The sequence below is a fragment of the Dermacentor silvarum genome, chromosome 5 (genome assembly GCF_013339745.2).
Source record: "Dermacentor silvarum isolate Dsil-2018 chromosome 5, BIME_Dsil_1.4, whole genome shotgun sequence".
In the NCBI taxonomy this organism is placed as follows: Eukaryota; Metazoa; Arthropoda; class Arachnida; order Ixodida; family Ixodidae; genus Dermacentor; species Dermacentor silvarum.
Genome location: NC_051158.1, coordinates 6,306,546 through 6,367,493, shown reverse-complemented (window position 1 = coordinate 6,367,493; position 60,948 = coordinate 6,306,546). Strand labels below are relative to the sequence as shown.

General features: G+C 46.0%; 2 protein-coding genes across 3 annotated transcripts; one reads left to right on the top strand and one right to left on the bottom strand.

Moving 5' to 3' along the window:
* The first annotated feature begins 4,226 nt into the window (after positions 1–4,226).
* Positions 4,227–22,545, top strand: LOC119452847 (uncharacterized). Of its 2 annotated transcripts, none has more exons than XM_037714801.2 (2): positions 4,227–4,668; positions 19,513–22,545. In XM_037714801.2, the coding sequence occupies exon 2, from the start codon at positions 19,525–19,527 to the stop codon at positions 19,972–19,974; it is 450 nt and encodes a 149-aa protein (XP_037570729.1). In that variant the 5' UTR covers positions 4,227–4,668; positions 19,513–19,524; the 3' UTR covers positions 19,975–22,545. The 2 variants fall into 2 exon arrangements, with proteins under 2 accessions (XP_037570729.1, XP_037570728.1); XM_037714800.2 differs by having other exon boundaries at positions 4,229–4,668; positions 19,510–22,545.
* Positions 22,546–57,606: 35,061 nt separating this feature from the next.
* Positions 57,607–58,425, bottom strand: LOC119452726 (uncharacterized). The gene has a single exon (XM_037714681.2). The coding sequence runs from the start codon at positions 58,378–58,380 to the stop codon at positions 57,880–57,882; it is 501 nt and encodes a 166-aa protein (XP_037570609.1). The 5' UTR covers positions 58,381–58,425; the 3' UTR covers positions 57,607–57,879.
* Positions 58,426–60,948: the final 2,523 nt, after the last annotated feature.

Sequence of the window (60,948 nt, the reverse complement as noted above, 5' to 3'; positions counted from 1 at the left end):
AAGGGAGACTAGAAACGGCATGCTTTGCGGCAACGGTGGCATATTGCAAATCTTCTTAAAATCGGTCTACTCGACCAAGTGAATGGCGGAGTCCGAAAAAAGAATACAAAATGAAAAGACCCGTTACAAGATGCAGCGCAACTAGTTAGCTTGATTCCGTAATGGCCACTGCCATTATACGAGCGTACGCCAGCAGACAATAAAAGGTGTCGTCGACGGTGTCGGCAATTGCGATGACCTTCTGACGTTGTACGTACGCGACCTTCCAGGCCAAAACAAAGGGAGCACACGTCATGCAAATGGAGGCTATGCGACCGGCCTTGCTGCCTATGTATGGCGCCACGCCTTCAACGCGAGGAGCGTGGATGCGTGGGGAGCGGTTGCTCTTTATGAGCACACGTGAAACTGTACCGACCAACTCTGGCTTATTATTATTTTTTTTTTGCCACTCACTGCGATCACTCTAAGACAGCGTTGATAATGCTAACGGTGAAAACTTTATTTGTCTTCTGGTTCAAGAGAGTTTTCTTGGCACAGCTCAATCACTCTACCATTCTTTGGGATTATTGTTTATTTCCCCGGCTTTCGATGTTATAACAACGATTATTCGAGACCTGCATCCTGTTTAGAGTGCTGATCGGAGGCTGAGGACGAGTCAATATGCGATGATGCAGCAAGTTTTTCCGGCCACCTTTACTTCAATGTGAATTGTCCGTCGAAAAAAAAAGTGCTTTCATTGACACAAGGTACACCCCAGGTGTTTGTTCTGCTTGAAGTGTTCTATGGAATTTGAACGCTGCCTCCCTGGCCCAGCTCCAAAATCCAGAAATCAGCACGGAAAATCAGTCAAACGATCAATCAATCAATGAAAGCACTTTATTTTCGACGGACAATTCACATTGAAGTAAAGGTGGCCGGAAAAACTTGCTGCATCATCGCATATTGACTCGTCCCCAGCCACCGATCCGCACTGTAAACAGGATGCAGTTCTCGAATAATCGTTGTTATAACATCGAAAGCCGGGGAAATAAACAATAATCCCAAAGAATGGTAGAGTGGTTGAGCTGTGCAAAGAAAACTCTCTTGAACCAGAAGACAAATAAAGTTTTCACCGTTAGCATTACCAACGCTGTCTTAGAGTGATCGCAGTGAGTGGCAAAAAAAAATAATAAGCCAGAGTTGGTCGGTACAGTTTCACGTGTGCTCATAAAGAGCAACCGCTCCCCACGCATCCACGCTCCTCGCGTTGAAGGCGTGGCGCCATACATAGGCAGCAAGGCCGGTCGCATAGCCTCCATTTGCATGACGTGCGCTCCCTTTGTTTTGGCCTGGAAGGTCGCGTACGTACAACGTCAGAAGGTCATCGCAATTGCCGACACCGTCGACGACACCTTTTATTGTCTGCTGGCGTACGCTCGTATAATGGCAGTGGCCATTACGGAATCAAGCTAACTAGTTGCGCTGCATCTTGTAACGGTTCTTTTCATTTGGTATTCTTTTTTTCGGACACCGGCCATTCACTTGGTCGAGTACACCGATTTTAAGAAGATTTGCACTATGCCACCGTTGCCGCAAAGCATGTCGTTTCTAGTCTCCCTTAGCGAGCTGGCGGTCAACTATGGTAAGATGCACGTAGTGTTTGTATGTACCAGGACGAACCCACTTAGCATTGGTGATAAAGAGGAAAGGAGGTGAGAATAACAGGATTCGTTAAAGAGAAGAGGGCTTTACGAGGCGATCCTCCCCCCCCCCCGCCAACCTTTCCGCCATATATCATCGCAAACATACTCACAATGGTATTCACATCTTGGTCACATGACTGCCATGATCAAGAAAAAATTGAAGCGGTTTCGTCGAAGGCAGGAAATGACTTGACCACGATGTGCAAAAGCTTGGAACTGCAAAAACTGTGGGGTGTGCTTGAGAAAGGTGTGGAATGTTCGTTAGATACGCTTTTTGCTCCAAAGACGCATAAAGTGAACGTGTTGTTACGAGTGATTTCCAAAATAGCATTGTTCTCGGCATTGCCTTGAATGTTAACCTAAACTTAAGTACAGCGGGGAAGCATCGATGACTAGTGTCACCATGGCGCCGGCAGGGAGTCACTGCGCTTTCGCTCTCACCTTGGTGAACTCGGTCTATGTTCGCAACCCCCACTATCACCACGACCGGCTGCTGGGCACAACAGATGATACGACGTGAACAGAATCGTAAGGAAAACTTCATTAAAGCCCTAAAGGTACACTAAAGGCAAAAATTATTTCAGCTGTGTTAGTATACAGGAGGCACACGTGAATATCTTGGGAAATATCTATAAAGACGCCACGGCTACCTTGCTTCTCCACAAGAAGAGTAGAAAATTACTTATCAAGAAAGGGGTCATGCAAAAAGAGACAGCCTCTCCAGTGCTGTTCACTGCATGCTTAGAATGATTAATCAAGCTATTACACTGGAAAGGCTTAGAAGGAGTGAGTGTCAACGTCGAATATCTCGACAACCTTCGGTTTGCAGATACATTGTCCTGTTCAGTAACACTGGGGATGAATGGCAACAAATGGTTGAGGGCCTTAACCGAGAAAGTGTAAGAGTAGGGTTGAATATAATATGGAGAACACAAAGGTTCAATATAACCTGGCAAGAGAACAAGAATTCATGATGGCCACTCAGGCTCTAGAAACTGTGCAGGATTACGTACGTTTGTCTAGGTCAATTACTCATAGAGGACATTGATTATGAGAAGGAAATTTACAGAACGATAAAATTGGGTTGGACTGCCTGCGGCAGGCATTATCAGATCCTGACTCGGAGCTTACTGCTTCAGTTGGAAAGAAAAGAGTACGATGATTGCACTCAACCGGTGCTAGTAACCTATGGGGCAGAAACTTGGATGTTAACAAAGAAGCTTGAGAACGAGTTCGGGACCTAGCTGAGAACGTTGAAATTAAAATTGTCAGGCATAACGTTAAGAGACCGGAAGAGAGCGGTGTGACTCAGAGAGCAAAAGGGGATAGTCGATATTGTAGTTATCATTAAAAAAAATGGTTCTGGGCAGGCCGGTAGACCATTAGAGTTACAGCTAGAATGGGTGCCAAGTGAAGGGAAGCGCAGTCGAGGACGTAATGAATTTCGTAATGAAATTACGAAATTCGCAGGGGCAAGTTGGAATCAGCTAGCGCAAGACAGGGGTAATGGTAGATTGCTGGGAGAGGCCTTCGTCCTGCAGTGGACATAAAAATAGGCTGCTGCTGCTCCTGCTGCTGCTGATGATTATGATGATGATGATGATGAGGTAGATTATAACTCTCTCTCTCTTACCGTTTACGTAGTACAGGAATAGCGGAGACGCAGAAGCGAGCGGCAGGGCTCATGGCGCCCCCTCGTGACGCTGAGTTCAACTTGAGCACGCGGAACTATAACTGCAACGACTTTGTTCGACTTAGCCTCGGGAGTAGCAGTCATTAACATTATGTGGTTGAAGAAAACGTCATGCCGAAAAGGCGCCGTTGACGTCGTCTGCATACCCGGTAGTGCAGTACCGGTGGCAAAAGCTTGCCTCCAATGCAAAAAGGGTCGTGAGCACGTAAGCAACTGCGTGCCTAAACCGTAAGCAAAAAGGACGTGTCATGTTATCTATCCCTTTAGTGCCGCGTGCGAGATTAACGTATTCGGGGCATCCGAATGCATACACTACTGTCTCTAAGAAGGGCACTCAGCCCGGTTGATCACCCAAACTGCAGCGGCAAGGATATATATGTCCTCAGTGAACGCTTCCCTCCATAACGACGACGGACGATTGCCACAGCAAACTCTCTGGCCGGAGAGAGCAATGACCGTCGATGTCAGTTGCATGTCGCCTGTTACCTCCCTTCCCCTCCTCCTCTTCGGACCTCTCACCCTATATAGCTATCAGGCACTACGGACGCAGCTGCGCTTACCTAGGTACGTCCGCTCCGTACACCTACAGCGCTCCTCCATATCTACCGCGTACTTTTACCTTCGCACGAGCAACGCAGGGCGCGCGCTGCAAGCCAGGCGGTCCGCGACCGCTCTCTGGGCAGGTATTTCCGTTACACGCTGAGCGCCCTGTGGCGGAGGGTTTGGTCGGTGAGAGGAGGTGAGCGTGAAGGATGAGTGCGTTTCCAGCAGCGCGGCGAGTTCGCGGCGCGTTTATATCGCCTCTCCTCCCCCTGACGCCCCTCCCCCCTGCTCTCCGGCAGAGGCGCGCTGCTGCGCTCTCCGTTTTATACATTTATGTCTTTATGACGCACGTAGGACAACGACAGCTGCGTCCTGCCGCCGAAGCCTACCGCCGTCGCCGCCGATGACGACGACGACGACCGAGCAGCACCTGCGCCGTTAGGGCAGCTCGAACCCACGCTGTGCCGCCAAATCTGTCGCGCCTCGAGGGACGATCCAAGCAGCGCCCAGCAACGACAACGAGTCCGACGCGGGATTCACTTTCGGCGGGGAATTCCCCGCGCACGCTACACCACCAAGCAACCGACCGTCCCCCAACTCTCTCTCTCTCTTTCATTGAAACCTCGCGTTACCGTCCGGTCACTCGAAACCACGTCTGGGATTGCTGACTGACGTGCTAGATCGGCTACGGCAAACCGCGTTGGCCACTGCTGTTGCTACAACGCCATCGTCACCACCAGCAGCGAAGCCGTGAGTATACACGGTCCTTGCCTGTGTAATCTCTCTCGCAGGCTTATCAATCTCGCTTGCTGGTTGCTGCCCGTGTGCGCGCAGCTTGTCCACTGCTCGCGAAACGCTGGGAGAGTTGTTTTTATCGCAATTTTTGTCTGGTCGTTGCGTGTGTTCGCGCAAGATCGCGATTTGGCTGTATACACGGTATTCGGCGATGACAAACGTATGCCCAGCGTGCAATGCATTGGTGTAGGGGCTGACATGGTCCGTCCGGGGACATGGAGTTCACTTATGCCATCTGCATATCTTTGTCGTCGAGTGGCCGAGATAAGCTGAATGCCTAACAGCACAGATATGGCATCTTTTGCGCATTACGCGCAATGCTGGGACGGGGTAGCTCGTTTATGTGATGGTTCGAATCTCGAGCATTCTACACGGTACTTGCTGTAAAACCAACTCATTGTTTCTGGGTGTTAGGGGAGGCTGCTCGTTTCTTTCGATGTTTAGTTGCTGGGAATGCGGCAAACTTTTCGCTTTTGCATAGATTAACGACGCTTTGTGCCTTGCTTTTCTTTGGAGAATGTGTTTGTTTTCGAACACACGTTAAGTGGCGCCCTGATAAGTCGGGTGGTTGAGACAAAGGAATGGGCAAAGAGTGCAAGCTGCAAGTGTACCTTGGCGACAAGCCGGCAATATGCCATGGGCTGTTCCGTGCTTGCGTTTTAATCATGTGATTCTGGCTCTTCCCTTTCATATCGCTGCGTGTATGTGTGCTTGCATGTGTGTTTTCATGTATTTCCCTTCAAATACATTATCACAAACTCGGTTTTCTTCCTTCATTTTGCGCACGGTAGCGTCCGAACTACGACGTACAACTCGCTTTGACACGAGTACTACGACATTATCTGCCAACTCTCCCGAATTTTTCGTGAAGTTTGCAAATTTGTGCGTGTCCTACTGTAAATTCTGCGAATGCTGCTAAATACCGTCTGCTAATACGAAAACTAACTAAATACCGTCTGCAAAAAAATTTTAAAAGATCGGTTGAAAAATATGGGGCGAGACAAAATTCAAAATAAAATGTACGCAAAAAAAAAGAAAAGTAATCGTTATTGTGCCTGCATCCGCCCTCTCGTAGCAGCGCGTGATGCCGCATATATCCAGATGGGTGCCGTCTCTGAGCGAGTTTGTTCAGACGTGGTCCTGAAGCAGGTGATACTGACAGCAGCAGAGACGCTGATAAAAGTCACTGATCGGAAAGAAATGTCACTGTCTGCTGTTCCAATGCTGCTGCTTGCACGCTGCATCTAAAGGTGAATTAATTGTTTATAAAATGCGGATGTATCCCAAGGTGTGTGCTGATAGCAAAATGAAATGCACACGTGCGATCAGTCAACCTTACAAAGTCCAAAATTTTCTCGATTCAATAAAATGGGAGTAGCACCTTCTTTTCTCTTTATCATTTCTTTTGTCTGTGCTGCTGGACGAGCATATCTCTCCGAGTATTGTTATGCAGTGCTTTCTGGCAACGCATTACAGGCACCTTCAAACGTTACGGTCAGTGCCTCCCAGCGGCAAGTTATTTCAGCGACTGAACAGTACACAACAAAGATGTTCTCCGCAGTTCTTGCATGCCTGCGTTATCTTCGCCTTTATCTCGGCGAGCGCACCCTGGACGGTGTTGTTGCCTGAAGGTTGCTCCTTCCGTCGTACTGTGGAGATAAACGGAGCGGAACAGAGGCCGACGAAGGCCGAAAGAAATCCCTGCATTCCCTCACGTTGGCTCTTGCCGCGATGATTCATACGAGTGGTATGCCCGGTAGATGGCGCTCTTTTGTTTCCTCGTTTCTGCATCAATCGATCGGCATGACGTATATTGTTGGCTAATCACAGCAGCGGTATAACACCCAAGATGTGAGTGCGTCGTGTCCTTTAAGCGCCAGGTTGTTTACGCTATGAAGGTATACATAAGCGTAAACATGTGATCAAGCTTTAGCTCGCAACCTGCTCCGCTTCCCCCTTTCAATACACGTAAAATGAAAACAAACAAAGAAAACGTGAAAAATGCTTTAATCAAACTACCGCCTAGCCTATTTGAAATATATGCGCTGCGTTTCAGACATAGTGGTAAAATATCCCGGGTGCTGAAAGCAGAATTTTGGTTTAGTGGCTGATAACTTCTTCGAAAATTGCCGAGAAACAACGTTCTAAAAAACATTAAAAATTTAGCGAGGGGTTTACAAGCCCCTAACTGTGCGCCAAACAACAAATATTGTGCAATACTGCAAATCTGGAAAAGTGTGATTATGAGTATGCAGAGTAAGTAAAATTTTTACAATTTTTCCGATGATTTTGCGGAAATCCTATATACTCACAAATATGTAGTATACGAGGGAGTAATGAAACGTCAAAGTTTTGACGTTTATTTTATTTATTAGTTCTAGTTGCAGAGATCTAATCTTGCGTATGTAGTTTCTGATTGCTTAATCTGTTGTTTTTCGACAATGTTTGTTAAAAAACAACTGATTGACTAAACAGAAGAGCTGCTCCCTAAAGTCAGTAGATTTCAACTTATCAGGAAAAGGAAGTATCAGGAAAAGAAGAATCAGGAAAAGCTCACCAAATTTGGTACAGTGGGTGCCAGGCTACATGAGATCTTCGTTATCATGTAATAAGATGTAGGGGTACTTGAAGTAGCAGATCCTCTCAAACATGCATCACGAAGCATTAGATTTTTACGTTGAAGGAACACGGAACGCTGGTTCTGACATCTTGTGAAGTTTTATTTCATCATAGCTTCAGAAGTGTAATTTTCAAGATCGGATGATGCGAAGAACATCGCGCGTCGTCTAATCCTCGAAGGCTTTGTTAAACGCCATGGCGCGCTGAAAAAGAAGGAAAAACAGTAAAAATGCCCAATCACATGCACAAAGGCGCCAACTTACAATTAGGATCTATTTCTGAAGACCTGCTTAACAAATGCATGCGCCTCAAACCCATGGCATCATTCACATGTCGTTGATCAAAAACAAATAAAAGCTTAAAGAGGCCATGACATCGCCGTCGAAATTGGCCATCATTGTAACTGAGAGTAATGGGGCCAATATTGTTAAACACACACACTCATAAAAAAAAAAAAAGCTAGGCTCTATGCGTATAAGCGGGCATTCGAACTTGTGTAGCTTGTCTTGCGTGACATCGAGAAGTTCACGACCCCCGCTGTGTTATCTGCTTCAAAACATTCGATAACCAGCTGCGTGCCTTGCCTGCTTTATCCTTTCTCTGGCGCCCAGTGGCGCAGCAATCTGCGCCATTTCCACTGGATGCATTTTCGCTAGTTGGCGCAAGTATGTTTGCATGCTGCCTCCTTGCCGCTTTCGCGCAATCCCCCCCCCCCCCCCCCTTCCTCCGCCAATCATTCTTTTTTTTCATTTCACCACTACGTCTGATGTCGAATTGGCCCACGATAAGATGGTTCTGCATGGTGTTTGACCTAAGCGCATAATGTACAGCTTTCAATAATCCAAATGCATACCACGTGTCCACTGGCGCGCAACCGTGTTTATACAATGCGTAACCACCGCGAAAATCTTTTTCTTCATTTTTTTTTTTGTCGAAGTCGCGACAGCATACTGACAAAATAACGCTGCAGTGTTTTCCAAGCGCCACCCTTTGAGTCGTCTCTCTTTATCGGCTCTTTTGCGGCTTAAGCAATTCCACGAACTTTGCGAAACGGGGCCACAGCCGATATGACTGGGCTATATATATATAAGGGTACGTGTTCGCTATCTCTCTGCACTTAAGCGCTTCGGCGATCCACAAGGCCCGGAGGGCTGGAGGCGTGCACCATTCTGAGAGCTGCCCCGTCCGAGGTCGCTATAACGTGAAGCTATTAACAGCGAAGCTGTTCTTGGTCGAGCGTGCCCCGTCGATGACGGAGGAGCAGAGCCGGAGAGGTCACGTGACCAGCTCGCAGGGAGGAGAGGAACCGACCAATCGGAGCGCGCGCCGGGGAGGAGGAGGAGAGGAGCCGGGGTATAATAGCAGATGTTTGCGCCGTGCGCTCTTCGCACGATGGACACCGCTCTGCGTCCGCTTGGCGCCCGGTATAGCGGTAAAGACCTCAAAATAGTTCATAGTTGATTCGTTAACGTGGTTTGAATCGGAGTGCTATAGAAGCACTTCATCCATCCTCGTTGGGGACTTCAACGTGGATATAGTTAAGGAATCTTGGCTAATCGCAAAAAAAAAGAAACATACGCGACAATCGCACAAACAGAACGACCACAGCTCCGCTGTTTCGACAGATTTCAGCATTTCTTTCCCAATCCGTTTCTGTTGCATTTCCGTGAGTAACGTACGACTCTCAACAACACCTAGATATCACAAGGCCTGTTCACTCCGATCCGTGACGTACACATCGTTTTGTCAATTCTTCTTCTCTGAAGATATGTTTTGGCGGCATTTTAATGCTCCGTTGCACGCCACTGCAATGTTCGACTAGCCGCCACACGCTACGCAAGGAAACGCGAACCAATAGGAGACGCCGGCACTACTCTTTCACTACTCTTTACACCCACTTATCTACTTTCACTGCGCTAGCTCATCCCCACCGACTTCTGCGCCCCTTTCCACTTCTGCGCACTCCTCTCCTCTCGTCAGCTAATTACATAAGGAATACCTGTCACGGCAGGAAAATGCCATTCGCTTTCAAACCAAAGTCATCTGCTATATCAGCGAAGAGTGCGTTTAATTGGGAGGTTTAAACGACGCTGTGGGTCACCGCCCGTGCTTGCTTCGGTGATTACCTAAATTTGACGTCACAGAATTGGAATAAGATCCGAATGGAATAGCTTTAGGTTATGGCGCCCCAGTTCGGCACAATTCAGCACTCATTCAGCCCAGTTCAGCACTCGTTACACTGTAATGGCAGTGTAAAAATCGCGGCATGTCCCCGCCAAATTTTTCTTCCACGTACTTTGGCCAAAACATCAGCAGCGAATTTTAAAAAAAGTGGTTCTCGTCATTTGGCTTCCTTCTGCTTGTGCAGACGATTTGATATCTTCTTTTCTCCTCGCCTTTTCTACCCTTTCTCCTACCCGCATTGCGGACTATAGTCATTCTGACAGTTACTATGGTTAACCTGTCTTTCATGTCTTATTTTTTCTTCTGTCTCCCGCCAACTCCAGTAGTCGTGAGCAATGTGAGACCGGACATCCGGTTCGTTTTTAAGCAACGATGACACTTGATCTGTGAATCTGCATCTGATATTTTAATTGATTGATTGATTGGTTGATTCATTTATTGATTGATTGATTTGCGAGTTTTAACGCCCCGAAGCTCCACTGGGGCTACGAGTGACGTGATAGTGGAGAGCTCCAGAGTCCAGACTCATTTTCGCCACCTGTAATTCTGTTCAATGTGCACCTAAATCTAGGCCCACGAAACTTGCCCCGAAAATATTCAAAATTCGATTGTGTATTCGAAGCTCGTACTTTATTTTAAATATTCATTTCCGATTGAAATATTCTTATTTGATTTAAAAGCTCTCATTCGTCTTTGCTTTCGAACGTGACCTAAAATTTTAAGGAGCACTCGTGACACGTAGACCCGAATGTGACACGTAAGCAGTTACGACGTACAATCCCCATTGAACTTTTTCGCTTGTGGGAAACGTTTTTGTTCGTCATGAGGGTTTAGGCTTCTTGGCCTCTTTAATGCAAGTTTTAGTCGACTTTTCCATACAGCTGGCAGGGTTGCCAACGTGCAGCGTGATTTTCAAGTTTCTTCCTCGTGTTTTTCTTTTTTTTTTTCTTCCCGGTAGCCATGGCCGATGCTACTCGTAAATTAGAAACAGGCATAAAATTTGATACCAAAAATATTGAAAGGGAATTCATCACCCGCTGCAGTAGCTTAGATGGACATAGCGTTGCACTGCGGAGCTCGAGGTGGCAGGTTCGAACCCTGTCACGGCGGCCGCATTTCGATGAAATGCAAAATGCGAAATCCAATAACGCGTGTGTACTTACATTTACGTGCATGACAAAGAACCCCAGGTGCTCAAAATTAATCCGGAGTCGCCCCACTATACGGCATGCCTCATGTTCAGCTTGCGAACGACTTTGTGAATTCTTCTATTCACCTTGTTGAAGCGACTTTTTTTTTTTTCGTAGCAAATATCGTCAGTGACAGTTATTAGTGCAACTTAGCCTCCAATTTCTGCAACGTTTTCCTTTTTTTTTTTCTCTCGAGGCATTACGAACAAAGCTGTCTGCCTAGAGTCGAGAACGTAGTAATTTCGCATGCTGGGTTACACTGACCAAACGTCATCTATGCAAATAGCGATGCGCATTCTTGGAGGCATCGTGGTTTAATTACGCTCCGTAAATTACGCCAAGCCGTAAACTATAGCTTTCAATGTGAATCAGCCAAATGCTTTGTTAAGAGTGTCAGGCAAAGTACCGCTGAATTACGAATAACAATAAAATAAAATATGCAGCGCACTTCCTCGTTTAATCAATGCCACAACGTACTACTATACTCACGGTTCTCTGTGTATTGGCTGGGGGAGTTCACTCAGGTAGACTCCATTAAAGCTGCCATTGTGCTTCGGCTACGAGATGACAGGTACCTGTAGCTGTCTTTCCCACATACCTTCCGGCTAGCCCACGCTTCGTTGAAAATATTGTTCTTTTTGCCGCATTCCTCGAAATGGGATGATAAAGAGAGACACCTGGGTACAACGTCACACGGAGCCGGATTAATCCGGACTGCGCCGGATCCTGAGAATTGTAGTCGCGCACAATCGCACAGGCTGAAGCGTTTAACAGGCTCGATCATTCGCGCAGGCAAGGACGTGACTTCAATGAAAAGATTGCCTCGGCGGTTTCGGTTTTTCATCAATTCCATGCTGCCCACTTGTGTACCTTGTATTTAATCTTTTTTTTTTCGATGTTATAACTCGGAAGTGATTACGTAAAACATTCATCCTGCATATAAGGTCAAATCGATGCATGCGGAACTACATGGAAGTAGTTTAAATTACTGCCGTCAGCTTTCTGTAAAAAAAATTTACGCTGTTTTCGTCTAGACTGCTGTGTCGTTGCAGACGAAGAAAAGCATGCGCGAAGCGCTGTAGAGTTTTCGTAATACAGCGACATGACTTAAAATTTCAGAATACCGCACCAACATGAATCTTACCGTGCTAGGTCATACATTTATCTTTGTGTCTGGGCCAATAAAAACAGGCTTTACATCAAGGAACATGAGGAGACGTGTACTTTCTCTACTTACTTGGAGATGATGTCGTCACTGTAACCTGGGTATTCTAAAAGTAAAACAAAACAAAAAAAAAGGGGGGGGGGGGGTTAAGGGTGCCAGAAATTTTTGGCGCCCCCGCGTATGTCGCATCTGCGTTAGTCGGACCCACGTGTAGTTAGAACGCCGCCCGAAGAGTTCATGTGCAACGCGAAACCCTTGCGATCGCAGACAGTGCTTCAACGTTCAGTCGAAACTGTCAGTTTTTGGAGCACGTCATTCCGTATAGCCATTCTGTTATTGCGTATCGGTAGCTTTTACATGCCGCAGCAACGTCTACATAACTGTCGTAAGAACTTGCACTGTTGTGTAATAGGCTGCAATTCTAATCTAATCGCGTAGAAGTGCAGACCTGTTCGCTCAATAATGCTTCCATCATTAACTTAATGCTGCATGTAGCAAATCCATCTGCCTTGTACTCCTTGTGCGAGTGGCTCAGCATAAGGCAGTCAGCTTGTCAGCTTAGCATTCTATGTGTGCAGAGATCGGCCTTTCATCTATATATGTGGCTCGGTAATAGCAAAAATCAATGCTTCGTTCCTAGCCTACAAGTAAATAAGGCAAGCTGTTCAACCAGAGAGATCGTTATTGAAGGTTATGAATTCATTTGAGTGTAAACTCATGCGTGGCTGTTATTTCAACTACGCGGCAAAGATAGCTAGTAAAGTTGCCGAGCAAATGCACGCGACAGAAATCGCGAACAGTTCGTGCAATTAAGCAAATGTCACAGAGGGCTTGACATATGCTCCATAGTCTGTGATATGTCTCTTTTTTAGTTCACGCGGCGCCGTCGCGCACTAATAAACAATGATACACTCCATGGGTCAGGCACAGGACAGGCCTGTGCAGTTCGTAGTCATCCGTATGTAGCAGAAGAATTGAGCAAGGCAGTTTAGCTAGCCAATTGTTTCCATAGAACCAATCGGCTCGCCAAACTGCCTTGCTCAATGGCCCTCATCCATCGCGATGGCGACAACTGCTGGCAGAGTCGTCTCCCGCTTTGTTGCAGTTTTGCCAAGTCATCAATGTATGGCTGTTCCGGTTTCCAGTTAAGAGGAAGCTCTAGCTCGGGAGCTCCTGTAGAAATTATTGGGAATGAAGAAATCGTTTTTTCTGGCAACCACTGCACCGAATTTGATGAGGTCTGATGCATTTGATAGAATGAGTTAAAATCCAGTGGCTTTTATTAAGCATATTTTTTCTTTTAATTTACGTCTTGCCTTACCGTGCCCGAGTCGCTCACCCGCCAAAAAACTACATCGCTCTCATCTGGACTCCAGCACATCAAGGACTACCAGGCAACGAAATGGCTCATGCCGCTGCTCGAGGATTCACGGACCGAGTGGACGGAAATGTGGGCCTTACCCCAGAAGCCAATGACTCCCAACAACAGACCAATAAAGACGCACTCATCACATTCCATGACATTTGCACACATTACAAACACCAACGCCTAACGTATCCACCTCTCTCTGTGTCGAGCACGCGCCAGAGAGAAATATTGTGGCGCCAACTACAAACTCGCACTTTTCTTACCCCACGCACTTTGAACTTATTCTTTCCCGACACATACCCGACACCCAAGTGTCGCTTCTGCCCTGTCCAAACAGCAGATCTCTCCCATATAATGTGGAAATGCCCCATCAAATATCCCCCCCGCAACCTCAAACCATTAATTAGTAGCGAGGAGCTGTGGGAGACTGCCCTGCGCAGCTCCGATCCCACCCTGCAGGACCGAGTCCTGAGGTGGGCTGAGGAGGTAGCGGAGGCCTACCACGACTGGTAGGCGGACGTCTGGCAGCACAAGGTGCTAAGACTGGAGCACACAGGCCTCCCTCTCTCCCCCCGGCCCCTCCCCTTTCTTAAAAAGGGAAATAAAAGTTCATTCATTCAACTTGGGTCATACATGTTCCATACGCGACGCGCAATAATTTAGAACTACCGGAGCTCCTGGGGACTTGCTGAGCCATCTAGTTAGTTGTCTAAGAACAAAGTTTCGTTCCCCGAGTAGTTCTCTTTTTCCGAGCGGCGGTGAGTCTTAACGACCGTACAAAGAGCTACGTTCATGTCATTTGATCGCGAAGATGGCAGACGCGGTCGGCGGACTTTCGCGCAAACGACGTCTTTCTCGCGATATATGTTGCGTTCTCCAGCGATTGTTCGGATGCATCTAGCAGCAGTGACTCTGACGATGAATGGAGTTCATCAGGAAGTCCATCAGCAACTGCTTCTGGACCACTAGGCAGTTTCCACTAGGCAAAAAAAAAATTGCATTGTAACCCGTATTTCTTATCACCTAGAATGTTTAAACTTTCACGTTTTATAGGAAACTAATGTGAAAACATTTTGTAAATTTGAGATGTTTACCTTTGTTTCTTATTGTGTTATCAACGCAACAACTGAAATGTTATATCCAGTTGTCTATAAATTTTGTCTTTCACAAATAATATTGCCTATTACGCCCTAACATTTGTTTTCCAAAGTAAAATTTGTATAAAGTGCAATTATTTAGCATTCTATTACCCATCGAATGCTAAATAATTGCACTTTCTAGCCTAGTATGACGTTGTAACCATCATAACTATAATAAAATCATCACTAAAATCTTTTAAAAAGTGGCCAATCTTCCTATGGTAAGGAAAGAGTTAAGCCGTCATTCTTATTTAGGAAAATTGTTGACAATTGCAAAATCGAAAATGACTTAAGTACCGGGCTTTCAATTCTGTACCTCATTAATAGATAATTATATCGTGATTCTGTAAACAGTACCTATTAACGTGCAGTATTGAGTGACTGGACAAAATTGATGCAAGATATACACCGCTCTGAAATAAACCACTAACTTGTGAGTGAGCATTTTGCAAACGCCCTCGCAAACATTGTCAAAATTTCACGTAAGCTATAACCTTGTATACATATATATAAGCCTTTAGTCTTTAGTGCATATAAGCCTTTAGAGTTCTGGACTTTACAGGTGACGTTCTTGATGTACGCATAGTAGGAACTTGCACTGACTACATTTTTTTATTTGAATTATGGCCAAATCATCATCAGCAACTTATTTGAAGTCTGCTTCAGGACGAACCGGGCTTCCCAGCATTCTCAAACTACTGATCTCTTCCTTCAGACGACTCTAACCCTTTCCTGCAAGTTTCCTAATATCATCACACACCTAATCTTCAGTCATCCTGGACTGCGTATCGCTTCCCTTGACACCATTCGGGCTAATCTTACAGGCCACCGGTTATCTGCTGTCCACCATTACGTGACCTGTTAAACGTCAGCTACCCGTGTTGGCTGTCTTCTATAGCTGTCTCTTAAAGTTAGGCCTACACCCTTTCACGTTCCATCGTTCGTCGCATGGTCCATGGCTTCTTCTCGTACTATCTCTAAGCGTTATCTTTTCACGCCTAGTTGCGGTTTCTCGAGGCAACACACACTGAAGGATGCTCGGCGCCACACGTGTCGTCAAGTTCGTGAAAACAAGTTTATACGTGCGCTGGCAATGCTGCCTACGCTGTAATATACTCGTCACTGCATACCCGTCAGTCAAAGCAAAGCAAAAAAACACGACAGTGTTGAAGACAGAGGGAGCAGAAGTGAACTGTTTGCGAAATGAAACGACGAGTATGCCAATTCGCAGAACAACACGCAGATAGAGGGGAAAGCAGTTCTTATCTCAGCCTCGAGTGCCACGACTGCAACGACTGTGCAACTGCAGGTTGGATGTGACAGGCGCTGCACACTGAAGCCAAGGTGTGCATTAAATTTGTCACTAAAGTGTTAATCGCTGAACTTCAGTTTCAGTTTTAATTGAAAGTTAAAATGACAGTAAAGGGAGAAAATTGCGCCAGCTTACGTACGATAGTGGGGACTCATTTTTCTGCAGTTGTGAGGGGAAGGAATATAAGGTATAAAAAAAACATGGCAACTTCATGAAACGAACCACGAAGAGAGAACTGAATGCGAGTGCGTGAAGAGAGAAACAAAAGTGCGAAAATGCTTGCGTAATGCGCTTTTGATTCCCAACACTAGGACGTATTAGTGTTTTTTCTGAGCACTAACGTGTTTTTCGCCGGCGTACTTACGAAATAAAATTGCATCAGCTAAGCTATCTTGAGGATCTCTTGAAACTCCAGCTTAATCATCTGCTTCATGTCTTTTATACAAGAGCATTCAAACTCACTGGCCTTCGCTCTCAGAGTCAATGCAAAATAAAGCGGTCCGATCCCGGAAACAGTGCGGTCCAAATCTCGGCTGGCTGGCCCCGGTACTAACGCGCATTCGGTCGAGCTATTCGCTTACAATGACAATCATCGTCGATGGTTCCTGCACAACTTTTTGTCAGTTTTTTTTTTTTTTGCCTTACCAGCTTCCTCATATGCTAAGAGTGGCTTTCTTTTTAAAGCGATAGCTTTAGGGGCCCTGTTACGCGGGTCGCCGGCGTTGACCGTGCGTTGACCGTGAGAGAAAATTGTCTTCCCGTCACACCGCGGCGCACGCCGCTCGGTTCGTTGCAGCACCCACAGACGGCGCTCGCCCCCGCGCATCTGCAGCAGCGGTGACGCCAGCCAGGCGGGGGAAAGAAAAAAAAAAGAACCAGAAAGCTCGCCTTCGTGCATATCGTTCGCGGCAAGTGTTTCCCGGTAAAGATTACGGTTGCATAAGCTCCTGTTGCCAGGAAGCGTTAGAAGCGTTCTACTCTTAAAGGTGAAGCTTAAGCGTCTCCCATTCTTTCCTTCTTTTTTTTGGTATTGCAGAAGGGTAGTTGGCTAGTGCAGTTCGAACAATTTTTCGAGCTGGCGTTTCTTTAAAAGCCAACGTGATACGCCCTTACCTGCACAACCACGGCGGTCGACATCAAAGGGGAGGACGATGCGGGGGGTAAACTCCGGCTCATTCGGAACGTGTCTATGGCCTCTCAAAGAGTCAGGTGCAGCTGTTTGGCGTCACAAAAACGCGCCGGAAGCGGCTGTATTTTACGCAGGCTCAAATATGTTATGAGCACATAGGCGGCATTTCTTTTGCGGCAGAGCGCCACGGGTTCTTCTTTCGCAGCTATACAAAATGGGCTCTCTGCGAAAGCATATAAGCTCTCTCGTGACCGCGAAGGGTCGGGTATCTGGATATTTTACGCGTGAAGGTAGACAAGATTTGGTTTCGCAATCGAGACAGAAGGGCGACACCGCTCAAACATATAGTTATCAGCACTGAGGTATACCTCAGGAGCCCCTAGCAAAATACACGGGGAGGGAGAAATATATAGTTTTGCTGGGCATCTATAGCGCCGAATTAGATAGTGTTTGAAGCATTTAAAAGGAACGCAGTTAAACATCTACCGACTGTAAGGAACATTTTTAGGCGGTTAATTTAATAACGAATTGTTGAAAACCGGAATACTACAAAACTGAGGAACCAACCTTACTTAATCTTAATTAACTAAGCAATAAAAAACGTTATAACGATTCTGTAACGTTGCTTATTGAAATATCTAAATTTAAAAGAAATGTATTAGAATTGCTCTGGACTATATAACTAATTTGCAAATAGGACTTCCGCAAATCTTTCGTAAGCATTCCAACAATTTCGCGTGATTTGTGAACATATATAGAATAACATTTGTCCACTTCCGATGCTCTGAAAGATGTCTATTGAACTCCGATTTTAACTTCTTTCTTCCAAGTGCAGCAAGCTTTGTCATATGCGGCAGAGTGTAATAAAAGTTACAGGATGGGTGCCATGAAATGGGAAGTGAAGTCGAGGACGGCAGCAAATTAGGCGGTGTCATGAAATTACGAAATTTGAACGCAGGGGATGGGGCCAGCTGGCGCAAGGCAGGCATAATTTGAGATCACTGGTAGAGGCCTTCGTCCTGCAGTGGATAGAAAAATACGCTGACGATGATGATAATTCGGAGCAACACGATTTTTACCCATTGCCCTGCATTTAGATAAGAGCTCCTGCAATAAGGGTTCCTCTTGAGCGAGTTATTTACCGCAGGAAGAAAGCCAGCTCTGTGGCCTCACCGCAGAAGCCGTGCAAGAGGGAAAGGGAGGCGTTTAATTGCTCTCAGTTCAGCGTATCAGGACTTCAGTCGCATTGTGTGTGCAAGCATGCGCGCCGTATCACAAGAAGCTTAAATACCCAGTGACGACAATGATGCCTTTTCCCTGCCACCCCACTAGCCAATAGCCAATAACGTAGCCAATAGCCAGATAGCCAGTAACGACTATCTGTTATTAGCTTTTACTTTGCGATAATTAGACGTCAGGGAAAGAAGGAAAGCAAGAAAGAAAGAAAAAAAGAAAGAAGAAGGAAGAAAGAAAGGAAGAAAGACTCTCCTCGGAAAGCCGTGACAATCTCAGAGGCGATACTTTGTCCTATTCATGAGTAAGAAGTTTGCATCGAGAGGGCACCACTGACCCGCAAGTGCCGTTCATCTGTTTGGGCTAGAAGGTAAATACAACTTGCGTATGGCTGTTATCGCATGGTGGGTTGCTGTTGGCGCCTACATGGAAGGCGGAAGTCTGTCTGTCTGATAGACTTTTTATCGTGGACGCCGCCGTATTGCGTAGGCAGTGGCGCCATCTATGGACAATCGGCAGTTTGATCGACAGGTTTGGCGACACCTGTGTGTGAAAACCGCCTATCGCCCAATCTAGAACGGAGTTATCTTTTTTGCGTAAAGATAACAGTTTTCTGCGGGCGGCGCACGTGATGTGTCCCAGATTATGCCATATATGTGGTTGCTTGCTTTGAAATAAAACACTGCTGTGAGTCCCCGCTCGTGTGCCTTAGCCTCTTCTCTGTCCTCGTCTTGTGCGCTTAAAGTTTCTTTCACGCCCTTTCCTCCTCGCCCGAAGAAAGGTCTATAAAAGCTGTCCGGTTTCATTCTCTTGGTTTTTTTTTTTTTTTTTCGATAGATCCGCCGCGGTAGCTCGGTGCTAAGGCGTCGCGTTGCTGAGCGCGAGGTCGAGCGTTTGTTCCCAGCCGTGGTGGCCGCATTCCGATATAGGGGCGGAATGCAACGAAATAAAGAACCCCCAGGTTGTCAAAATTAATCCAGTCTAGTCAGTAACGCGTTTTAGCAAGTTAAAACCAAAGCACAGTTTGAAAATTCTTATGAAGGAGAAAGCCTTAGATGGCTCATGGGTCGAAAAATTCATTGTACGGCGTTAAGGCACCAGATATCACGGTGCCACCATGTCTTGGTGCCACCAACAAAGGTCTTGGGGTCGAGTGATTTAATTAACTCTACCTTAACTAAGATAGACTTAATTACGGCATTCGAACCGACGACCCTTGGTGGGAGTCGAACCCTCGACCTTTGGTGGGAGAAAACAAGTAATAGGAACTATCAACGCATTCGAACGCGAATTTCGACTAATTTAAGGAATGTCTCGTAAGCGCGCAAGGGCTCTCGCTTTCATCCTCTTTAGCGTATATATATGCTGCAGCGACGGTCAACCTTTATCATTCTGAACTGATGAAGTGTTCCTCCTTAGTGTCTCTCTAGTAATGCGTTACCTTAATCTCGTGCAGCAGCGTCCCGCAGCCATGACACCCATCGACAAGCAGCAGCTCCTGCGGGCCCGCGTCCGCTACCCGTCCTACCTGAACGTGCTGCTGTTCGCCGGCACCATGGCCGCCTGCCTGGGCGTGGTCCTCTGCTCGTACCACCTGGTGTACGCCGCCGACCCCGTGGTCTGGATCACGGGCCTCGCCTCGTTCGGCGTGGGCGTGGCCCTGGCACTGCTGGCGCTCGCGCTGCTCGCCACGTCGCTGCTGTGCAAGCGCCAGACGCTCGAGGCCTCGTGGATGCCGCACAGCGTGTCGCCGTACGAGGAAGACTTCGGCACCGACTACTACTTCGGCGACGCCGACGACGCCGGTCGCGTGTACAGGCCCACGACGTACGTGGCGCCCAAGATCCTCGTCTCCAACCCGCTGGCAGCGCCTGTGGCGGCCAGCATGTACCGGCTCGTCTACGGCGGGGACGCCAAGTGAAAGACGTCGCCGTAGAGCGTAAACTTAGGCTTTTAAGTCGGGTACAACTTAAGCAGGGCAGGAGAGGCGTCCCCCGCCCGGATGACCGAAGCGCGGCAGCCGATTGCTTCCGCGACTAAAGAAATAGTCCCGCTGACGCCACGTGGCCCAGCGCGGGCTGCCACGTTCTCCGTCGGTGCGGTCACCGTCCGTCCGGGGCATGACGTTAGTCTAGAGTGCCCGCCCTTTGGTGGAGGGTCGTTATCGTCCGCCTTTGAGGGGGCAAATGCCGCTGCCTTCTAAAGTTGTATCCGACTGTATAGTTGGTTATTCACGATCGTCTAGAGACAGCGCGTATAAAATGAGGAACGCACATGGTAGACCCATACATAGCGTTGACTTCCAAGTGGTTTTACCGAAGCAGGCTAAATTCTTTAGTACTAAAAACTTGACTTGTTGGAGTTGGTACATTCTGAAAGTATACTCAAGCGGCGAGATGGAACCAGCACTGAAGGCATAAACAACAGGACTAGTTATAGTCCTGTTATATGTGGTTTCTGTCCTGGTCTGATCGCCCTACTTCAATATACATTCAAAAATTTCATTATATCGGAGTGATCGAAGTAGATCGGCAGACTTGGTGAGCACTGTGTAAGCGGCCCTTCTATCGTTCTTCTTGACAAAGAAAAAAAGCATTCATGAGCATAGTGTGAACCTTGCTCTTTGCACTATCTCGACTGTAAATGTGCTCCCTCTGACCAGTAAGAACCAGTTGGAAATCAGCGTTCTGTATATATAGATCTTCATGCTGCGCCCTTGTTTTATAGGCAGTTATTACATGATTGTGAAAAACGCCGCTGCCTGCAATTTTTGAACAAAGGGTGTGATTTTGACTCCTTAATATAGAAGTAGCTGTTTCATTTAAGGAGTTTAAATTTTACTTCATCATTATTTTACTCCATTGTAAAAGAGTTCTTATAACCCCATGGAGCCTGCCCAAGCGGTGTAGGTGTATACTCCCATAGGGGAGTTGAAAAACTCACGAAAGGGAGTCAAATGAGGGACAAGCAGTAACTTCCACATAAAGACGTTGCCAGTACTCCATTGTCCATTTTAGTGTGGTATCTGCGGTCGTTGATGGAACGCTTTGAATAGGGTGGGGGCAAATAATTTGACTCCCTCTTAGAGAGTCCCGCTAAAGGCATTGTCAGTATTCCCTTCGTTCTACCAAACTGCGCCTGATGTGACGGTGCGGTTGGCGCAACATAGAAATTTGTGGCGCGAACGTTATATACAGCTTTCTTTCTTGATCCTACGATATGTAACAATAATATTACAGAAGCATGCACCAAGAGAGGTACACTTATCACACCTTTCAGAGGACAGTGCAGGGTCACTCAGTATACAGTTCGAAATGTGTTCTTTCTCTTGACATGATGCGCTACGCTCCTTCATATTCAAACGATTTTAGATACGGGCGGCGGAAAACTTGACCAAGATTTCCAGTACCATTGAAATCAAGTAATCCTTCAACTTATCGAGAGTCCCAGCGCCGGTCTCGGTGGCACCAACACAGGCCGGGCACGAGTACCTCTTGAAGGGTGCTTTCCTAGCCCTTCTCGAGCGTCCTGCTCTCCACTAGAAAGCGTCATTGCATGTTTCACACGTCCGTAGGTGTGTATATCCACTACACTCCACGCTCCTAATATAGTGCTACACCATCTGTAGTACATACATTGCTACTCACAGCGTTATGGCTTATATAGTCGTCATCCTCTCGGGCATTTTATTTCCTGTAGTCAAGAGCCGATGTTCATTGTAATTTGTGCTATGTTGCTTTCAACCGATTATAAAGCGCTGTGAATTCCATTATTACGTATCTCAATGTCATCTACCATCACCATGCAGTATCGCCTGCAACGGCGATGTCGGCAATCTGTAAAGTGACTCCTCATTTATATATATATATATATATATATATATATATATATATATATAATGCTGTGTGTCAACTGCTGTTCAGTCAGCAACACTGTGTATCAATGCCTTCCCTATACTGTTCCTGGCGGGAATGCACTAGGCAAACAACGTCCGTGACAGTACCAACGTGTATTACCAAGCTCCAGAAGTACTGAAATTCTTGTGAGTGTGCACACAGTTCGTAGAATACAGCTACGCCTATTTTGATAACCAAAACAATAATCGTCATCGCTTCAGAGCCTAATTCTGTTTATCTTGCTTTCTTGGACTTTACGTCGTTCTTATAATCGTCAGCCCAGAAAGAAAATCAGGCACACAACAATAAAAAAAGAAAAGAAAACCTTACAGTTAGAAGAAGTATTGCTGCATGAACGCGCTAAAGCTGGTATGAAAACAGCACTAGTTTAGCACAGCAGTTACGTAGGTTATCTACCGCGGGATCTGAGCAGATAGTGATTCTAGCCAGTGAAAAACCTTGCAACATTATGTTCCCATATACAAGAGCAGGTTTGGTAATCGGAATAGCATATGCTGTGAGATATTCAGCATTTTGTCACTTCCCGCAGTCCATGAACTTCTAAGGTCGACTGTATGCATTAGCAGAGCTGACAGCTAGTTGGTGCAAAAAAGACGAAAAGCGCTGGCTTACTCTGTGCTCTTTTTTTTTCAACCCTACGTTTATTTACGTTACAAGTATTGTGTGGTTGAGAAGCTGTCGGGAACCTGTTGGATCCCAATGGTCATCTGGTGGTCTCGCCGTCGCAACGAACCAAAAGAAAATTTTGTCAGTGTTTTTTTTTTTCAATTTTGCCTAGTCGCGCTGTCTATACTATAGCGATACATGTACATATCAGCTGCTTAACGTTACATGACCTCGCAAGTGCCTTATTAACCTAATTGTGACAACCAGTGCTGCGCGCTATGCCCGTTTATTTCGTGCAACATTCGGTCAAGGGCTTGAAAAGTTATTTATTTGCCATATTTACTAGGCATCGTTCAGTTGGAGCATTCTATTTTCCTGGAAGAAACTGCTGCATAAAAACGCTTCACTTGTAAGCAGCAGCGTCACTGGGCAGCTGCTGTGGTGCCGACATGCTTATAGTGTACATTTGCTTGCGCTCGGTGTCTTGCCAAATAAAGTGTTCCTTCTCTTTTTTTCAAAACTTTCTTGCGGCGAATGTAATTATCTCGTCGATTACGGGCCCTGGCTTCCGAGCCATACGGTCAGCTGAGGCACCCAGAGACGGACAGCAGGCAAACATGCGGTCAGCAGCACATTTACTCTCTCGCATTCAGGACCCAACTGACTACGGCCGGACAGTGCTGCTGCCAGGTAAGGTCCTGCCACCAGCGATGGGCACCTGTCACCGGAGGTGCACGACGACAGTGCGCGCCTCCACAGCGTTTAAAAATGCGCTCCGCAAAGTCCTCTCACGCCGGTAGCGTACGATTGCGTTCATGCTTAACTAAGGAAGCGTCCAGAGAATTTTATCGTGTCCAGTACTCGGGTAAAACGCAGGCGGACTGGGCGTTTTACCGGAGGGGCGGAGGCGTAAACGTGAGCGGCCTCACATGGTGCAACCACTTGGTGGCGCGGAGCTCATTCAAACAGAGCTAATATTGCGGCAACCAAGTGCGTTTCACTTTGCTCCCGGCGTAAATTTTCGGCAGAAACACGAGTATGCCGTCGCCGAAAATTTGCACCAGCAGCGAAGTATAATAGACTTGGTTATTGCAATATTAACTCTGTGCTTGCCTGAATGAACTCTGCGCCGCCAGGTGGCTGCACTATGCAGGCCGCTCGCGTTTACGCCTCCGTCCCTCCGGTAAAACGCCCAGTCCGCCGGCGTTTACCGGAATACCGGACAAGTTAAAGCTCTTGTGTTTTAACGTGTCCGGTATTCCGGTAAACGCGTCTTACCGGATGGGCGGGAGGCGTAAACGTGAGCGGCCTTAATGGTGATGTCACCTCATGGCGCAGAGCTGAACTAGTCAAACGCAGACCTAATATGGGATCAACCAAGTTTATTCTAGTTCGCTGCTGGGGTAAATTTTCGAAGTGGCGTATAGTGACAAAATTTAGACCAGCGGTGAAAATGAATAGACTTGGTTACTGCCATATTAGCTCTTTGTCTGATTGAGGTATGTGCTACCATGCAAGTGGATTCATCGCTCCGGCCGCTCACGTTTGCGCCTCCGCTCATCCGGTAAAACACCCAGTCAACCTGCGCTTAACGGAATACTGAGCAAGCTTAAACTCTCTATTGTCTTAAGCAGGTTGTCCGCAAACTTCTAAAATGCAAGGGAAAAAAAGTGTCATAACGGTTTGCTGATACGTGAGTTTGTCAACCTGCGTAAGAAGGCCAAAGCTTTGGAATGCAATAAATACCTGCTTGCGCGAGCGCTTGAGATCGCAGCCGAAATTTCCTCGAAAGGAGACAAAGAGGCCACGCCCAATCTGGCGCTCTTCGAAAGTCTTTCGTGCATAGTGACATTTTGAGTTCCCATGGTACTTCTCGGCGCCGCTCGCACACCTGCCTCACCGCCTATTCTCGCCGCGCCAAGCCACATCTGTAGCGCTTGCGGTGGTGAACGCATGACCTTTTACAATTAACGCTCTGAATTATTATCAAATATTTAGCTTATTTATACTGGGATATCCCGGAGATGCAGACGGAAGCAACAACGCTGGCAAAGAAACCTTGCGACACTTTGTTCCATCACAACGTGTGTTTTCTTTTTGTTAGATGGGTGTTCTTGCCGAAGGAATACAAAAAAAATACTGCATGCTAACGATCACATCATTGCCCACGGTTTACACTAGCAGCTAAGTAGAATGTGGTGGGTCACTGCAATAAGTTGGTTTCTGCGTATGGTTAAGCTTTTCGCCACCAGTTGTCGCCACCAAGCCGGCCGCTCTAGGGTGCCTCGATGCCAGCGCCGCCGTTCAGGGTGGAGACAACCCCGCTGGCGCCGCCATATTGAATCACACGAGCTCAGACTCAGCTACGCTTGCGTTCATAAATAGTGTTACTCGCGGCGCACTTCCAAGTGCTTTGCCTTGATGAGGATTTTTTTATCGGTATCGCATCTGCACATCTTTATAACAAATAGCCGTTAACTCGTCGAAGGTCGAAGACGTAAATGTATGGCGCCGGGAACATGCCCCAAGTTGCCTAATTCAATCACATTTAATATGCCGTGTGTATGTTTGAAATACGCACTATTTTTTTTTGCGCTTCGATACACATAAATACCCCAGAAGGTGGATGGGAAAACGGTTCCGCGGTAGCTGAATGGTGAGAGCATAGCACGCGTAATGCGAAGACGTGGGTTCGTTCCCCACCTGCGGACAGTTGTTTTCTCATCCATTTTCATTTTCATTAATTTATAATTTCTTTAATTCAATTATTAAGTACAAGTAATTTCCCCCTGTGTCGTCCTTGGTGTTATTGTTTGTTGGCTCATTATGATATGCTTATATATATATATATATATATATATATATATATATATATATATAGGGTGAGCAGGCGTGAGTGCACTGTTTTGTTAACAGTGGGGCCGATAAAGACACGCTGAGTTCTGCATTGCACCTCGCCCTTTCTTTTATTATTTTTACACATTCTTTAGACACTTCGCATTAAATAAGAAATCGTCGAGCGCGCAGCCTTCCGCGTCTGATTTAGCAAAGCAGTGCACTTGCTTACATCGACATCTACAGCCACAAATCGTTGTTAGCGTCAAATATTGGGGAAAAGGTCATCGCTGATATGAACTAATATCAAAGCGTAGAATAAAACACACATATCTGAGCATATTAGCCGCGTTGTTCTACTGTGAGACGAGTCAGTTCGAGCGGCTGAGCCACTTAAATAACGGCGACTGTGATCCAGTTACATATTTCGGGCTGTTAATTTATTACTGATTCTCGCTTTTCTTTAACTTCGTCATACTTACAGTTTCCGTGTGTCATAAAGCATTATTAGAGAAAACTGTGCTCGCATAAGCGCTCATTTAAAGGCCGTGTTCTACCGCGAAAACGCGAATGCCATGGCTGACACTGTTGGCATATAACTGAGCGAGGCGATTGTTTATGCTGCTGTACCGAATGTACCGTCTCTTGTTTCGCGTTTGACAGTACGTTTGATAGGTGAACAGCACATTTCAGCAATTAAGAAATGTATCAGCATGACAACACGTACACACACCCATCTACGTCGCGAATGTGACCGGTAGCCTACGTTACAGGAACGGTGACGTATATGCAGATGTTGGCACAGCCGCTGGGCAGAGCGCTCTGTTCCCGCTTACAGCTTATTATGTACGCGCCGTGCGAAGCGAAGAGTAGTTTATTTCAAATTGCTAAATCCAGAACTGTACTATAAAAGCAGTTTCCTTTGTTCTAGCTGCTTACTTTTCAGTTCAGGTCCGCCGGCAGCGGGTGCATGAACTCGAGGGCGCCAGGCCTAACCTTCGCTGAACAGGATCAACGTTGGGTCAAGCTTCATGCGCACAGCTTGCGAGGGTTGAAGCTTGTGAATTTCAACTCATGTTATGACTCACTTTGAGCGCGATTAATTATATGTACAAACGAAGGCGTTGTGGCTATCACATCGGTTCGACGGCCGATCGAGCGGGGTTAGGTCGAACGATGATCGGGACGATGATTTTATCGGTGCTTACGCTACGTACGTTTTCAGAACCGCACCGACGTCGAGCTACCAGTGGAATGAATGAATAAATGAATGAATGAATGAATGAATGAATGAAACTTTATTTGAAACTGTGCAGTTTGAACGAGGTACACTGCCCGAGTGTTTGAAGTAGTACGCGTCCGAGCGTTTTTTATTTTATTTTATTTTTTTTTATTGCCAAATATATGGACTCTCCAAAGCAGATTTCTGCCGTCGGCCTCGTCGTCGCCGTGAGGTTCCGTATGACGTCAATGGAGATGAAATCGTGGCCGCGCGCAGCCGAACGCTGTATGTGCGAGTGAAAGGGCGCGAGGAACGCGCGCTATTGCGGGGAGTGAACCCGCGGCGGAGAACAAACGCGCGTTCTGCGCCGTGCTCCCTTAAGGGCTGCAAAAGTAGGCGTCTCTTTCCTCCTAGAGCAGACGCGCCTTCTTCCGACGCGCGAAAGGCCCAGGGGAGTGGGGGGGGGGGGGGGGGGGAGGGAAGGGAGGCGACGTTTAGCGGCGGCACCAAGTGCCTATTTATATCAGAGGCTCCGGCAACAGTCACCAACGCCACACGCTTTTTGTGCGAACGCGGGCAAAACGCCGGCGGCGTCGACAACAGTTCTGCGTGTTGCCGGTGCTGCTGCATGTCCAAGTTTATACAGCTGATAAAGCTAGTATCATTACTCCGTATAGCTCTCTACAAATTTGCTATCGCAATTGATGCTTCACCTTTCAGGTGAAACTGCGACAACTTTTTTCCTTTCTTGTTTATCTATTTATATAAATAAACTAATCACATACGCGTGAAAAGTCGCCTCAAGTCATCCCATTCCAATGATATGTTTTGAATTCAAACTTTGTAGTATATAGTGTAATAAGGACAATAAAGGCACGTGGGTTGGAAAGGAGCAAGTTGGAATCAGCTAGCGCAAGACAGGGGCAATTGGAGACCATAAGGAGAGGCCTTCGTCTTGCAGTGGACATAACAATAGGATGATGATACTATTTCGGAGACATCATTAAATAATTTAGAACAACGTTTAAACAAACAAACAAACACGCCGACTGTCGCGATTTCTCGACGTATCGATTCACATCACTTGTAGTCTCGCGTTTAGAAAGCGCAACTTTACGGAAGGGGCTTCTGATACACGTAAATGTTTCCGTACTATTTTAGTGCCGAAATTTATTTACTATTTGAGTGCAGAAAATGTCAGGTACATACCTCCATTACAAGGACGTTTCCATACGACGTGACAAGTTGCGTATTACGTATCAAAAGATGCATTGTCAAATAAGGTGTAGATAAAATTATACTACATATATTTCTTTCCTGTCGCCATATGTGCCGTCGGTTTTCCGTAAGAAGTTCACAAATTTCTTAATTGCATTGCGAATTCTCTAAAAATACCTCTTAACGTTCTCGTAACGCGAACGAGCATCCGTAACTGCCAAATTTACGTATCCTATTTCGTGCGGGAAAGAAAAAAAATCACAAAAAACAAAGTTCTGATTATAAGAAGATAAACATTGGGAAAGTTACACTGACTCACCAAACAGTATATCGTACCTCTTTAAGAGGTGTACGCGCTTTCTTTAAGCAGTGCCAAGACAACTTCGAAATCGACCCGTGGGTCTGTTTCCAAAGAAGATCGACACTTATGCTGTGCTCACAGGCATAAAACGCGCCGTCCTGTTTCCTCACTGAGATGAGAATGTTTGCGATGGATTGCACGCGTCCCAGTGCACGAGCACCCTGCCCGAGAACCGCGCTATCTCCGGAAGGGGTTCTTGAGTGGCGTAAGCACGTGAATCTCTTGGCACGATCATGTGCATTATGTACGTACATACACATTAAGCGGAAGTATTGCCCTCCTCAGTGTAAGTTTATGCCGAGTGACGATAAGCAGCAACTTCTTTGGTTTCTCAGAATCTCTAGTTTCCGCTTGCACCCAGGCTTTTTTTTTTTGTTGCTGGAACGTTTTAATCAAAGGTAGCTCATTGTGTATTGCAGTCCTTTCGAGCCATATCGCTGCGTCGGCTATGTTGAATGTAGCGAGAAAAGAAAAAAAAAAAAAAAAAAGAAACGACGCGCAGGCGGCGTACAATACCGCATGCAGCTGAAACAAAATGAAAGAGGTAGATCCGTGCGCACTAAATTTAATGCAAGGTCAGCAAAACAGGAGACAGACACCGATCCCATAAAAAAAATGTTCTGATAATGAGAAGATAAACACGGGCAAAGTTACATTGACTCCCAAACCGGATATCGTACCTCTTTAAGGTACGTAATAGCCGATAGTTGCAAGTAGCGCTCTGTTGTGTGTGTGTGTTTCTCTTCCGTGTGCCCCGTCAAAATGTTGCGCAATCCAACTTCTAGTATCCCATGTTCGCGTTTTTCCTGATCCTGTATTCACTTTCGGGCGAGCTGATCATCATGGATACCTCATTCTCGACCCGCCCAACTCGCAATCCCTTTGCAAAGGGAAATGGAATTGGCATGGCAGTTCGCACATTTGTTTGCCGTGTCATGTAATATCTCGCTGTGTGGTCATACCCCCCTCGCGGGTATGTGGTATCTTTTTTGCACTTTACGTTAATGTCAACGGGAGGAACGATGGTTGGGTGAACCATGACTGAGAGCCAGTTATCGATTGATTGACTTCCTGAATACAGGACCGATTGATTTAGATATAAATATTTATTTATTTATTTATTTATTTATTTATTTATTTATTTATTTATTTATTTATTTATTTATTTATTGGGTTTAGCGTCCCAATGCAGCGCTGGGGGGCAGACCCTGTAGTAGAGGGCCCAGGATTTATTTTGACAACCTGAGCTTGGATAATGTGCACGCAAAATGCGGTACACGAGCATCCTTTGTTGTCGATATTTATATTGTTGTTATTACAATGCAGCAGCAGCGTTCAGGAGGCGAACCCATGACCTAGAGCGACGTTGAGCCGAGCCACCCTGGCGGGTTGAAAGATTACTATACCATCGTCACTCACTCACTCACTCACTCACTCACTCACTCACTCACTCACTCACTCACTCACTCACTCACTCACTCACTCACTCACTCACTCACTCACTCACTCACTCACTCACTCACTCACTCACTCACTCACTCACTCACTCACTCACTCACTCACTCACTCACTCACTCATCACTCACTCACTCACTCACAAGGTTTGAAGTACAGTCAGAAAAGTATGCCCCGGCAATGAGACGTGTCTATTGTGACTATTTGGGTCGAAGTATGCCGCCATTGGTAGAGGAGTTGGTCGAGCTATTGCAATGAGGCCGGCCAAAGGTGTAACTTGTATTCGCAACCGATCACTATGGAACGACACAATTGGGTTCTCCTTTCATCTCGATTGCGAAATACAATTGCCATACAACTTGCATTTCGAACGTTATCCTTTAGCCATGAAACCTTCTTCCGGGGTCTGCTGCATATTTGCTTTCACTCCATTTATCTTCCACGATGGGCGTTAATCACTGCTGCTTTGTGTATTTTCTGGGTTATCTGTACTCACGCAACGTCACTCAAGACAATTCTTTAATATAGCAATGTTCGCAGGCGACGATTGGCGAGTCTAATCACTTTCGCGCTAGCACGTATCTAAATAAACAGATGATGATGCTGATGATGATCATCATTGCAATAGGTATTTAGCATTTAATGTGAAACTATGGGGAAGACCTAAGGAATTTATACTGATAAAATAATTTTGAGAACTATTTTCGTTTATTTAGCGTAATCGGTTTATTATTATAGAGAAAATGAAGGTCAAAGTATCATTTAAGTTTTCTTGCCGGAACCCCAGTTCCAATACAGCAGCGTGACGTCGCAGATTTCACCTCGTTTTCTCGTATTTGGGCCGTTCTGGTCAAGTAAATGTTCTTGAAGTTTCTTAACTTCAGTTTTAAGAATACAATGCAGTCCAGTATTTAGCGATAACAAATTAACTAGGCCTGAGGAAACCCTGACCAAACCTATGACGTCACGGCATTCTGGTGTGGAAACTCCAGGGCAGGGTCGTCCCCCGCCATTCGATTTCTTGCGTCTTTCCTGGATTACCAAGCTTTTTCTCATGGGAAGAATTACTTTTAACGGCGAAGCTGTTAAAGCTCGAGGAAAAACGTCCGAAGCCCGCAGAAAATTTCGCGCCGTTGCCTAGCAACAACCAAGCCACAGCTGCGCACCAACTGGCCCTACCTTGCCTAGCCGCGCATGCGCCGAAGCAGCAGTGATGATGTCACCTCGCGTTACCTAGTAACCGCCGGCGCAGGTGCGCGCTCGCTTCACCCGACACAGACGCGGCTCCGATGAGCTCCCGGCAGCTGTGCTTTACTGCGCATGCGCCCTGACGTCATCCCGGCTTGTCTGCTGCGCGCCGCCCGTACACTGTGCATAGATTTCGCCCCACTTCCTCTAGGTGTGCTCGGACTGCAAGTGCTTCGCGAGACGTTCCCCGATGCCACGGACCACGAGGAAATGCTTATACACTTCGTATAACTTAGCATAACTTGGCATCACTTCGTATAATGTAGCCTCACTTCGTATAGCTACGACCAGCTAGGAACCGATCAGCTCCGCTGTGCCTTTAGCCTTGCGCCATTATAATGCAAGCTACCCCGAATTTTTTTTTGTGTGTTGCAGAAAGGTAATTACCTTGAAGCGTTGGTCTTTCAAAGCTGCATATTCGATGTAGCATTAAAATTAGGCCTTGACTTTGTGCTAATTTCATTCATCATTCTGTAGACCTCGCTCAGATATCTGTGCCTACCCACTGTATACAGAACGTATACATAAAATTAAGGGCAACCTAAATAAATGGAGCGGGAACGCGAATCTGCGGCTATACTTCATTTGTGGTTTCTGATAAGCAATCTAAAATGGATCAGAAGTCATGTTCAAGGAATCCAGCGATAGCAATACGGAATTCATACAAGGAAAGAAAAGGTTAACAAAAGTGATTTCGGAGTCCCACTAAGGTAAACTGGGTGTGACTGAAAAACAACTGAAAGTCAATGCAATCAATTCGTTCACCAAATCACAGAGAAAAATAAGATCGGAGCAGGCACCGAAGGTCAAAGTCAAACCACGGTCATACTACTTCACGAAACCTTCGCTTCACATAGGATTCCAACATGTGCATTGGATCTGCACATTTATGATAACATGAAAGCTAGCTCAACATATTATGTGATAACGTACCACCAAGATTCAATTCAGTTCTTTAACTTTCTTCTGTTGAAAGAAGGGAAGATGTAGCCACAAAAACTTTTAAATTGAAACGCGAAGTTTAGACAAATGGGGGGCTGCCGTGTTTGCAAGCTCTCCAGTATTCGTGACACTGACGCCGTTCGTGCTCGAATGCGCAGTTTTAGTATAGTTATAGGCATGTTTAGATACCACATGCGCCGCCATTGCACGTCGTAATGTCAAGTCATTGTGCTTCACACCTTTAAAATATTAATTTAAATTATGGGGTTTTACGTGCCAAAACCACGATCTGATTATGAGGCACGCCGTAGTTGGGGACTGCGGAAAATTTAGACCACCTGGAGTTCTTTAACGTGCACCTAAGTCTTAATTAGTACACGGGTGTTTTCGCATTTTGCCCCCATCGAAATGCGGCCGCCGTTGCCGGATGCGTATCCCGCGACCATGCTTCACATCTGCTCCTCCAACTGTTCGCGTTTCAATTTATACTCGATAGCACAGAGGTACAATCAATCAATCAATCAATCAATCAATCAATCAATCAATCAATCAATCAATCAATCAATCAATCAATCAATCAATCAATCAATCAATCAATTTTATTTTAATTATGACGTTCAGGGTGAAAAAGCAGACTTTCCTCTGATTCGGGAGCGAAGTTCTCGCACGTCAAATCTAGCCGTTATGGTATTGATACGTCTGCTGAAGTTCGGGGGGTGGGGAGGAATAGTGCCATTGACCTATGGCGCATGCCACAAGCGTGCCGTCATCCACGACTTCCAACGAATGCAGCCGTAAACTGTTGAAGTGGGTTGTTGTCCTTAAATCTAGGTGCACGTACACGCACATTCCTTATCTGAAAACGTGCCTTTGTTGAGGCCGAAAACAAGCACAGTAACAAGCCTTTCGGTAAAAGTATGCGACCATTGTTCGGGGTCGGTACACCAGAGAAACCATGGCGCAAACGGTGGCTTTGTGCTATGCAAACCGTTGTTAGGTGGGGAGGGGAGGCCAAAAAGCACGATGTAAACCGCAAACACGGTGTCGCATTCCATGTTCGCAAGGTGTTCGTTTGACGCGCATCACGAAGCTTGTTTTGCTACTTATTTTGGTCCGAATCAACCTTTCGAAACAGATGGACGGGACCTTGAGAGTTGGCCCCTTTCTTTCCTTTTGTTCATTTCTGACGTTCGCATCGTTCCTTCCTCTTTCAGAGCGCGGTGGCATTGGAACTAGGAGATAGCAAGCTCGCTATCAGCTAGGCGGCGTGAGAAGCAGCACGGTCGCGAGCGAACGATGAGTGGCATGAGAAAGGTCACTATAAAAAATAGCTCATTCGCAATGGTCGCTTCGCTGTGTTCAAAGGCTTAATTTCGAGCGTCTTGTTTGAAATAGGCGCATTCTAAGAAAAGCTTCCGATATTTGGGGGTTATCTTGTCCTCAAACAGATAATCGTCCTATCTTGCCGGCATTTCGTTTTTAACGCTGCGCTTCCGCTACGTTCGGGTCACGAAGCGCATGTGCATTATCGGAGTGGCATATTTTTCCTGACAGGAATGTAGCAAGCGCCGAGTGTTCAGGAAAGGAAATGCGATCGAGATAACCATTATTGTTTGGGGACGAGATAAGCTCCAAGCGACGTGAAAGTTTTTTTTTTTACACTCTAAAAAAAAGCTCGCGCCTTTTGGGGCTTATCTTGTCCCACAACAATGATTGTCATCTATCCTGCGCGCCTATCTGTTCTTATACGCTGTGCGCTCAGTACTTCCACGTGACGAACGGCACGCGGGTTTTCAGCATGACCTAGCCTTCTTGACAGGAAAGTAGCGAGCGCAGAGTTTTCAAGAAAGGAAACGCGATCAAGGCAGACGACGATTATCGTTGTGGGACGATATAAGCCCCAAAGGGTGCAAACGTCATTAAGAGTATATAGATTGTGGTGTCCGAAACGTGGCGGCCATGACGTCGCCGATGCTCTCGATCCCCCGTAGCACGCGGCAAAAGTATGGCCTTGAAGATTCGTTTCCATTGTTCTGAGCAAACCGCCGCTTCCGTGGTGCAATGTGGACATCACTTATCGCCACACTAACCGAAATGGTTCTTACTGTGATTAATTGAAATTAACTTAAAAATCTGGGGTTTACGCGTCATAACCACGACGTGAGTGGCACGCCGTTGCGGGGGACTCCAGAATAATTTTGACTACCTGGAGTTTTGACTGGGAGCTTACCACTGTCGCTTAAAAGAAAAGTGTACAATGATTGCATTCTACCGGTGCTAACATAAGGCGCAGAAACTTGATGGTTAACAAAGAAGCTCGAGAACAAGTTAAGGACCGTACAGAGAGCGACGGAACGAAAAATGTTAGGCCTAACGTTAAGAGACAGGAAGAGAGCGGTGTGGATCAGGGAGCAAACGGGGATAGCCGATATTCTAATTGGCATTAGGAGAAAAAAAATGGAGCTGGACAGGCCATGTAATGCGTAGGATGGATAACCGGTGGACCATTAGAGTTACAGAATGGGTGCCAAGAGAAGGGAAGCGCAGTCGAGGTCAGCAGAAAACCAGATGGGGTGATGAAGTTAGGAAATTTGCAGGCGCAAATTGGAATCAGCTAGCGCAAGACAGGGCTATAGTTGATCACAGGGAGAGGCCTTCGTCCTGCAGTGGACATAAACATAGGCTGATGATGATGATGATGATGATGATGATGATGATGATGATGATGATGATGAGGAGGGGTTTTTTGGACGTGTACCTAAATCTAAGTGCACTAGCGTTTTTGAATTTTCCCCCCACCTAAACGTGGCTGCCGCGGTCAGGTATATTGAACACGCGACCTTGTGATTAGCACTGCAACGCCATATAGTACAGCTTCTATAAGACAACGCGGTGGGTTGATTCTGTGTCTCAAATGGTAAACGCTGCAAAGACGCGTCACGTAAGTGCTGTTACGACGTCAGGAGCACACGGAATCGGCAAACGCATTGCTCTCCTATTGGCAACTCCACAAACCGCTACTTCAGATGGCAACGCTGTCCGAGTAAACAAAGATGGCTACGACGTCCAGGTTCATGGCGACTATTTCGCTTGGTGCTGTGGTAACGTTTCTCCTTTGTGGCACCGAATCGAGGTGTTTCGTGGAAGCTGGAAGGGTGCCATTCATCTTAATTAGATCGGTCTCGAGGATTTCAGCGACGAAATCGCGGAAATATAGTTGCGCTGTGCGCGCAAACGTCCGGCTTGCGCAGCGAGCCGCATTAGAGTTTTTGAAAGACAAAGAGCCTTTCAAGCGAGCCGGAAGTGTTTGTGCGTATAGCGGGCCTCCGAAAAGTGAAATCAATTGTTCGCGGGGTTGCTCCACTGCTACACGTACGATACTTGACTGTTTTCGACCTTCATAGATAACTCCACTCTGGGACTCGTGTTGCAGTGTATCACACGTATATGACATCTCTGAATATATAGACAGGTAACGTTTATCGTGCTTTCAGGAGCTATATACGGATATTCTGCACTGATAGAACGAGGCTAAAAAAAAGCTGTAAGGTTACCTGGTCAGTGTGTCTCGGTATAAAAACAAATGGGAGTTCCGTTTGTGAGTCGGGGTGCACCTTCTCTTTATAGTTAGCCGATACGTGTGCTAAGGTCGTCTGCGTCCGATGACTGGCTCGCAGCATGCAGTGTTCGAGGTTAGGGCCCGGGCTTGGGAACACAGCGGACACCTGCCACCCGTAGACATTCTCAAACCCGGTGAAACGTGAAAAGTGAATAGCAACCAATCGGACCAAGTTGAGTTTCTTCCAACAGGTTCCAAAATTTAGCGAGGATTTTTTTTTTTTTTTTGGGGGGGGGGGGGGGGGAGTCAGTTGTATTGATGTAGATGCCTGACTCGGTAACGAATTGCACCAGTTGTAGTAAAACTTAGCTGTGTACACAGCGTCAGAAAGCAAGCTAGCGGCGATGTGCACAAGTCGAACGCTCCGAAGCTGGAAAGAGCGATGTTTGCAGTTGCTCCTAAATTCCTTGCCAGCAAATAACAGACAACTCACCGCGTTGAATGAGAAAACAGCATCTTCTGCTTGTACCGCTAAACTAAAGCATGCTATGAAAACGACATGTCACTTCGCGGAATAACCCGTGTCATGATAAACTTCATACCTTTCGAGGCAGTTATATCATTCCTGCTATCACGCCTGCTGACAAAAGTACATTAGCGAGAAGTTGAACATTCCTGCTCCTTAAAGCATTAGTAACACTAATGCTGGGGCAGTAAAATTATAAACCAACAAAGACCGAATGAATCATAAGCGTACATCACTATAATTTATCAAAGCGCCTGCCTGAACAAAGCACAATACGTGATTTGAAACGCCACCAAGATAATTAAAATAAACTGAAAGAAAGCAATGGTCTACTCGTCAGGATTATAGAAGTCGACCCGAGTGAAGTGTTTCGCACAAACTAGGGTATCAGTCACCTTTTCCCAATGCGGAAATTTCTCATCTAAGTCGCTCTCCAATGCGCGTCGTCTGCTTCTTTTTAGAAGCGAGCAAATCATACATTGCTGTCTTTCCACCGAATTGAATTCTTGGATCTTATACGTGCCAAAGCCGCGATTTGATTATGAGGCAGGCCGTAGTGGGGGACTCCGCATTAATCTTACCTCTGGCATTAGAGTGGCTTGCCTCACCAGGGGATCTTTAAGTACATTTAGGCGTGCCCGGTTCCCTGCATTTCCTCCTCCCTGTTCATGCACGGTACACCACTAATGGGCATTTTTGCATTCCTACTTTTCGCACACGCGACGTTTTTGAGCATGTTGTGGTTTGTGGATTTTAGGGTCCCCCTCTCCCGTCTGTACTCTCTCCCAATGAAGTTTCTCATGCGCTCTCCAATGCCGCCTTCTTTTTAGCGGCAAATAATACGGTCTTCCCACCGATTTGATTTTATACCCGCGATTTGATTATGAGGCAGGCCGTAGTGGGGGACGTTAATTTTGCCACCAGGGGATCATCAGCCCCCAATACACGCACGGGCCTTTTTGGCATTTCACCCCCCATCATAACCGCAAAGCCAACATCATAACCGCAAAGCCACCGGGGCGGGTGCCTTTCCACCGCGATGACGCGCATAAATATACACAAGAATCTTTCGACATCCGTTTTTTTTTTTTCATTTTTGGGCTTGTGCACGGCGGTATCGCGTCGATTTGAGAACTATATGAGGCATTCCGTGCATGCCGTGATAGGAAACCCTCTTTCGCTTGAAAGCTGAACCTGGATCAGCTGTTTCTCGACGCCGCCGCTAAGTAGCGAGCATTTGCTTGAAGTCGGGAATAGAAGCTGCACCTCATATTTGAACCCTTGCGACGTACTTAAAGTTACAGGACTTGTCGAAACCGTACTAGTATGTACTTATGAAAAAGCGTATGGAACAGCACATAACAAGCGCTCTTTAGACGTCGGATGTGCTTGGTGGTAGACAATGAAAGGGCAAGCCGGAAGTTGGAATGCACGTTCCAAGTCTTTCTACTGGTTTGATGTTACAAGAATTCCTGAAATAGCTATTACGCAGCTGAGAGAATAAAAGAAAAAAAGCTCGCAGAAAAGCACATTGTTTAGGCGTCAAAAGCGGTTGATATTTGACATCGAAAGGAGCTGGAAGTTGAAATGCACGTTCGAAACCCTGCAACTTGTTTGCTATAGGACTTGCTGCAAAAGCTCTAGTCATTACTCAGTTTGGAAAAGCTGCAGCGAGCAGCACATAACTAACGCTGTCTAAGCATTGGAGGCACGTGATGTCGACGTACGCGCGTTCTTCAACAGACCTGGATGTGGCAAGGTCATTCGAAGTTTTTATTGCAACAGCAATTATATGGACACTCCAAGCGGATTTATGCCCTCGGCGTCGCCGTCGCCGTGAGGTTCCGTATAAAGTCCAACGGCCATGAAATCGTCGCCGCGCGCCGTATGCTGTATGTGCGAGTGAAAGCGCGCGAGGGACGCGCGCTTTCACTCGCAAATGCGTATTTATATAAAAACGTTGCGAGGCGAGAAGGAGGGTAAGATTTCCGACGCAGTTCGACGAGTGTCCCGTTCTGATCTCGTCGAAAACCTCCGAGCCGCCGCCAGAGGCACCGGCAACAGTGACCAACGCCGCGCGCGTTCGGTGCGAACGCGGGCAAAACGCCGACGGCGTCGACAACAGTTCTGCGCGTTGCTGATGCTGCTACATGTCCAAGTTTATACAGCTGATAAAACTACTATCCTTACTTCGTATAGCTCTCTACTAATTTGGTATCGCAATTGATGCTTCGCCTTTCGGGTGAAACTGCGAAATGTTTGAGTTCTTTGCCTGCGAATGAGCTCGTTTATGCGAACTGCTATCGGACTGGATAACACGTCTATCGGCTGCTATTGTGAGTCCTTTTCCTTTTCTCACAGTCAGGCTTAGATGGTGGAGAGGAATGAAGTGATAACCGAAATAATGCATGCTGGAATTAGCACATTTCTCAGTATCGTTGCTGACAGTACATACCGACAGGTGAATTGACTGATATTCATTGCCACTCGTCAAAACATTCGTCTGCAACGTGAAAATGTCGATGATTAAGCGGGGTCAAGCTCCGAAGAAAAACAAAGCCATTTTATTTTTGTTTTCGTGCAATCACATATTTTCGCCGTTCGTCGTACATTTACCGCAGAAATAAAGCGGTTTTTGTTATTTGTGCCATAATTTTATTTATTTTAATACGATGAGCATTCTTTGTCTACCTCGGGCGTTTTGAATCTATCTATCTATCTATCTATCTATCTATCTATCTATCTATCTATCTATCTATCTATCTATCTATCTATCTATCTATCTATCTATCTATCTATCTATCTATCCTCATATGGTACGGGCTCATGCTCGTTTTAATGTTGTCGTTGTCGTTCCATTGACCGTCATCCCAGATGCGCGATCTGGCTCTCGTCATGCTGTAGTCGTCACGCCGTCTACGTGGACTCAGTGACTCATGTTGTCTAATAGCTTGGTCCACTAAGTAAGTACTTGTGGCCGTGATGTCCATCGCGGTTTGTCGTACTAAATTCGTCATCCGACTCTGGTCATGCCGTCCTCCTCACGCAGCCGTCCTCATACCAGTTTTCGTAATGCCTACGTCATCATGTTTTCGTTTTATTAACAGCGAATCTGTTTAAAGCCAGCCGTAATTTGTGGTTCATATCAAGAAACCGTCATCATCGGCAATGAAGAAATAAATAAAAAGAAATAAGCTTTCTTGCCGAGGCGGGATTCCAACCAGCGTACCCCCGGTCCCAAGGCGAGCGTCGTAACCACTAGGCTATACAGCCAGGCTTGCAGAACATGCATTTATGCGAACCATATGATTGCGTTAGAGCGTCGTCGTCTTCGTCAACAGCTTGCGCGTCCGCACGCGCTCGTGCCAATGTTCTGCGAGGTGAAGAAGAGGCTTAGCGCTGCTATGCATCGGCGAGAGAGGTAAAGAAAATGAGAGCGAGAGAGGGAGAGACGCATTCACGGAGCGGGTCTGCTGGAACGCGTTGTGGGAATTGGAACTCAGGCGCAGCCAAGGCCGAACCTAGCTACTACCAAGTTCAACCTAGCTACACGAGTATATATGTCTAGCTACAACCAAGTTTAAACCTCGACATAGCCAAGTTCAAGCTAGCTACAACCTAGAGACGCAATCAATCGGCCAGCTTCACTGTGTCTTGAGTTTTGCGCGGCTTGGTGCAAGCTTTCGCCTTTTTTATCATCATCACTTCAGTAACGTCATTCAATTGTCGCCATGCCATTGCTGTCATACCTACTTCGTCATTCCATCGATATCAATCCTTTTTCGTTACCCGCTGTGCTTGCTTAGCGGTTATGGTGTTGGGCTGCTAAGCACGAGGTCGCGGGATCGAATCCCGGCCACATTTCGATGGGGGCGAAATGGAGAAAGCACCCGTGTGCTTAGACTTAGATGCACGTTAAAGAACCCCAGGTGGTCCCAATTAATGCCCCACTACGGCGTGCCTCATAATCAGGTGGTGGTTTTCGCAGGTGAAACCCCATAATTTAATTTTTTAAGATCCTACTTCGTCATTCTATCTTTATCATGCTGCGTTCATTCAATCGTCATTGTGACGCCGTTGGCATGCCGTCGTCGTCGGACAGTTGCTATCATGCATCCGTCGGCATACTCGGAAGGCCTGCGTGGTGGGCGTGGTTCAGGATGAGTTTCTTCCGGCTTTTCTGCGACGCGGGGCCCTTAATGCTATCGCGTTAATGCTGTGCATCGCCACATTGCTGGAATGCGAATCGCGTTACTATCGACAGTCACCGCGAGATGAGTTCTGCCGTAATTTTTTTTATCAGTTTATTGATATATTTCTAAAGGTAGAAACTGCACAACGTGCCGCTTTCTCATACTGAAACCTTACGTGCAATAATTTCGGGTGTTGTCCATACGAATCTTCAAGAAATATTACACGGAATTTTTAAGCAATTCATATATGTAGACTCCGTAAGATTGATACGGGATGCATAAGTAACATAGATGCGAATATCGGAGTGGCATACAGAATGTTTTACTAGGGTCTTGCTGTTTTTCTATATATGTATATTGACTGTTGACGCACGTTTGCGACAAAAGATTTATTGCCAGAATGCTTTCATATCACTTCATGTCATCCTTTAACTGTGAAAAAATTTCTTGTTTGCGGGCAAACAGGCGACATAATGAGCCGCCAACATTTCCAATTTGATCCAAATAAATGTATAATTCAAAATATGCGTTTGATTTTAAGGTGAATATCCTATTATTAACCTTAGAATGTCTTAAGTATTGTACTTTTGGTGCCAAACGTTTAGAGGAAGCTTAAAATCTGCGAGAAAAAGTTATTTGAGTCGCAGCGAACCTTTGGAACAATTAAACCCTGTGCAGAGTTGCATTTTGCAGAGTCGCTTATTTGACATTAAGTGAACATTGAAAGATCCGCGCTACTGAAAATTGATTCGGAGTTACACGGTGTGGCTTCTCACACAGTTCAAATGTTGTTTAGTTTACTAAGGTCAAGCATTCTATCAATTATGTGCGGGAGGAACACATTCTTCTACACATCAGTATAAGACGCACGCCCGAACTGACTAGAGAGAAATTGAGAAGAAACTGTAAGGTTTCTCTTGCGGAAGTTTGGACGCATTTAGTATAACAGTTGGCCTTAAGCAAGCCAAGAACAAATTTTTAGTTTCCAAGATTTCACATAAGCTAGTAAAATGGACGCCACGGATCTTTTAGCTATAGGCTAAAATAATCGATTTTACTCTAATATGTCGCTATAGTCTTTCTGTCATCTCTACATGTGCAACTTTCGAACATTTAATGAGGTGCTCCCGGATAATCCATTATCTTCTCCTGATGCTTCAAATGCACAGAATGTTTACCTTGGTAGCCGTGTGCAATACATGATTTTTGAGCTCCGCTCCAAGTGAACTTTTGATCGTGGCCCCATATCATAATCCAAGCATAACACTGACCCGATATGTGGATTAGGTGCGTCTATACATATAGAGTCGTCGCAATAGGCCATGGAAATCAAGAAGATGTAATTGAATTCGTTTACATGCGTTACTTAAAAACCTTGAATGTGCATGCAAAAGAGTTTAAGGCTGTCAGTAGAAAATTAGCATAGACTTGAAAAGCATATATTTTACTGCCTGTACTTTATAACATACGCAACTCTAAAGCATTTGCTTAAGAGATAGAAATTCAATATCTGTGTCTGGTGCTTTACGCCACCGGCCCTTCACATATGTAGCCTACGACAAGGATTGTACTTCTTTTTTTGCTAGAATATTTTGTCACATTTCTCTGTACTACAAGAAGCATATCTAAAGATGACATCTATGCACTTGTAATTAAAAGAAAAGTGTAATTGGACGAATATTCTCACCTTGTAGAGAAAATTTCACAATGGTCTCCAGATGCCGCGAAACAGCGTCGTTCTTCGCAGTGGTTGTGAAACACGGAGGAAAAAAAAATTATAAAAGAATTATAGTTGCACTTTATCGAATTGACTTGGGAAGGCTGTCCTCCTCTGCCACGTCGATGACGGCGAACATTGCGTGATGCAGACGGCAAATTTCAAGCAGACGATCCGCAGCGCGGGCGTCTTGCAGACGGCGCTGATGCGTGCCAAGCAGAAGACGACGAGCCTACAGCAGACGAAGGCTAACTTGCAGCATATACAATGCCCGCGAATCTCAGTTTAGCGCAGAGCTGTCAATTACGTGACCGCGCGAACAGGAAGCCTTGATGAATGCTCCGCCAGGCACCTGTGCCGGTGAGATGGAGGCTCTAGGAGAGAAGGAAGGAACGCACCTACACTTGGGGTGCAAAAGAATGACGTAGGAAATAGAAGAAGAAGAAAGAAAAACACGCCAACAGGCACGCGCTTCGTAGCCGGCGAGCTCACCGTCATAGCGTTATCGGATGACGGCGTCGTCTCGCTCTCACACACACACGTTCCAGCGCGATATCAGAATACTATGCTTGGCAGCATCGCGGTCTAGGCGGCCGAGTCGTGCCCATTGCCTATCTAGAAAGTTCCGCGAGCTCTCGCCCTGAAGAGACTGACATTTGTACTTCCCGGTGACGAAGGACTGCTTCTAAATATGGCTATCTATAACAGGAGCAGCCTATTTGAAATACTCACACGGTTTTATAAAACAAGGTCTGGCACTAGTGATCGCTGTAAACTGCATCTGCTAGGCTAGATTGTTGTTGTTGTGGCCTCAAAACGTGGCTCGTACCCTCCTCCCATAGCTAGCACCACTCTCCTCCCCTTCTTTCACAACTCCAATTTCAGTCCTTACGCGGTAAGATGTTGATTTACTGGAAAAAGCGAAGGCCAAGCGGCCCCCTTTCGAATTTCGCGCGGAAACCTCAGCAGAGACACGTCAGTGTGACGTCATGTATTTTAAATACTCCGTATTTTAGCCGCTTTGGGGCACAGTAAATGTTCTCGAAACTTGCTCGACTCAGTTATTTTGTTCTAATATAGAATGCGTTGTCCTCACTTGGAAAATAATTAGCTAGCCTCGAGCACACACAGTGAAAATCTCTGACATCACGGTGCACTTTTTCGAAAATTTCTGCCTTTCTTTCTTATTGGGGATTTCTTTCGGGAAAGGAGGCCGCTTTGCAATAGGTGGGGTCCAAAACCAGACGTCCATGACGTGTTTCCGGTTTCCTAAATCCCTTCCGCCGCATTCAACCAGCAAAATCATTATCTTTAAGATCCGAATTAAGAATCCATGCGGCGCGGAGGGCGCCACCATATGGTGCGTGGATTTGGATATCACCCATTGCAAAAGCGCAATTCACTAATACACATTTACTTAATGTTAATCTCTGGCGAGAGTCAAAATGGGGTAGATAGTCCGAGTGTGCCGTCTACGCGAAGTGGAGGCCAAAGGGGAGTGTTGCCTTCACCGAAGGGCCTTAAAGGTCCAAACAACCGGCATCGGCTCAACCCCCGGAATCCCCTTTTCTCCAGATATGGTTAAGCAGCACACGGCTAGACGCGGGAGGCTCCAACACCCATGTGCTCGGGTCCGGGGTGTCCCAAACGTCCCTGCGGGGGCCAAATTTTTAAGCATGAAATTGTTTAAGCTCCCGTTGTCGGCGACCTTCAAGCGACCTTGAGCCAAAAGCCAGAGGTGTTATCCGGGCACTCAAACGAGAACATCCGGGCATCGTTACAAGAACAAATCGAGATCATCCGGGTAACAAGTCAAAAATTAAAAAAATGCGGTCTCTGGCCCTCAACCTCTTGCACAGGCCTGCATTACATACGCTAGTTGCTGCCCAAAGAAGTTACAAAAAATATTGCATCCGATTTCGTCCTAATCTTTGTTCACAATATCACTCAAGCTGTAACTTCTAGTACGCTGAAGTTAAATTTGTAATTAACAATAGCGACGTTCAAAAGGCAGATACAGTGCACCATGCTCTCGATTGTCATTTTTTTGGCGCTGAGAAATTGTTACCTGTGCTCTTTTCAAACGCCAGCGGTCCGTGAGCTCCGCGGCGCGGGTTTTGCGCCGCCTCCTCCGAGAGATGGCGCCGCGCTGCGTGACCAGGCCGGCAGGGTCCGGCGCGGCGCGGATGGTTGTTTGGTCCAGACGAGACTTGCAACGAGATTCAGTTCAAAACAGGTTCATTTCGGCTCAGCAAGCTTTCAGGCCTACGTCGTGGCAGCAATCTGCAGCTATGCCGGTAGGCACTTCATGCTTACATCTACTCTCGATTATGGGAGAGCCAGTACATCTTCTGTTTAATTTGCGCTACAGTAGTCTATCCGTGATGAGAAGTGTGCGCACTGCTCTCTTTCAAAAGACCAGTAGCCATTGCTACCTTTCCTGCAAACGGGGGCTTATGGACGGCTTGCGAAGGTCCGTGAAACCTTTACTTGACTCCGCTGCGCTGTCTGGCCGGGCTCTTTGCAGTCTCTTCACTGTAGAAGGATAATACAGCAAGACGAGAAAAGAGAAATTTAGCGGGAACTTGTCGATAACGCAGTCTTGTGTCGTCGCGACTGACTTATCTTTATAACCCATGGCGCACGACACCACCGCAACACACACAAACGACTTAGCACATTGACAAAATAACTTGTGCACTCTTATTCACCACTGCTGTTTTTTTCCCGGGCATCTGTAATGTTGCGTGTATTAAATATACACACATATATACAACATTTAGGTTGTTTTTTTTAGCTGCACCCCCCCCCCCCTCCCCCCGAAAAAAAAAAGAATTGCGTGTGGAGATTCTAACCCTTGATCTAAATTATTCGATGCGGCGGTCATTACTTCGGCGAGAAATCAAAATACTTAATTGAATAAATAACATAATTACGCTAATTAACTGTTTGACTATATTAGGGCACATATTTTAATCTACGAATTTTTTGTTGTATTCAACACCCCCTATGTATAATACCCTCCTGCGCGAGGGCCTTTAGGGGTATTTTGAATAAATAAATAAATAAGTAGCTAGTGAGTTTGCAAGGCGTATCCACTTGGATTGAATTCTCTGGACTGCACCAGCTTCTGGATATTGATTTTCAGTGCCCGATGAAATACGTGTACATTGGTGCTCCAGTTACGTTTGTGCTTCAGTACATAAAATAGCGTGAATTTTCTGCGCGAGGCAATGTTTAATTATTTCGTGCAGCTGCAAAAAATAAAAACTATACCGCCGACCTCCAGGAGGCTGCGTGTTCTACGTTGGCAGCTGTCGGGGATACTTCCACTTTTGCTTAGCGCGCCCTCTAGAGAAATCATTCGCAGCGTTCTCAACTCTTCGGGTAGGCGTCCTTTATCCGTGTAGGTAATTCTTGGATGCTGGTCACGCCCCGACATGCAAAGACTCGCTCTCAAAGCTGTACAAAATATTTTTCTCGCGGAAAGTGACATAATGAATAATCGGCGAACGTTAAGTTGTTTTCGTTACGGGCCCCGTGTCGCAGAAAATCGGGTGTCGGCGTCAGCGACGGCGTCCCGGAGTGAAAATTTCCGTGTATATTTATGTATATGTATATGCCACGCCTTACTATATGACATGCAGTATATGCCGGTTATATTGCCCCACCGTTCTATATATCACTAAAGTTGCTCATACCTTTGACTTGCATGCAAGTATGCAAGACATACTATGTCATGGTCATGACATAGAAATAACTATGCCATGACATAGTTATTCCTCGGAATTTGGAGAATGACAGCCCACAAACACATGTCATGAAACAAAACACCGACAGCGCAAGCCATTTATGTTGAATAACAAACTTGAAAATTATGTATTTCTTTTGGCGCGACTGTGCACTACCTCCGGGATCGGCCCACGCAAGAGGCCGCGTTTCTACCAGGAAGCTCGCCTTCGTGCATAGCGTTAGCCGCCAGCGTAAATTTGCAGGTAAACATTATGGTTACATCGGCTGCAGTTGCCGGGAAGCGTGAAAAGCAGTCAGGGATATTTGAATGCCATCGCGTTCCACTCTTAAAGGCGAAGCCTAAGCGTCCTCCAAATGTTTTCTTTCTTTTCTCCACGTTCCTATGGCTAGTCCACGCATGTCTTATTGTTATACTTTCATACCATTTTTTTTTGTTTGTCTCGCGACCCTTCAGTGGCCAACCTTTCTGGTTATCGCAGCTAATAAAGTGAGGAGAAAAAGCGCGAAGCTTCAAGTGAGCGTCATGGCGTTCTGCCCGCTATAGCTTAGCCAATAAGCGTCGGGCTGGACATGATAGCCACAGAACAGAGCTATTCAGGGGACGTGTTCTCAGACGATCGCCAAGGTCGATCCACATAGGTCGCGAAGCTTCGGCCGAAAAGCGGTTCAGAACCAATTGTCACCGATATCAGCAAGGGGGGTTATGGGGGCTGCTATTGAAGCGCGACTATATTTGGATGGAATAAATACTGGGAAAGAAAAAAAAAGCGTTTCTAAATAAAGAGAGACGCAGTTAGATTCATTCAACGAAAATAAAATTCCTAATCCATTTTATATACGCATGGCAAGAAAAGAAGATACAACTGTATGTTACTTGATCATTATCAATAAATACCTTTCTTCAGCGCCCACCGTGAGAGCGCCCATCGATAGCGGCGGGCGTTGACGCCGCTATCACTTGCAATGCGATGCAGCTCTTGGAGTGCGTGGAAAGGCGCGCTCGTAAAGTTCACCTGGTATACAATACGCCCCCCTCATATGTTGTGTTGTTTTGCATGTCGACGCTTTGTCTGAATTAGGTGACGCGGGTAGTTTTGTTTCTTAACCTGTGCATTCAAAAGTAGTGAGTTGCGACCGTCAGATACTTGTTTACTTTAATTATTTTCTTGCGACAGCGCTGGCCGACGGGCTTGGTGTGCGACGAAAGGACGAGCACTCTACGCAATCTACGCCCAAAGCGTTCGTCGGCCTCCAAAAAAAGTATGTTCTATGCAGCGATGCGATTTCGGCACCCGTACGACTGATCTTTTCCAGCATCGCTTTCCGCGCTGAAAGCTGGGAACGCCCATCAAGTCGAATGGCGGGGCATTTGAATATACAGCTCTAATGGCAAGCCTCCGAAAACAAATTTCGCGCCCATGAAAACAAAATGACGCCACTTCTGTTTTCAAAGAATATGGCGTCACATTATTTTTTTCTTCCGCCGGAAGTGTTCCCTCCTCACACAGATGGCGCTAAGCCCCATGAACCGCCGATAAGCCGCCATGTTTTGAGCGCATGGGCTTCTATGGAAGCTTCGCTACCAGGTGTATTTACCTTGCGATCGCTTTCGGCGTTATCAGTTTCGGTGTGCCCTTATTCGCTAGTTGAGAAAAACCGGATCAGCTGATTGGCTGGTTGAGCACTGCGTCACGCGAAGCCGATACTATCGCCCAAAGTGATCGTCCGAGAACACGTCCTCAGGGTGGGTACGGCACACGTGGAGCGTTGGGTCGTAACTTGCGCCGCCACAAGTTAAGCTCTAGAATTTGCAAAGCATGACAATGCTGTCTGTAAACTTCAGAAACGTACGCGTGACCTAGACGCCCTATATTAAAAAAAATTGTCTATGTGAGGAGTGTTTTCTATTGGCCATCGCCGAATCACTATATACGAAAAAAAAAAAGGTTTGGTTTAACGTGCGAGGCTATGAGAGACGCAGAGTCTCTAAATTATTTTCGGCCATTTCGAGAACCTGCACCCAAAAGCATGGTACCAGAGCGTTACGTCTCAGATGACGTCTCAGACCCATTAAGGAAGCTGTTTTCATAAGTAGAAGCAAGTTCAAAATGACTGTGGAAGCTACGAACATAGCCACGTTTGCTGACGCATGCGCCAGTAAGCGATCAATTTCTTTATCAATAAAAGAGATCGATTGCCTGTGTTCTCGTTGAACGGACACCCTTCTAAATAGTCAGCGTGGCCACAAAGGTGTCTGCGTGTGCTTTTCCCGGTTTTGTTCATAATCGCCGAGCAATTACAGGTATCTGATGACGTTTCGAGGAATTTAAGCAAGCCTGCGAGAATCCCTCTATCCCTCTCATTCTGCCTGCGCTACAAGAAAGTAGACTAACGAAGAAGCAAGAGAAAGCCACGACCGTTCTAACGTGCCACTAACCACGCAGAAGCAGTGGCGATGTCTGGACGACCGAAAATGAGAACAAGTGAAAAACAAGTAAAGAGAGAACAATAGGAAGTAACGCATTCGAATGAGAATGTCAAAGTAACTTATTGAATGTCTCGTGAGCGCGCAGGATTTCACCTTCATTCTCTTCAGCGTATATGCTATAAAGTGACTGTCAACTTCTATTTTACCTTAGCAGCTGAGAAAACATACAGGAGAAATTAATTCATACGTTTTAATTGAAATGTAGAAGTATTAAGGAAAAGGAAACTGAAAGTGGACAAAACAACAACAACTTTCCCCAGGCGGTAGCAGAATCCACATCAGTCGCATTACGCATGCAGTACCTTTGTCACATTGTTTCTACATCTACAAAAATGAAAAAGAGATCTTAGAGTATTCCGGGTTAAAACCGCGATATGATTATGAGGCACGCCGGAATAATTTTGACCACGTTCTTTAACGTGTTCAAAACTTTAAGTCTAAATTTAACTAAATCTAACTAAACCTATAGCTACACGAGCGTTCTTGTGAATTTCGTCCCCTTCGAAATGCGGCCGCCGTGCACCATGGGCGGGATCGAGTTCGCAAGTTCGAAATTAGCACTGCAACTTCATACATACTAAGCTACCGCGGCTGGTTCTTTCAATCCATTATAAAGAGTTCAATTAGAGCATAAAATTTATTTCCATTGCTTTATCTGGCTTTATTTCAGTTTTCTTCTGCGCTGAAAGTGATACCCATAGTGGTGCTTCTCGAACATCATCAGCCATTATCTATCGATCCTTTGAGCGCTTATGAGGCTTGTCGACGTAGGCGCGACTTGAAAAGCAATACGCTGTCGAGTACATCGCCGTACACATGCCATTTATATTGCCAACTTCTGATGAAAGAACAGCGCGGACAAGATAACTGGAGGATCAATGTGTGTTTTGCGCGGCGAAGACTGCACCATGTATAGGCAAGTTCATTTCACCGTGTTGCTTTGCCGTGTCTTCATAGGCGGCCAATTTGGTGAGTATTATGAGAAATGAATCCGGTGGCTATATCCATTGTCCGCTGCGGGGCAATGCGATGTTACGCACGTGTAGTTCAATCGGAGTGCTGCAATTAGTACGTTGATCTGATTGCAGTTTACCCGATCCCACGTCTGTTCGCACTTCCCGCGAAAACAGATACAGTTGTTCAGTTTCATATGATCCTACCGCGTGTCGTAGATGACAAGTAAAAAAAAAAAAAAAAAAAAAAAAAGCTCGATCATATTCAGTTGAGTGCGGAAGTAATTTGTTTAATTAAAGGCCACTACACTTTTGAGATCAGTTTGGCGTTATTAATGTTTTTAATAATAATAATAATGTTTATATTGTGCATCAATTCATAAATTCGGTACCTTCTGCGCCACTTAGGCGCTGATTCGCTTGTATGTGGCACTGGTGGCCATTGCCCTCATGCACCTTAACGTCAACACACACTTCAAGCACAGTTAATACAACTTATATTTGCTGGTGACGTTCTGGTAGATAACGATTCAAGAAATTAAAGAACGCAACTTGGAATGTCAACGGTTTGAGCCATTGCAAATTCAGTTTCACAGCCTGTACTGCAACTGAAAGTGTTTCCAAACACCCACAGGATTCCTTAAGCGAACATTTTTTTAACTGAACAACTTGTCAAATTTACTAAAACACAAATCTTTAATAAACTTCTCCCTGCGCTTTACAAGAACACTATTTTACAACATTAATTGCAGGTTTATAATCACACAAACGTCACACACATATGCAATTTTCGATGTCAAACACTTACAAGTTTTTCAACGATTGCTATATTGTTTTTTTAACCTTTCTTTCAGGGAATCAATATTGATGTTTACATTTCTTAGGAAATTCAGCAGTGAAGGAACATATTATTGTCAGCATTTATTTCCGTATCTTGTGTATATTCGGGGTATATTGTCCCACTCTTTGTGTTTTCAGTGAAGCTTACTTACAAAAGACGCAAACACAAAAGAACAGAAAGCATGTCACTGCGGCCCGGCGTCATTTTTTTTTCTATTGCTCGATGCGCTGAAATCAGGTTCATTTTGACATATGGCTCGCAATATAAACGAGCGCCAGATCTCGTGACCACCGTTGACGTCACCCGAACTAAACCTGCGGGCTGGTGCCTTCGACCATGTGGCTTACTAACAATGCAGATCAGTTTCTGAGTATTTCTTTTTCAGGTAGGAACGTTCTGGCGGGCATTGCGTATGCGATGACCACACCTTTACAAGCGCTGCATTTCTAGGATAAAAATGCACGAAAGATGCAGACTTGAAGGGATCAACAATGGTCGAAGAAAGAAGGCCAACGTTCTGACAAGGGCAGTTGTCTACGTCATGCCTTTACGAAGACAGGTCTTCTTGTGGAAGTGTAGACTCCAGAGACGGCCTTTATTCGGTCACAGTTGATCAAGTACGCTTTGGGCGTTTTTTGAGGGAATACCGTCTTACTGGATACTTCGCGAATGTAGTTTTGAATGGAGAAACGTTCGTCTTCGTGGAGTGCGTGTTGCACGTCCTTTCATCTTTCACGTGCCCCCCTCAATCTGATGCCTAACATGCCAGACCTGACTCCACTTTGTACTGAACACGCTCACTGACGTGATTTCCAATTCAGATGCTTGTCAGAAAGCCGCTGGGGAAATGTAGTCATGGAGCGCCTCCCAATGTTTTAGAAATTCGACGGGCAAGTGGGTGACCACACACTCGCTGTAATGTGACGCCTGTGTATGATCGGAGGTTACCCCTGGACGCGTAGCGCGTTGTCGGCTACATTCCGAGAGCAACGAAGCACTGTAGAAACGAGGAAGCCATCAACTGTCACGCATCACAGAGTTTCTTACAAAATTTACTACAGAGAACTCTGGGGCTGCAATCGCTGAACGGTCATGGGAATGATGGTTAGTGCATAAATTTGTGTAATATTCGTACTTCTGGCTTTTTCACTTTACATTTCCATATTTCGAAGCAATCGTAGCTTTCTAAACACAGCAAGTATCTGCACACATGCGTAATAGTTGTCATAATTCTTGCATTTATAAAGCAATACGTTGTTCAATACGATTCATTCGCAAAGTCACCAAGCTCTTTGAAGCAGCAGAAGAATGAAGTTTAGGCAAACCCATATGCTAAACATCATTCCCCATGTTGGTTCAACAACCATGCATGCAGCTGCCGCAGACACTAGCGCCAGAGTTCGCTCTAGTGAATTTTCTAGGAAACTATATGGTGGCATCTCACCTTCTGGAGTTTCGTACGAGCCCCGTCACACATAAATGTTATGACGCAATGCCAGGCATAAGTACTCTTGATAAGTGATGTACGAGGGGTCCACAGTTAAAAGGAACATTCGAGTGCAGAACATGCCCGAAGTTTTCTTTCTCGCAAGAGAAAGAAAAATTCTGACCTTCGTACAATCGATCAGATTTGCAGCAGATAATTTGTGATTGGTAGCTCCGACTCCTTTCGACACACCTGTGTAGTGCACTGATATTGGTTCTGTGTGCAGCCAATTCTAACTAGTGGGCCAGCAGAGTGAGAGGCACACATTTGAGTGTTTTCTTTAACAGCGGACTGTAATGAAGTACACTGAATCACCCGTTCGCTCAGTAATGAGCCGTTTCATCATCACGCTCCGCCGATTCTTCACTCATTACGAATACGGTAGCTTAGCCAGTGCGCATGGCAAGTCTGTTATTCCGACTCGGATGAAAGCAACGGTGAGAAACAAGCTTCTGTGTAGCACGAAACGTATCTGAAAAAAGAAACTAAATATAAAAATCACGCACCACTCTACTGCTGTGAAGGTGGATTACCAGCGAAGCAGTTTAGCACACGACATAGAGGTGACACAGAATTTAGATCAAAAGTATGAGCAAGTTTTATTTCTCTTTAGTGGCGACGGCGGTCATCCCGAAGAAAGACACACGCACACGCACTTTTATTTTGATCGGCGGTCTTGATCGGCGGCGTATATATTCGCGTGGAAGATTACCACCTCCTCGGAGAGCCGGAGGAAACTAGACACGCGTGACGGGACCGCCACGCCGGGAGAGCGGAAGGAAACTAGGCACGCAAGCGCTTGGAACGACGACAAAGGAAGGGCGGGGCGAGCGCCACATGGCCGACGGGGGTCGTACAGCGGGAAATCGTTGAGAAACCATTATTATCTACCTGAGAGTCTATATACTGATTTTGAAAATGGTGCCTATTTATAACCTACTGAGAATGCATGTCCAAGTGATGAGACGTGTAAACGTTTTCATAGAATGAAGCGATTTTGCATCAGATTCGGGAGCCGAGTTTTTGCACACGCAGATTTTTGTTGAGGGATACGAAAAATGCATAAAACACTTGGAATAGAGAGGTTCGCTGTAAAAATTCTGGCCTTGGATGAGGAGCAGCAGAAAGGAAACCCCCGGTACTCAACGGGTTTAGTACGTGCGTATTCATTCACCCAATTCTTCACTCACTCACTCACTCACTCACTCACTCACTCACTCACTCACTCACTCACTCACTCACTCACTCACTCACTCACTCACTCACTCACTCACTCACTCACTCACTCACTCACTCACTCACTCACTCACTCACTCACTCACTCACTCACTCACTCACTCACTCACTCGCGTTTTACCTCTTGAACTCACTTGCACCTACTCTTATAAGCTCCACCAAACAGAGAAGGTGAACGCGCGGAATTCTACAAAAAATTACGGAAGATGAAACAGGGCAGAAACACCGCAAGAACGGAACAGTTCTAGAATGAGTTTGCCTTCGGCCACGGATCAGAGGGAAACAGGAATTATCCCGCGCTGGCGCCGAAGTGGAAGCCGGCAGTAATAACTTGCTACGGTAGCTCGGACGGAAAAAAACTGCGGCTGTTTACCTCGCGTCAACCGCGAGAGAAATTATGGCTCGCGACTTCAAAGCCCCCAGTGTTTGCCAGAGTCGTCAGAGGGCATCCCTTACGCTCACTGCGCATGCGTGTAGGCCACACCGAGGACGGAGACCAGAAAGGCGTGAAGGCAGAAAACAAAGGGGAGAAACGAACGCGTTATCTTAAGCTTTCGGGCAAGAAGGGTCTTATCTGGGAAATTGTAGCAGATAAGGTGGTTTTACCTGCCGACGCGTCACAGTAATAAAACCGTTCTGTCTGTCGGCAGTTGGGGCTCACGTCAGCTCATCGTGTCCCAAATTCACTGTGCTCTGCTAAAACGACCGCAAAGTCAATTTTGGATCGGTTCAGGCTGCTGATCGGCGAATTCCTGCGCCGGTATTTTGTAGCGATGCCTTTCCGGTAATAATGGCCTTTCGCGCTTATCGCGCTTTGTGAGTGGTCAGAGCGACGGGGTCCGCTCGCGTTATCGACGGGATCAGCCGGCCGTGAGCGGTGGATGATATAAGACTAGTACAGAATAAGTCATAAGGCATCGCTACAAAATCGCGGCCCTGAACGCTGGTCCCTCAAAACATACCACGTTACGAGAGACAAACCTATTAATGAAGGATTTTTTGAAGCATTAAAGCAGAGACGCAGAAAGAGGGGCAAGGAAGAAAGATACGGCACAGCAACTTCATTCACGACTGAGCTTTTGTAAAAAAAATAAAAAATCACCAGCCCTTCCCCTGTAGAGAAAATGGGTGTAAGCAAAGCTTGGCCGTTTGTGAATCTGACCTTCGCGATGATTTCTTTCCTTGTTTCTCTCTCTCTTTCTTTGTTTATGTCTCTCTCTCTTTCTATTTTGTCTCTGGTATGTGCCATTGAGTTTGGACCATTTCTTGGACCACCAGTTTGGATAGTTTGGACCACCACCACCGCCGACACTTGTGAGCCTATAAAGCTTCGCTTAAAAAAAAAAATCCTTCTGGATGATCATCAACCAACTAACCCGTCTCGCCATCTCGCACCAATAGTGCTTCACCATCAGGCCCAAACAATTCCACGTAGTGTGTGTGTGTGTGTGTGTGTTTTTATTTTTTTTTGCGCAGCTCATTAAGATAAGTTATTGAAAGGGCGAGGTGTGAGTTTCAACTTCTTGCTACTATATGCTTTGTGCACTGCAGTACTTTACAGCACCATTACTTTTATCACCTGCATACAAGCAGAAAATCTTGTTCGACACCACGCTTAAATTTTTGCTTGTAACATTTAGATGACTAGTTTTCTCCCCTAATTATCTCCTGAGCCTAAAGTAACGGTGAACTTGTAGTTCGAAATTTGTCTCCTGAAATACCTGTGCACAACCTATGCTTTCTTTCACCCGCTATATGACTTTCTGAACAAACAGTGAACCTAAATCAACACTAGGTTTTTGAGGCTTCTGCTCCATTGTGTTTTATCTCCGCACACAAAATGTGGCAGAGACAGGAGTACTTGCCATCGGCGCGTATCTTTCAGCGCGATTAGAATCCCATACATTTTCACAACTCTTCTCACCTCTCACGCGAACCATTTCTTCTACGAGTGTCAGGGTTGCGCCAGAGAAGCGCAAACAGCAGCGAGTGACAGATAATAAATGTGCTACCACAATAATGGAATGCTATCGCGACCTGTGATTATTTTTGTTATATACGATAAATCACGTGCGTTTGAGTTGAAAGACGCTCTCTCCGTCACGGTGGTCAGAGAATGACATAAGAACATTCGGAGACAAGATGTGGATTAGTTTGACGCAGAGGACAGACGCACTTTGACGTTGCCGGATCATATTCTTCTGTGTTATAGTCGATATAATAGCGTCATCGATAATGATAAGGCCGATTTAAGGATGAAGCGCGTGGCTCTCGGTTTCTAATCTGTATATGAACATAGCTAATAATAGTACAGCACTCTCTCAATACAAAAAAAAATCTGATGACATAAAAATTCACCCGTCTGCATGCATCTCCTGAATTCTGTGGCATTTAGAATGAGTGCGTCAACATCGCGTACGTTGCTGTGCGCGGGTATACTGCGTAAACTAATTAAACCGAGAAACTACACGGTTAACCAACTGCAGGTCAAAAGATTAGCCCGCGAAGTGAGCTTTTCTGAATGTCGCGTTTTGAATGTGGACATCAAAGCTGTATTTTCCAAACACAATTTCACATCAAAGAAAACGAGTACAACTTGCTCACTTTTATTTCTGGCCATTGCGAGTACATTTGTACGAAAAGAAGAAAAAAAAAAAACAGCCACAATAAAACTTTACTTGAGTTAAAACTTTAGTGGTAAAGCAATTAATCAGTAAATATTCTGCTGAACTATACGCACAGCTGAGAACTTTTTCCAGCGTAATAAAAACACCGCTTAAGTGCCTTAAGTTTACAGTGTACAGTGTTGAAATGAAAATCTCAAAGTCAGCGTAGCATATATGATGCGTGGAACATTACAGGGTTAATTAAACAGCTCGATAAATAAACACAAGGTTAAAACTTGAACACTACACTTTAGCCGAGTCAAACAAAAGCCCACCCTTATAAAAGCTGTCAGAGAAATTACGTTGCGGCTTTATTGACCACGTGCTGCTTTGAATAGACTTCCCGCTGTGATGCATGTGAGTATTGTCGATGTTTGCACAGACACCGCTTGGCACAACAAAAATGACTTGCCAGACAGTGTACAAATGGCCCCGAGATAGTGTTAACAGTCTACCATAAAGACAGCATGTAATGTAAAGATAGCACAAAGGACAACATATTGTTAAAGAGCCCCCGAAAGAAAGATTACGCAAACAACTTCATGTTAGCAGGTACGGCCCAAGAGCTATAGTATTGTGAAGCGTGAACAACGGAAATGTGCGATTGGCAGGTCCGCAGCACAGGAATGTGTTTATTAACTAAATTTGATTAAAATTTGACTTAGACTAGAACGAGAGAAAAATGACTCGAACTTAGTGACTAAACTGAATTTTGTGGTTTTACGTGCCAAAACCACCATCTGATTATGAGGCCCGCCGTAGTGGGGGACTCTGGATTAATTTTGACCACGGGCATCCTTTACGCTCTATGCGCATGCGTGTAGGGCACACCGAGGACGGAGACCAGAAAGGCGTGAAGGTAGAAAACAAAGGGGAGAAACAAACGCACGTTGAATGTCTTCAACGTGCCCCCGATACACGGGACACAGGCGTTTTTGCATTTCACCCCCATCGAATTGACTAAACAAAGTATCTGGAACGATTGGGACTTCATGATATATGTCCAACGAGAGCTTTGAATGAACCGATTTTTTCGGGATGAAAAAAAAAAAAAACTAATAACTTCAAAAGAGCCTCTTGTCTGTATGATTTGTTTTGAAGCGAGCGGATTAATGGGTTGTAAATAGGAATATTCAGCTAAGTCGTAACAACTCATTGCACTTCTGCAATAGGAAAAGAACCGCCATTAATTACCAGAGGGGAAGCTTGGTGAACCTCAAAACACGAAGACAGAAAAGGCTGGTATCGTCGCCACCCTGAAGCTCCTGCAGCCTCTCCCTGTGATTTCTCGGATTTTTACAGCAACTACTTGGAGTGTAGTTAATGACATTGATAAAGAAAGAAAGGCGCCGACAGCACGGCGGCCGTCTACTTGTTAAAATCCAGTAGTTAGTGCAACTAGCATGAGGGTTCCAGCGTGCGTGCTGATAAATGGTCAACAACAAACAGACAAACGAACGAACGAACAAACAAGCTTTCGTGTCCGAACACCTTGAGCTTCGAACTGTGAAGTTAATCTTGAAAGGGGTAAAAGGGCACGACGGTGGCGCTCTCAGAACTGCGTCATTTCAGGTCAACGACATAACAAGTGCTAACAGCCGAGCGTTCAGTTTTCTGCGAGTTCCACTGCGGTTAACCGAGGAGTATAGACAGACCCTCACACGACCTACAAACCTACTTTGCGCGAGTTTCGAACACAGATATAGGTGGTGTTCGACGGTACTGGTTTACCTGAGCAATTTATTTGAAAAGCTCGTTATCTGTACACGTACGGGAAGCGAAGTTCAACCTTTTGGGCCATTCATTTTCGAGAATTTGTTCTCTGCCGGCTTTGCATTCGAGATTCAACAATCCTGACCTACACACACTATACTACAACGTTAGGGGTGCGCATCTCTTGCGAATCAGGACGCCGACTTCATAGTCGACCAGCACTGCATACAGTGTAAGCAAGACTGAGTACTCCCTGAACAGCGCCACTTCCATCAAGCATAAGGATAGCAGCTAAATATTCAACTCTATGACTGCTTACATCAGGCTGACGGAGGAGTTGTTTCTGCGCGGCCCTCAGACCAAATTTGGTCTCCCAAACACAGAAGGGGCTTTATGGTGCTTGTTTGGCAGAAGTGCTTTACTACAAACACGCGGAAGGTTCACGTCGATGTAGCAGGGCGTGCACGTAGGTTTCGAAACGGTAACGGCCCGCACACCTCGTTGATGGCCCCGCCCCATGGCATGGTGCGCGTTCATTCCGGGTCAAGGCGCCGACGGCAGGGCCATTGCCGCATACACCGATGCACGACGATCTACTTGCTGAACCGCGCCATTTTCGTTTAGCATCATAGAGGTGTTTACAGCTAAATGCTCAATTATAACAACTCTTACTGCAGCTGACCGATGTGTTATCCTCATACGACACTGACACAACTCGACTTTCGAACACATGAAGGGGTGGAGTTTGACGGTGCCGGTTTAGCACAACCACTTCATTTCAAAAGCACCACCGCTTAAACGTCGATGTCTCATTTTTTCAACTATAGGAACTCAAGGTCCGCACACCGCGTTCGGCGGCACCACCACGGTTCGGTGCGCGTTTCTTCCGGGTCAGGAGGCTGACGTCTGGGCCGGTGCCGCGTACACCGGGAGTACGACGGGGTACTTGCTGAACTGCACGGGTTCCAGGCCAGCCATTGGGCCGTCGGGGTCCACGGGCGGTGCCGAGTGCACGGCGCTCCTCGGCGCCACGTTCACCGACACAGAACTGACCGAGGTTCCATTGAGGAACACCCCGGACGCCGCCAGTGGGTCCAGAGCGTGGATGGCCATGAGGGCGGCGCGGTAGCGCCAACTTTCCATGGCGGCCCAGAGGACGCCACCGCTGAAGACCACGATGCCGATTGGGATGAGAACGAATCCCAGGAGCCGGAGACCCGGCGCGGACGAGTTGAAGCCGACCAGGATGAAGAGGATGCCCGAGAGCTTGATGAAGAAGCCGAGGAAGATGACGCTGCCGAAGCGCCACGGTGATGGGCCGACATAGCGAGTCGTTTCTTCGTCAACGCCGCCCGAGCACTGGCGCTCTTGGCACGACCTCCGGGACAGCATAACCGAAGGCTGCAGTGAAAGGCGTGGGAAGAAGACTTGAAAGCGATGCTATAGTATAATTTAAGTGTGCAGTTTTAGTATGGTTGCTGAGGTATAGTTGTAATTTGAGGATAGTTGGGGCAGGGTTGTAATATATACTACGTGCGGTTACAGCTAGTATACTATAGGATAATAAAAATGTTCCGACAGTGTTAAAATGTGCGTGACAGTCCGGTGTATGAGTGTGGCCTCTCGAACAACTACGAATGAAATCATAAGGAAACAGGGTCATGTCCACGCGTTCGAAGTCAGATCATTGTTTGAAAACTCGGAGACACACGAGAAGAAATTCAGAATAATATTCGTGATAAGTGTGTGGAAATGGTGCAAAAACCATTGAAAATGTTCTGGAAGATTGTCACAGTATCCATACAGCGAATAAAACACGGATGTAATAAGCCTGCCCGAGGCCCTAATTTTAATGGCTGTATAAGCTGCGTTAATTAAATCTGTGTTGCAGTCTATCCGCTTCAGCGACCAATTAATTATGTGCAATGAAAATTCAATTTCACTACATTTATGCATCATCAGCATCATGAAAGGAGTACAGATACGGAACAGATTAATAATTTCCCATTCTTACTGTGTATTGTCAAGTTTACAGAACACGGACTCCATGTGAGGACTCTTAACTGGAACGTCAGGCATGAAAACAGAGTATTCTATGTCTAGCCTACTAGAAAATCACCTATCTAGCTATGTGAAAAATATGTGATGTAAAACATGTATTGTGAAAAAGAACAAGAACGATGTGAACCCACTACACAACAACATATTTACAAATACCGAGAACAAACCCCTTGCCGTCTATTGCCCAACTATTCTTACTAAAGCACTTCACATATCGGTCTTACTCAAATTTGCCGCACAGGCCATATCAGAAGTGTTTTCACATGTATGCGACTCGTTTTATATACCATTATTTTCATCAGCACAATTGCCTTTGATGTACTATCTTGGCATGCATCATTGCAACAGCAGCAAATATTAGTGGTGCAAAGAAAGAAATATACGTAATGAAGCAAACTTTCTGTTTTGAACAATGGAACGTTCTGTGCAAAATATTTACTTATTTAGGTACAGGATGAACGTCAAAAACCGAGTTTGGCCACCACCTCGTTTAAGAGAGAATGCTCACATCATAATCATCATCATCACCATCGTAATCGACACAGCACTGTGCTTCGTTGTTATTGTTTTCTTTTTGGCATTACTGTTGTAGCGTCAAGGGCTATAGCGTTCACAACAAAACAAATCATGGCACGTGAAGCTTGCCATTATGTGCGGAGCTTCACTCTATACACCCACATGCAGAATATTGCAGTCATTCCCAGCATGCCTTCCGCCAAGCTCCGATGTTCGCTTCATACTGAATCGCACATTTTCAGGGGCCGAATTCCAGATGTTTTACGTTGTATGTACACGTTTACTTCTTAACCAGTTCATGCATGGGTACGCGCACCTAATGCGACGCATCGAGTCTCCAGACTGTGGGCTTTGTCATGTGAATGAGGCTAGAGGACATGTGTTGTGTGACTGCCCTAAGGATACGTGGAAGAGCAACAGTAGTCGACCAATGATCTTGCGCGACTTGACAGTCGACCGTTATCGGAGGACGTTACTTTAGGTCCTTGGCAAGACGTTAAATCTAGGTTTCAGGCCATCCAAACCTTACTTGACTTTTTAAATTAAAAATGGCTGGTCCGGACTGTAGGCTTTGAGTAGACCTAATTGTTTGTTATATGTTTTACATCCTGCCTTCCGTCGTCATCGTCAGCCATCATGCTCCTCTTTCTTTCCTCTTTCGCTTTCCCCAGCGCAGAGTAGCTGGCTAGAGGAATGTACTTCAGGCCGACCTCTCTGCATTTCGAATCGTGAAATTTTTCGCTCTCTCTTTGTGCTTCTTAATCAACATCCGATGATGTAAGTTGATTGTCAATGGGCGTTTAGAAAACTTGCCTGAAATATGTCTAAGTTCGCAAAATCTGCCCGAGGAATGTGAGCGCATGTCAGTTTTGAGTCCACCGCTTGCTGGAGGTCTCCTGTGCCAACTCTTGCTTGCTCCTGTGCCAGGCAAAAGATCCTTGCCACAACGAAGCGAAAGCACATGCAATCATTGAACTGAAACTTTGCCGCGTCAAACATTGCCGTTTTTCTCATTTGTGTTGACCGTTTGACGATCAGGTGTAGTAATTTAGGCGTCACCTGCTGAGACAAGAGCGCAAAATTTGAACCTTGAAAACCTATGTATACGCTTTGGCCCACCAGTGGCCTGCCATATTAATCAATCTAGCAATATGACTTCGCTAAAGCGCTAGCGCCAACTTTCTGGCTGTACACTTCTTGTTCGCCTGTGCTATAGTGCGATTATTTCGTCATGTCTTGATACGCGTTGTAGAATATATTTGGCCAATCAATATTTGGACCGGAACTACCACTTTCTGCCATGTGACAACCTTCTGTCGTAAAAAAGGGTACAGAAGTGGAACTGTACAGTCGACGACAGCATGCAGCTGCTTAAATGGGGGG

Excerpts from the sequence above, each read along its gene's own strand:
- LOC119452726 (XM_037714681.2), bottom strand. The coding sequence starts at position 58,380 with ATGCTGTCCCGGAGGTCGTGCCAAGAGCGCCAGTGCTCGGGCGGCGTT.
- LOC119452847 (XM_037714801.2), top strand. The coding sequence starts at position 19,525 with ATGACACCCATCGACAAGCAGCAGCTCCTGCGGGCCCGCGTCCGCTAC.